This window comes from Marmota flaviventris, chromosome 6 (assembly GCF_047511675.1).
Source record: "Marmota flaviventris isolate mMarFla1 chromosome 6, mMarFla1.hap1, whole genome shotgun sequence".
NCBI classification, from domain to species: domain Eukaryota; kingdom Metazoa; phylum Chordata; class Mammalia; order Rodentia; family Sciuridae; genus Marmota; species Marmota flaviventris.
The window spans coordinates 55,181,608-55,242,555 of NC_092503.1; the positions used below are offsets into that span (position 1 = coordinate 55,181,608).

Here is a 60,948-nt window from a genome sequence, read left to right on the forward strand (position 1 = left end):
TGCTCTTATTGAATGTTGTAAGTTTAAGGACATCTGGAAGTACTAAGTAAAAAAGACCTGCTAGATAAGATATATAATTGCATGTATGAAAATATAGTATACCATGACAAAGACATATATAAAGAATGTTGATAGCGGCTGCTCTATGATGTTGAATTATTACTGGGTGCTTTCCCCCCACTTTCCAGTATTCATGTAATACCATTATATAAATTTTACAGTAGTTATAACGTGAAAAAATACTAAATACATGGCTTCTACAATTTAAAAACCCTAAGAAATATGCTCTCATTCAGTAAAGATATATGCAAATGTAAGGACAATGGTCATCTCCAGGGCACAGGCAGGCCTCTTGGAGATGAGAGCAGAACTGAGGGTTATGTACTGGGACATTGGAGATGACAGGTGTCTCCACATGGAGTTCTGCCTAGGTGAGATTTATACTAAGGGATTGTAGAGAAAACTCAAGCTCTTTGTTGGTCATTCATTCTCAAGAGAAAAAAGAATTCAACCAAATATTCCTAGTCCTTAGGAGAATTTTAAAATTCTTCTAAAACTTACCAATCAAAAATTCTCCCTACCTCCAAGACAGTAGCATAATTAAAAGAGTGAAGAGAAGCCAGGAGTATTATACTGAGTTTTTCCTACATTGGAAGTTTTGGGAGTGGGGCACAATAGAAAACATGAAATTCTGAAAATATAGAATCAAACATTCATATCCAGAAGCTATAAAAAAATCTGCAGAAAATTTCCCAAATCTTGAGAAGGTAATGGAAATTCAAATGCAGGAAGCATACTGGACTCCAAATATACAAAATTACCAACTCCTAGGCAATTATTATGAAAGTAACATCATAATCATTAATATTGCTGTTTTTAATGTTAGAATCTTTTAAATTTATTTTTTAGTTGTAGTTGGACACAATACCTTTATTTTATTTATTTTTATATGGTGCTTAGGATCGAATCCAGCGCCTCGCATGTGCTAGGCGAGCGCTCTACCATTGAGCCATAACCCCAGCTATGTTTGAATTTTTGAAGAACATTTTGTTTAAGTTGTTTGTTGAAATGATAAAATTTTAAAAAAAATATCCCCCAGGGGCTGGAGATGTGTCTCAAGCGGTAGCACGCTCGCCTGGCATGCGTGGGGCCCGGGTTCGATCCTCAGTACCACATACAAAGATGTTGTATCTGCCGAAAACTAAAAAATAAATATTAAAAAAAATTCTCTCTCTCTCTCTCTTAAAAAAAATTCCCCCCCCCAAAAAACTACAGAAAGTGAAATAAAATTTTAAAAATTAGATAAAATCAGAAATTAAGAGGAAAACAAATATAAGAAATGATCAATATAATCAAATGAATTTTTTTAAGACCAATAAGATTTTTGGATAAACCTCTCACAAACCATCAAGAAATTAAGAGCATTAAGTGAATCAGATTATAAAATTTAAAAGAGAACATAACTCCATAAATAGTGAATAACTTGAAACCAGGAACATTTTATTAATTTTTGCCAATGTAAGGGTAAAAGAAATTGAAGTTAAAGCGTAAAAGTTAAAGGGTAAAAGACCGGGTGTTGTAAAGTTTCTAAGCTGCAAGATCTGAGTTAAAATGTAAAGGATTAGGTATTGTTAGGTTTCTATGCTACCTGCAAAACCTGAAATTTCTGTAGCTGTTAAGACAATGCTTGGAACTGCCCAGTAAATATTTCCCCTGACTATTTGGTTGTTTAATAAGGGCTCTGTGTGGTCCCACGTAGGCATTGCAGGGCCTGGACCAATCAGTTTAAATGTAACCCCCTCCTTAGGAATGACCTATCACTCCAGCCTGACCTGTTCCCGCCAATGAATGAACTAATCAGGTTTAGGAGTTGTTGTTCAATTTTCCGGCGCCTCATGATGATTTGTTCTGATGTATACAAAGCCCTCCGCCCTCCCCAAAAAGTGTACTTAAGCAGTGCTCAGCCCCTGCTCGGGGCTCTGGGCTGCTTTCCCTTCTTGAGTGGGCACGGAGCCCCAGCATGCTGGTTCAATAAATCCCCCTTCTGCCAATTGCATGAGTGGTCACTTGGTGGTCTCTTTCTCCGATGTTTCGCGGGACCCTTACACCAACACTTTGAAAACAAAAAGATTTTCAAATTTCTAGGAAAACATACCAAGACTTGTTCATGAAGAAACAAACTGAATAGAGCACTAACTATTAAGAAAATTTTATTGACCTAAAAAACCTCATTCTATTAAAAGGTACCAGGCCGTTATAAAATGTCCCTGGAATTTATTTCAATTATGTATGGTAAGACACACAGACATGAAATTGAGTGTCACTGGGCGTGGTGACATATGCCTGTAATCACAGTGGTTTGGGACACTGAGGCATGAGGATCTCGAGTTCAAAGTCAGCCTCAGCAATTTAGTAAGACCCTAAGCAATTTAGTGAGACCCTGTCTCTAAATAAAACATAAAAAGGAATGGAAATGTGGCTCAGTGGGTAAGTGCCCCTGGGCTCAATCCATGGTACCAAAATAAATAAATAAATAATATAAATTGAGTGTCATGATGAAGGTTTTTTGTTTGTTTGCTTCATTGGTACTGGGGATTGAATACCCAGGAATAACTCTACCAAGAGCTACATCTCCAGCCCTTTTTATTTCTTAACCCACAACTTGGGATCTCCTATCTTCCTGCCACAACCCCCCAGTAGCTGAGGTTATAGGCATGTGACCCTGAAGTTTTTATGCTCACAGAGTCCTAGAACAGGAGGCAAAGGGTGACTCATGGGGAAGCACCAGGGCCAATTAAATGGCAGAAGGAGCAAAGGGAAAGCGTGAGCCACTGCTGTTTCTGTTTTTTTTTTTTTTGTTTTTTTTTATTTTTTGTAGTTGTGAATGGGCAACATGCCTTTATTTGTTTCATTTTCATGTGGTGCTGAGGATCGAACTCAGTGCCTCACACATGCTAGGCAAGTGCTCTACCAGCCCCTTCTGTGGTTTTTGAAGGAAGGAATGGAGGGGCTATGGTCAGCAAACTGGGCAAGTTCAGGGTTAGTCGGTCGAAATAATTTTGGTGGGCTCTGGGTTATGGGGTTGCCCTTATGTGTATGGTACTGGTCCCAGGTGATTGAGGGTGGAGGGATAATGCCCCAGACCTCGGGAGCCTGTTAAAAGAAAATGTGAATTTGAGGTGGGTTGGTTTTCCTATCAAGGGAAAATTGTTATTTCTAGGGATTAAAGAGTCCTTCCCTAGGTCCACAAGGCCCCACGATGTCAAAGCATTATAAAATATGGAATATAAAAAAACATGTCTGCCCAGTGAGTTTTATCAATTCTTCAAGAAGAAAAAAAAAATCTAATTTTACAAATTGTCCTAGAGAATAGAAAAAAGGGAAAGCTATCAAACTAATTTTACAAGGCTGGAAGAATATTGATTTAGGTAAATTAGAGCAGACTGTAACATTTTAGGTATTTTATTTATTAACATTAATGTAAAGTATTAAATAAAACATGAGAAAATTGAATCTAACACTGCATAAAAAGATCACAAAGGATTTACAAGAACACAAGAACACTAACTTTAGAAAACTATTAATTTAATTCACCACATTAACATATTAAAGAAAAAATATCAGGTGATTATCTCAAAAGACATTTTTAAAGGCATTTGATAAAATTCAATACCCATTCATGATTTAAAAAAACTTATTAGCAAATTTTAATAGAAGAGAATTTTCTTAATCTTGTTTTTGGTTATCTACTGAAAACATACATAAACAGTATGTTGAATGGTGAAATTTCAGAGGCATTTCTTTTAATGTTAGGAATGAGACAATACTAAATTTAACCACTCAAATTATTCAACATTGTACCAAAGGTCCTTAAGAATCCAATGGGACTGAAAAAAAAGAAAAAGGTTTTAAGAGCCAAAATATATATCTTAGAAGGCTAAGATATATAGAAGATATATAGAAGGTTGAGTGAAGCTGACTCTGGATGATTACATAGAAAAAGAAAACATTCTGAGAATGTTTGACAGCTCACAGAATCAATGGGAGAGCTGAAAGACCAGGTTGAGGGGGCTGGGGATGTGGCTCAAGCGGTAGCGCGCTCGCCTAGGCATGCGTGGGGCCCGGGTTCGATCCTCAGCACCACATACAAACAAAGATGTTGTATCCGACGATAACTGAAAAATAAATTAAAAAAAAAAAAAAAGTTGTCACTTGCAGATGGTATAATAATGTACACAGAAAATCTAAGTTAATACATAGGCAATACATAGGCAAACTTGTACAACTAATGAAGAAGTTTAATTTCCTTGATATAATACAAATATAAAAACAAATGGCATTTCTATAAATCAGCAATAAGACCTAATAGGAAAAAAAAATCCCTTTCACTAAGCAAACAAACTATATGATATCTGGGAATAAATCTAACAAAAGATGCATACTTAAAAAAAAATTGGTTGTTAATGGACCTTTATTTATTTATATGATACTGAGAGTTTAACCCAGTGCCTCACACATGCTAGGAAAGCACTCTACCACTGAGCTACAACTCCAGCCCAAGATGCATACTTTAAAAAAAATAAAAGCTTTAAGGATGTAAAGAAAACTTCAAAAAATGGACATTTATATAAATAAAAATTAAAGTATATCTATTTATCTACATATCTATGTATGTATGTGTACATATGTGTGTATATGTGTATATACATGTGTGTATAGATATGGCCTTGTTTGGGAATACTCAATTTCACAACAATGTCAATTCCCTCAAATTTGAAGTATAAAATTAACATAATTCCAATTTTAAAAAAATCCACCTGGAGTTCTTTATACAACTTGAGAAACTGATTAAAATGCAAATGGCAAAGTAAATACCTAAAAATATCCCCAACAATTCTGAAAAAAAGGAAATAAGGAATAAGGAGGTAGGACTTGCTCTTTCAAATAACAAAAAGCCTAGAAATAGATGCATGCATCTAAAGGATCATAATGCACAAACAGAAGTGGTATCATAAATTATAAAGTGAAAGGATAGACAAGCTGATAAGTAATGTGAACAGTTCACTTTCCATGTAGAATTAAAATTAAGATCCCTACTTCAGACAAAATACAAAGGCAAATTTCAGATAGAGTCAAGCTGTAGGTAGAAAAGAATATAAATTTTAAAAATTAAGAAAATAGGGCCGGCATTGTGGCTCAGTGGTAGAGCGCTTGCTGAGCATGTATGAGGCACTGGGTTCCATCCCAGCACCACATAAAAATAAACAAAATAAAGGTATAGTGTCCATCTACAACTAAAAAAAAATAAAAATAAAAAAATAAAAAATTAAGATAATGTAGGGGAAATCTTTAGGATCTGGGTCAAATTTTTCTTAAATTAGACAAAAAGTACAAATGATGAAGGTAAAGACTACATTAAAGACTACATTTGACCTCACTAAAATTTTCTGTATGACCAAAGACATACGAAGTATAATAAAAAGCATGAACAATTTGATAGAAAGTTTATGGAGAGACTCATGGGACTAGGAAACCCAAATGATTTATTAACATATGAAAAGATGCTCTACCTTAAAGATAATTAGGAGAAAAAAAATGTAGTAAAAAAAAGCAAGGAGACCATGTGTCACCAATTAAGTGTTGGCATAGAAGTTAGGGAAAGGTAAATCTCTTCAACTGCTGGCTTGGGTATAAACAGGTGTGATCATTTAAGAGAACAATTTGGAAGCATGTTATAAAAATTTAACAACTTCTAGGTTTATAGAAACTCTTACACATGTATTCAAAGGGACATGTGAGAAGATGCTCATTGTCACATCACTGGTAACCCTCTCCTGAAAGAAAAGGAGACCAATGTCCATTAATAGGTACTAATAGAATTTTAAGTAAAACATGACAATCAATAGATTGGATATTTGAATAATGCCTAAAAGGAACTAACTAGATCTAAATGGATTAATATAAAATAGATGCCAAAAATAAAACATTGATAGAAAAAAAGGAAGATTCATTTACTTGTGTATATTGAAAAATATATGAAACATTGTACACTTTAATATTTTATATAATGTAAAACATTCATTTATAGATATTTATACAGAAATATAAAATAATGAGCTGGAATAATACCCACTCCTACTCCCCTCTAGTAGACTTTTTTCCCTCCAATGCTGAGTTGAGTGCTGGGTATCAAATCCAGATGACTTACCTTTTTTATTTTGGTACCAGGAATTGAACCTAGAGGCACTTAACCACTAAGCCCCATCCCCACATCTTTTTATATTTTATTTAATTTAATTGGATGAGATGTCGCTTCTGAGACTATGTATGACAAAGTTGACTTCTCTCTTTGACTCTGGCTTTCTTGTGATGAAACAAGACGCATTTTGTAAGATGCCCCGTGGAGAGGCTCACGTGACAGCTGGCAGCGATAACTAAGGAAGTGAGAAACTGAATCCTGCCAGCAACCACTAAGTGACCTTGGAAGCTAACTCTGTCTCGGTGGACCCTGGAGATGACCATAACATCAGCCACCATTGAGACTACAGCCTTTTGAGAGGTCCCAAGTCAAATAATAAACCTACACTGCACAGATTCCTGAGCTACAGATCTGTGTCATCAAGCCACTAAGTTTTTAGGGTAATTTGTGCAGCAGTAGGGTCACAGTCTGGATTAGGGAAGGAGTAGGAGGGGATGGGATTAGAGCAGGGATGGAGAGTTAATTATAAAATTGCTTTCATATGAACAATTTAAAAATTTTAAAAAGTTCTAGATGGACATAATACCTTTATTTTTATTTATTTATTTTTATGTGGTGCTGAGGATCTAACCCAGTGCCTCACATGTGCTAGGCAAGTGCTCTACCACTGAGCTACAGTCCCAGCCCTATGAGAACAATTTTAAATAAACATGATGAAATGTTAATAATCATTAAATTCTGGGTCATAGGTCCATGAGGGTTTGATTCATTATTATATGTGTTTTATGTATTCATTTCTCAAAAAAGAATAATTTTCAACCCCAGACTAAGGAGAAAAATCTACAGCTAACGCTGGCCTTTTATTTTATTTTGAGATGCTGTCATCTAACTCTCTGGAGAGGAGAAATACACTTCTTATTTTCAACTTTAGTTTCACAAAATTATTGGTACATTCCTTTTTTAAAAAAATGTTTTCATTAGTACATTATAATGGTACATAATAGTGAGGTTCATTATGACATAATATGTATGTACATAACATCATTTGTTCCATTTCATCCCTCTCCTCCATTCCTCAACATACTAACCTTCTATTTATTTATTTTAAATTGGTGCATTATAATTATTCACAAAGTGGGATTCATCTTGATATATTCATACATGCACATAATATAATTTGGCCGATTTTGTCCCCCAATTATTCCTCTTTCCCTCCCCTCCACTCCCCCTCTCTCTTGATACATTCTTTAAAATACTATTTCATTTATTGTTTATAGAACTAGTTGCAGAAGATAATAGAAAAGAGAGTGCATTTGTATAACTTTAAACTCAAAATGACAAGATTTCAGGAATGATGACTACAGATAGGAGGAATTAAAATGAAAGAGAAATTGATTTATTTATTTAAAAAAATTTAAATTTGTTCTAACTAGTTGTACATGACAGTAGAATGCATTTGACACATTGTACACAAATGAAGCACGACTTCTCATTGCTTTGGCTGTACATGGTGAAAATTGATTTATTTTTGAAAACTATTATACTAATAATAAAATAGAAATCATCCAAACATTTGCTAGGAGATGTAATTAGACAAGTGCAACAATTATCCTCTAATACAGACAAAGCCCATTTTCTCCAAGAAAGAAACTTTGGGGCTCGTTAAATTTTGGGAACTTTCTTCCTCTTCTTTCTCCTTCCCCCAACCCACTCTTCTTCTTCTTCTTAAGATAAACTAACTTAAAATACATTTACTTCAAAAGAATATATTTTAAAGTTAGCATATGATAAGCAGCAACTGAAATTATTGAATATCATTTTTATTACACATTTATTAGTGTTTGCATGCATTTGGGTGATTTACTATAACTAATTACATACATTTAAATTATTTAGGTTTATAAAAAATGATATTCCTTGTGATAATTTTATAATTATGCAAATTCAATGTTAGGCTTTAATTTTAAGGCTCATTTCCACATAGTTTTATTTTTCTTTTCTGTGCATTAGCCATTTTATGAAGGCCATTTTGATTTCCTCTTAGGGAGAATCCAGTTTAACAGTGTTTCTTTCATTTCATAATGAATGGTACAATTAAGATTTAATTAGAAGCACACTAGTGAGGGAATTGAAAGCTACTCTGAACCTGAAAATGAAATGTTACACTTTTAAATTGCTTACATGTTGCAACCCACCCTCCTTAGAAAGCTACCATATGTAAACTTAATTTGAGATGGAGCTTTTTAAAATAGCATGATTGCTTGTTACATTGAACCTCTTCCTTGTCATGTGCCCACCAAAAAAAGTCCATTTTATCTAAAGAAGAAAGACTCACAGATGCTTCAAGGAAGAAAAGGGGAATCTTTAGTACATTTGCTTTACAAAGAACGTTTTGTATAGGCATTTAAGGGTGAGGAGAAGAACTTTCTCTCATTAATGCTTGTCTACCTCTGTCTCTTCCCTTTTCAGCCTCACAAGAACATTTGGGAAGTCTATCATGTATGAACTAATTTTGAATAAATATGTAGCTAAACAATGGTTTAAAAAATTAACACTTATTACAATTTGGGTCTTCATTGTTGCTTCAAACCCCATTAACTTTTTTTTTTTTTCAAATTTAGATATATCCTTTCCAAGACTAAAGTAGAAGATATATATAAATTTTTAGTTGTAGATGGACACAATACCTTTGTTTTATCTGTTTATTTATTTATTTTTCATGTAGTTTCAGGTGTTGAACCCAGTGCCTCATGCATGCTAGGCAAGCGCTCAACCACTGAGCCACAACCCAGCCCCCCCCCCCCAGAAGATATATTTAAAGGTGATTTGCAATTATGAGCCTTCTCATTTAAATTGTGATTAATTACTTTCTGAACAGTAGATTGGAATAGCAATTTAGTGTAGAGCTATGAGCCCAGTAAGATAAGAGAGAAGAGTTCAAGGCTGTTGAAAATGACCTACTGATATCACTTGGCTAGAGAAAGAGATGTGGCTTTGCTCCCAGGTGAATTTCAGACATTTATAGGTGTAACTGCCTGAGACTTAAAAGTTTCAGACAGCCTGGACTAGAAATAGAGAATTAGTATCTGAGAAATCTTTTCTTTCCTTCTTGTTCCTTACATCTGTGTCCAGAAATCCCAATGGTAGGAGAAAGTAGAGAAATAATCAAGTGCATCAAAAATATTGATGGTCACTGGATGATCCAGGTTCACGTTTTAAAGCAGAGCATTTCTGGAAACATCTTACTATTTTCAGGTCTTTGCAATATGATATCCTAGTAAATAGAACTTCTAATAATGGTATTGTATATTTTAAGGGGAAAGTAGAAGGATCATCCAGAGGTCATTATTTTAGAGAGATGACTAATGTTGAAGGATCTCTTAAACTTCAGTCACATTAGTCTTTCAATTTCTCTTTCTATAGTCTTTAGAATATAGCCTGAAGAAGGGTGGCCACATATAATTTTGCTAAAATCTAATTTGTCCCAGCATGGTGCTATGATTTGTCTCCACCAAAACTCAGGTAGAGGCTTAATTTCCCAAAGTAATGTTGTTGAGGGATGGTAGGACCTTTAAGAGGTAGTTAGGTGGCCCACACTTGTTATTTATTTATTTATTTTTAATTTTATGCCACTATACATGTACTACTTTTTTGCATTACAATTCTTAATACACATATATACCACAATTTTTCATATCTCTGTTTGTATATAAGGTATGCTGACACCCAATTCAAGTCTTCATACATGTACTTTGTATAATGATGACCATCACATTCCACCATCCTTGCTAATCCCTTGCCCCCTCCCTTTCCCTCCCACCCCTCTTCCCTATATAGGATTCATCTAATCCTCCCATGCTCTCCCTCCCTACCCCACTATGAGTCAGTCACCTTATATCAGAGAAAAAATTCAGCATTTGGTTTTTGGGGATTGGCTGACTTCACTTAGCATTATCTTCTCCAACGCCCTCCATTTACCTGCAAATGCCATGATTTTGTTCTTTTTTAATGCTGAGTAATATCCATTGTGTATAAATGCCACATTTTTTATCCATTCATCCACTGAAGGACATCTAGTTTGGCTCCACAGTTTAGCTATTGTGAATTGTGCTGCTATAAACATTGATGGGGCTGTGTCCCTGTAGTATGCTGTTTTTAAGTCCTTTGGATATAGTCTGAGAAGAGGAATAGCTGGGTCAAATAGTGGTTCCATTTCCAGATTTCCAAGGAATCTCCATACTGCTTTCCAAATTGGCTGCACCAATTTGCAGTCCCACTAGCAATGTATGAGTGTATCTTTTTCCCCACATCCTTGCCAACACTTGTTGTTTGTCTTCATAATAACTGCCATTCTGACTGAAGTGAGATGATATCTTAGAGTAGTTATGATTTGCATTTCTCTGATTGCTAGAGATGATGGGCATTTTTTCATATATTTGTTGATTGATTTTATATCCTCTTCTGAAGAAGTGTCTGTTCAGGTCCTTGGCCTATTTATTGATTGGGTTATTTGTTTTTTTTGGTGCTTAGCTTCTTGAGTTCTTTTTTTTTTTTTTTTTTTTAGTTATCGGCGGACACAACATCTTTGTTTGTATGTGGTGCTGAGGATCGAACCTGGGCCGCACGCATGCCAGGCGAGCGCGCTACTGCTACCGCTTGAGCCACATCCCCAGCCCTATTGAGTTCTTTATATACCCTAGAGATTAGTGCTCTATCTGATGTGTGAGGGGTAAAAATTTGCTTCCAGGATGTAGACTCTCTGTTTACCTCACAGATTGTTTCTTTTGCTGAGAAAAAACTTTTTAGTTTGAATCCATCCCATTTATTGATTCTTGTTTTAAATTCTTGTGCAGCCCACACTTGTAATCCCAGCTATTCAGGAGGCTGAGACAGGAGGATTTCATATTCGAGGCCAGCCTCAGCAACTTAGCAAGACCCTGTCGTTGCAAGATCCTGTCTCAAAGTAAAATAAAAAAGGGATGAAGGTGTGTGTAGTGAAGGTGTGTGTGAAGGTGTATGAGCATGCATGAGGCCCTGAGTTCAATCCTCAGTACTACAAAACAAAACAACAACAAAAAAAACCCCACATTAGGTCATGGGGCTCCATCCTCACAAAAGGATTAATGAAGTTCCCTCTAGGTGGGTTATTTATCGTAGGAGAAGTTTGTTATAAAGCAAGTCTGGCATCTCCTCTTGCTATCTGGCACATGTGCTTCTTTTTTAAAAAAAATTTAATTTGCTCCAATTAATTATACATGACAGTAAAATGCATTTTGATACCTCATACATAAATGGAGTATAACTTCTCATTTGTCTGGTTATACATGATGTAGAGTTACATGAGTCTTGTAATCATATATGCACATAGGGTAGTAATGTCTGACTCATTCTACTATCATTACATGTGCTTCTTTTCAGCGTGTAGCTTGCTCTTTCACTTTCTGCCATGAGTTGAAACATCACATGGATCACAGCAGAAGCTGGGGATGGACACCATGTTCTTAAATGTTCAGAACCATGAGTCAAGACAAACATCTTTCCTTTGTAAGCTACCTTCAGCCAGGTATTCTGTTATAGCAATAGAAAATGGAATAGGAACAGATGGCATTCAATTACCCAGAATTTATTTAACCAAAGATGTATGGGTGTGTTAAACCAGAGCTTAACATCAGCATGTAATAAAGATTTGCTGCTACCAGTTGGTATAATTCCATTCTAAAGCAGATAAATTTGATGTTTTAGATAGCCTATCATAATTTTGTGCCAGAAAAGTTTATTATTTCCTTTGGACCTTATGAAACATTGGAAATAGCATATGGGACATCAGTTCTTCCCCTGTGGATCCTTACATGTCTGTGAAGCTTGGTCTGTAATCCAATGGTTTACAGAATGGAAACAAATGAGTTATTCCTTGCACATTATAGCCATTTCAGGCATTATGTTAACTGAGTTGAATCTCTGCAAAGTTGATCTAGATAATCACCGTACATTTGCATTGGAAGATGGATCAAAATCCAGGAATAAGTTTATCACAATCAATTAAATCTCTTTGTACATGAATAGCCCAAATAATAAAATATATTTTTTAAAAATATATTTTTAAAAATATATTTCTGATATGAGTTGAGAGGGTCCACAAAGTCCAATTGTCTCAATTCCTCTTTTACCAAATATACCTTAATATCATCCACCACTTTTTCCTCAGTGTGGTGTCCGAAAGACACTGTTTAAAATAACCCACTTGAATCTAAACTATGAAATATGATATGTCAAGAGCTATGTAATATTTTGAACAACCAGTAAAAAAAATAAAAAATTAAAAAATAAAATAAAATCAGTTTCCTATTAGGACAAAAAAGAAGGCTTTGCAGTGGACACCTATTGGGTCAAGCAGTGCCCTTTCCTGCAACTCTTCCCTGTCTCATCCCATGGTCACAGGCATGACCCCTAATCTATGTGCTGGCTACAATGTAGACTGGAGAATACAAAATTGAAAATAAGAGATCTGGTCTTTGTCTGGGTTGAAACTTTTTAATGCAGGACACACAGAACTGGGGAAGATAGATTTAAAAAATTACATTGAGTAGCACAAAGAAGAGCCGGTGCATAGTTCCAGTCCCATCCTGAAACATGAGCTTGGTTTCATCCTTGTATCTTTATTTAAATTAACTTGAATTGTTTTCTCTGCCCCCTGCACCCAACCCTCTCTCTCTTTCTATCTTTGGGTACTGGGGATTGAATGCAGCTCATCATACATGCTAGGCAAATATTGAGCTATAGCCAGCTCCTCTCCACCCTTTTATTGGAGACCGGGTCTCACCAAGTTGCCCAGGGTTGCCTTTGAATTTGTGATCCTCCTGCCTAAGCTTCCCCAGTAGCTGAGATTACAGATGTGTTAGTTTCTCTCTCTCTCTCTCTCTCTCTCTCTCTCTCTCTCTTAAACCAAAAGAGATCGAACAGAGAGACTATCTTGATGGAAGTCCATATTGGTCAGTCCCAAAATCACATTACTGCTTTTGTCAGATCAGCCAGGAATTTTCTTCAATAGTTCAGACAATTCAATTTCCAAAGATTAAGAAAGACAAACAAAGTACCCTAGGAGAGTCAAAATGCAATCTTGGCTTATATCTGACTGGTCCAATATTCACATATATATATGAATATATGCACATTTATTTGCTGTAAAACCAAGTAATTAGTTTAAATAGTTGTCATAGTCTTTAAAATGGAATCAGACCAATAAATGGCAATTGATAGGCAACTACCTCTCTCATGGTATGCAACAGCAAATATATCTCTCTATATTATAGGTATATATATTTAATATATATTTTATATAATGTATTGTATAAAATACATATTTTGTACATATATTATATATATATATATTTTGAAGGGTGAGTAGGTCATTTCTTTGTCCATTGTTCTGGAAGGAAAAAATGATCCTATCAATAGATTTATCATTCAAATAAAGTATAATTCTTCGTTCTTTGTAAAAACTAGGGTGGACGCAGCTGGAAAGAACTGGATAATTAAAATATCAATCAGAACAGGGGAGATTAAATGACTTGAATAGAGTAATTGGGAGAATTAGAGTTGGAAGGAAAATAAAAGAGCTTATTAAAAAAAAGCAAATATTTTAACATTGGCCCTGTTTTCAAGTAGGCACAGAGGGAGGATAAGAATAAGTGGTAATTGTTCCAAATGTTGCCATAGGTAAACTTAGGAACATCCTCATCTCTGAGACATGGACAGTCATACACTCTATTTTGTGTGTAATATTTGCTTCCTACTGCTTCTGTTGTTATGTACACAGAGAATATAACTTATTTACAAAGTGTATTTAAAATATCACTATTTTTTAAAAGCATATTATATAGGAATAGCACCTTATTGCTTTAAAATTTAGCAATCTACATATCTCTGGAATTTATAATTAATAATAAAACATACTTTGAATCTGTCAAAAAAACACATAAAATCCATGTGGTTATTAATATATAATTAATTGCATTTTAATATGATTTTTAAACAGTGAAATTGCTTTTCTATTTATAATTAAGATATCTCTATGAGTCAGGGTTCTCCAGAGAAACAAAATCAATAGGACATATATAGAGAGATTGATGAGATTTATTTTATTTATCTTATTAAAAATTTTTTTTTAGTTGTAAATGGACACAATATCTTTATTTTTTTTATTTTTATGTGGTACTGAGGTTAAACCCAGTGCCTCACACGTGCAAGGCAAGTGCTCTACCACTGAGCCACAACCCCAGCCCTGATGAGATTTATTATAAGGAATTGGCTCATATGATGATGGACTTGGAGAAGCCTTCAGATCTGCAGTTATCAAGCTGGAGCCCAGGAGATCCAATGTATAGTTCCAGTCTGAGGCCAAATATCTGAGAACCAGGTGAGCCAATAGTGTAAGTTCTCCTTTAAAGAACAGCAGGCTTGAGAACCCCAAGAGAATTGATGTTTCAGAGTTTTGAGACTAGGAAAAACAATATTGCAGTTCAAGCAACAGGGAAGATCTTCAATTGATTTGTTGCCAGAGACAGTTTGAAGAGTTCCTGGAGAAGGGAACCTCAACTCAAGAGGAGTAGAATCCTTGACATATGCGACTGAAAAGAATTTCAGCTTGCATCAGTCAGAGACACAGACAGAGATTTATTAAGGAAAGCAGAGACACATTCAAGGGAGAATGGGGACCAGCTTGAGAGTGAGAGATGCTTTTGGGGTTCTTAGAGTCTTCTTTCAAAGTAACCTTGGTGAGAGGTGGGCATGGGAAGGTATGCAGGAATGGTATCAGTCTGGTGATCACAAGACAATTTATGGTGTTCTGATCATTCTCAGGATCCTTAGGCTGATGCGGTCTTCGTTATTTGATCAGTAGATGATATTGGAAAGTTCTCTAAATTACAGGTTTCTTAAACTGTATATCTCTCTTAATCTCTTTATTGCATGGGCTATTTAACAGCACACAAGGTAATTTTCCACGAGAGGGTAAATTTGTGATAACTCAAAGACTTACAGATTTCCCAAAAATTTAGGAGTAACAGGCCAGGGAGAAGAGCTAACTTGGGGAGTGATAGAACTGGAAAGGTATTCAGAATTTCAGGTTAAATTTATAATTCCTAATCTTTCCTTTATATCCTTTCTACCTTTTTATTTCTTCTATCCAACCTCAGTTTGGTGAGATCTACTCTTAATAGGGAGGGCAATCTGCCTTACTTAGTCTACCAATTCAAATGTGAATCTCATTCAGAAGCCCTCTCACAGACATACTGTTGAGAGCCACAGCAGAAGGGACCCCAGCAAACTTTCAGACTGCCAGCTGATGATTGGCTCACAGAGGCCCCAGCAACTTCTAGCTGATTGGCTCCTCTGCGGTGATGCTCATTGGGCTGTTTCCCCGCCCTTTCAGACTACGGAGCTGCTCATTGGGGGACTTTTTTTGGCTCCGCCCACGCAACCCAGCCAATGGCCCTCAAGAGCAGGAGGAGTGGGGGAAGTTGAGAGGCTTGTGGGAAGCCGGTGGTGGCAGTTGGGCTCTGAGGCTTTTTCCTGAGGAGCTGTTTTGTTTGGCGTGTGTGGTTCTAAAAATAAAGTTAGTTTCTTTTGACAAGTGGCTCCTGAATTGTGCCCAGCCAGACTTCGGCAACATACCAAAGAAATATTTGGCAAAATAATGAACCATTACAAATCCAGTCCTGTTAACTTGGTGTCCCTACATACAAACAAATAATGACAATAGCAAGGTAATAATAATTACACACAATATAATACGACTATTTTCATATAACAGAAAATGCACTAACTCCTACCCCAGAAGAGGATGTAAAGTCTTTTATATTGACTCTTCTCTATGATATCCCATAACTTAAATACAGAGATGTGAAGCTAATAATATTAAATATTAAATAGTGTAAAGTCAACATATATGATAAGAGAATAAAAGAGGGAAGAAGATATTTTATATGCTCACATTTATAACAAAATAAAGAGGACTATTCATAAAAAATGCAGTTCTCTCTGTAGTTGATCATATGGTAATAGCTGGTATTTATAACTACTTTCTTTACTATACATTTCTTTATTTCCTTGGCTTTTAGCAAGCACTTTAGCTGGTAGTATTTCTTTACCTAGTGGGGTGACCCAAACCTTCATTCCTGAATGCCTGGGCCATTCCTAGCCCTGGCAGGGTTGCCATTGTAATGTTCCATTGACCTTAGTCATAGGGCATGGTAATACTAAGAGATTTCTTGTCTTTCAGACATATTCTTCCTTACCTCCACTGTGAAATAGTAGTTTGATTTCCCCTCAGTTGTAAGGATCTGTCACCCTATTCAGTATGTGAACACCTTTCTTTGCTTATTGATTTAGAAGTCTGAGGAGACCAAGATGGCTGGGTGACAGTCTTAACATCTAGTTCAATAGAATCATTGTTAACTCCTGGTGGAATTACTCTTGCCTTTGGAAGACTTCTAAGCCAGAAGAACATAAAGTCATGAGAAAAGAAAAAATTTTGCTAGTGAGTAAGGGAAATAGGGATTGTGCCACTTTGATTTCTACTTCTTGATGCCTCCATCTGTGAATTATGCCTATGGCAGAAACAGTACCAAATATCAGGTATCCAATTAAAAAAATTCTTTTCTTAATATATTAGGAAATGAATTCAATGATTAGAATTCAGTCATTGATAATATACTTCTGCATAAACACACATATTCTGGTATATTTTTTACTCCTTTAAAAATATTTATCAAAAATATGTTGAGGGCTGGGACTTAGCTCAGTGTAAGAGTATTTGCCTAGCATGTGTGAGGCATTGGGTTTGATTCTCAGCACCACATATAAATAAACAAAGTAAAGGTTCATCAACAACTAATAAATATTTGGGGCTGGGGTTGTGGCTCAGTGGTAGAGCACTTGCCTACCACATGCGAAGCCCTGGGTTCAATCCTCAGCACCACATAAAAATAAGTAAATAAAATAAAGGCATTGGGTCCAACTACACCTAAAAATAAATATTAAAAAAAATCTAATAAATACTTTTAAAATGTTGACACAAACATGAAGTTCTAATAAGATTCATCTATTAGAAATAATACATTTACAAACAGTAGTTGGCAGGTAAATGTAATTAAGCTTCTTTGTTTTAATATTTATTTATTTATTTATTTTTTAGTTTTCGGCAGGCACAACATCTTTGTTTGTATGTGGTGCTGAGGATCGAACCCGGGCCGCACGCATGCCAGGCGAGCGCGCTACCGCTTGAGCCACATCCCCAGCCCAGCTTCTTTGTTTTAAAACCATTTCCTAATGCTGAGGCTATAAAATAATCTGTCAAGGGTGGAAGATTTGAAATGAGATTGGCCACCAGGGTAAATGCATGAGACTCTTTGCAAAGTGTCGTTAACGAACATATAATTTATATTCCATAGGTTCACATCATCCTACTTGGACTTGAAAAGTATATGGGCATTAGGAGTTAACTGACAGCATTTTTTGCATAACAAAGAATTATGAAAATAAAAACACATTTCCACTGATCAATGTAAAAAGGATTGAAATGTAAACAATATAAGTAGATGTGCATATGTGTTACATAAATTCAGTGTAATGAATAATATTATACTAATAAATACCTGCCTGGCCTCCTATCTTGCACATAGAAGGAACTCAACATATCAACAGCAATGAATGTGTGCAAGATAGATGACTAGGTATTTATTAGCACACAGCTATAACAAGATATAGTCCCCAAGCTGCATAAGATCATCATCTCGTGGTGAGAGGGGTCATAAGATACAGATTCTGACTTTAATAAAGAGTGAGGGGTTGGGGATTTAGCTCAGTGGCAGAGTACCTGCCTAGCACACGCAAGGCCCTGAGTTCAGCCCTCAGCCCTGGGGTGGCAGGGGTGGGTGGGTGTGTGTGTGTGGGGGAAGAAGTGTGAGGTAAACCTGGGCATGGTGTTGCATGTTTGTAAAATCAGCGAGGCAGGAGTATTGCAAGTTCAAGGCCAGTCTCTGCAATTTAATGAGACCCTGTTTCAAAAGAAAAAGATCTGGGGATATGGTTCAGTGGTATTGATTGGGTTCAATCTCCAGTACTATTAAAACACACACACACACACACAAACAAACAAACAACCGAGGAGAAAACAAACTGAAAACATTGGGAAGTAGAAAGCAGATGGACTAGTAACAAGTGACTTAGCAGAACCAGAAAAACTGAATCTTGAGCCTGGATCCAGGGGTTGGGGGAGAGGAGAAGCAACAGAATTATATTATAGAATCCTCAAACGACTGAGCAAGTAGGGGATAAGGCATTTCTGAAAGTGTAGTGAAGGAAGAGCCAAGGGCCAGATGACTGAAGGTTTGTTTACAATTCCCTCCTGACAACTTTATGCCCTATCCTGACGCCCCCAGAATACTCCTGAGGTTCTGATTTATGGAGTGAAGCAGAGGGTGATTCTGGACCAAGAGACAACCTTAATCGAGGGCACGGTATTTTGCTGAAAATAGGGGATTAGGTAAAAGTTTACTAACTGGATGTTTTTCTACTACAGGATCTGAGATTGCAGGGAACTGGATAGGTCTTCTCTGGGGAGTATGACCTGCCCAAAAGAAAAGGTAGAAAGTACTGATGTTTCCCACTCATTGTTTTGGGTGATCATCCTGAGCTCTGAAAAATATTTAGCATTCATGTTTTTTACCCATTAGATGCCAGTAGCATTCCCTGCTCCCAATTGTGACAACCAAAAATGTCTCTGGATATTGCCAAATGTCCTGTAGGTGCAGAGAACAAAATTGACCCTCATTGAGAATTACTAGTCTATAGTGAAAACCATATTCAAAATGATCCATCCATGAGCACAGAGCTTCCATTCAGCATTTAGTGCCTCCCTTTTAAATACAAGCAGACAGCCAAGGTTACCAGACATTTAAGGAAAGATGTAGACAAAAACAAACAGGAAAAAAGCAACTTGGAGGAAAAAGACTATGAAGAAGAGAAAACTTTAAGATGCAGCCTCTAAAAGAGAGAGAGAGAGAGAGAGAGAGAGAGAGAGAGAGAGAGAGAGAGCATTTTTGAAAATTAAATATATGATAACATAAATGAAAAGCACCAGAGAACCAAGTTAATGAAATCTCCAGAAAGCAAAGTAAAAGGACAGAGATGGAAAATAGTAAAGAATGTAGAAGACAACTGAAGTCACAGTCTAGGAGAATTGTATTAGAAGAAGCTTAAACTGCTATAACAAATAAACTCCAAAATATTGTGGCTTAGGCAGCACAGAAGTTCTTTCCCCACCTTTGGCATAAGGTAGATAGATGACTCTGCTTTTATAACCAGTTTTCTCTGTCATGATAAAGATGTTGTGTCCATGTCCATTTCTGTATCCAATCCTGCTGTGTCCATTGTTAACATGTTCTGACTAATGAAAGTTACCAGGATGGAAAGAGGAAGAAAAAGACAAGACACACCCAAGAGCAAAATTAACCAACAGACACAGATTGAGAAATGACAGAGGTGATGGTATTACTAAACAAGGAACTAAAAGCAGATTTTATAAATCTTTAAAATATTTTCCAGGATATCGTGTTAGCTTTCTGTCACTGTGACAAATGCCTGAGATGAACACATTAAAAGGAGGAAAGGTTTATTTGGGCTCAGGATTTCATAGAACATGGTCACTTAGCCCTGTTGCTTTGGGCCTGTGGTGACAGGTGGAGCACAAGAGAGTGAAGGTCTAGTCACTTCTAGACCATTCATCTCTGCTGGGATGCAGAGATAGATAAATAGATAGATAGATAGATAGATAGATAGATAGATAGATAGATAGATAGATAGATAGAACAGAGACAGAGACAGACAGAAAGGAGGGGCCAGGATCTCAATATTCCTTTCAAGGACACACTTCAATGACCTAATTTCTTCCATTTGAGCCCCGCTTCTTAAAAGTTCCACCACCTCCCAACAGAGCAACAGCTGATGACCAAATCTTTAACACATGAGCCTTTAGGGAACATTCCAGATCCAAACTAGGGCAGAGAAGCATGAACATAATGAGAAAAGAAATGAAAGGTATAGAAATATAAATATGCACATACATACATACATACATACATACATATGTGTTAACAACAGGCAAAGTAGGATTGGGTACAGAATTAGATATCTTCTTTTTCTTAAGACCTAGAGATGGATTCTCACATTGATGTTTCCACAGTTTTGGCTGTTTGATTCCTAGGCAATATCTCCCTCCTCCTTGGGCTGATGATATCCTTTTTTATACTCTCTCCTTCCTTCTTTTCTTCAGTCTCTTTCCCATCCCATAAATTCTATATCCTGAAATAGCTCTCAAATCCATCCTCATGTCTCCATCTCCACTTCCCGGTCATCTCTCCCCTAGAGGGCAACAAGGCTCTCAGATTCCCACCCTAACCACCACTGCTTCTTATCTATTTTTTCCCACAAAATAGCCAGAGGGATTTTTATCAAATGAAATATGATTCATTTCTTTCTTATGGTCTTTCTTTCTTTTTCTTTTTTCTTTTCTTTTCTTTTTTTTTTTTTTTTTGTGTGTGTGTCTTATGGTCTTTCACTGCCCCTGGATAAAGTCCAGTCTGTACTGTAGACAAAGGCCCTTCTTGGTCAGCCCCATCTACTCCCCTCTTGAGCCTCTTCTGGAACTATTCTTCCCTTCTCTCATAACTCTATTGCTGTCCTTTCATTTTGAACATTTATCTCAATGACTTTTTGTTCAGTTAATATATGTTCCTTCATTAACCTCTCAGTTTCAATACCACCTGTTCAGGGGAAGACTTCCCTGGCCACCTCTGTGCCTTCCCATGATTCAGTTAGGTGCTGCTCCTGCTATGTGCTCTCAGATTTCTCTGATTCAGTGGTCATATCACTTTTCTCACAATATTATTATTGCCTGATTGTTTTGAAATCATCTCTTGCCTGCAGTAGTGAGAACAGGCCATAGGGAAGAAAGGGTGTCAGCAGAGAGACTGGTTATTGGCTTTAATCTGAGCCTCTTCTGATCATCTTTGACTACCTTCTTGGCCTACATCCTTGCCTTACCTCCATTTCATGTATTTTAAAGGAAAGAAAAAAGTATAATTTTCAGACAGCTAAAAACACAACTCTCAGGCTGGGGTTGTAGCTCAGTGGCAAAGCACTTGCATGATACGTGTGAGGCCCTTAATTTGATCCCTAGCACCACCAAAAACAACAAAACAAATCAACAAGAAACTTCCACAACTTTCATAAAATTATAAAATGAAAATGTGTCAAATGTTTATTAACTCATTAATGTCTCTCAAATTTGGTGTAGGTGCCAAAAAAGAGAAACTCTACCGCAGACTCCTTGTCATGCATACCCTGCCACAGACCCAAAAGCAATGGGGTCAACTGACCATGTACTGAAATCTTTAATATTGGAAGACAAAATAAACATTTTTTTGATACTGGGGATTGAACCCAGGGGCACTCTACCCTATATCCCCAGCCCTTTCTATTTTTATTTTGAGGTGGATCTCACTAAGATGACCTTAAACTTGTGATCTTCTGCCTCAGCCTCCTAAGTCACTGGGATTATAGGCATAAGCCACCACACCTGGCTAACAAACCTTTTCTCTCTATAAGTTCATTCACTCAGGGTATTTGTTATAGTAACAGAAAGCCAACCAATACAGAAAATTGGTACAAGAAGTGAGGCGGTTGTTGTGACTATAAGTGATGATGGGTACAGAATTAGATATTAGATATTGAAAAATTAAACATATGATAGCATAAATGAAAAGACCAGAGAACCAAGTTAATGAAATTTCCAGAAAGCAAAGTAAAAGGACAGAGATGGAAAATAGGAAAGGATGTAGAAGACAACTGAAGTCACAGTCTAGGAGAATTGTATTAGAAGTAGCTTAAACTGCTATAACAAATAAACTCCAAAATATTGTGGCTTAGGCAGCACAGAAGTTCTTTTCCCACCTGTGGCATAAGGTAGGTAGATGACTTTGGAATTGGTTTTCAGGAGGAGTTTGGAAAAGTTTGGAGTGAGCTATAGAAAGCCTAGAATGCTGTAAATGGAGTTTAGTGGGTGATTTTTGGATACACTCAGAAGAACATAACATTGATAAGAATGCGAACAGCAGAGGCAGTGTTAATAGGTTTCAAATGGAAATGAGGACACCATTGGGAATTGGACTACAGGCCACCATTGCCAAAAAATTTGAATGTGTTTTGTCCATGCCTTAAGACCTTGTGGGAGACTGAGCTTAAAGGTGATGGGCTGGTTTATCTAATGGAGGAATTTCAAGACAGCACAGCATTCAGGTAGTGGTCTGAGTATTACTGGCTGCTTTGGGTCAAATTTATAGAGAGCATCATGAGCACAGAGGAGCAGAGTGGAAAAATTTGAAAAGCTTAGGTTGGCTAGAAAAGGAGCACATTTAAAGGTGCTGGCAAGGAGGGTGCAAGTTGCTAAAGAGATTAGTATCATTAAAAAAGAAGCCAAGCACTTTGCACTGGGATAATAGGAAAGATGCTTATAGGGCATCTCAGGAATTGGCAAGACCCCACACAGTGAAAATTTGCTGTAAAGACTTTTCAGGGCAGAGTATTTTGAGAAGAGAGCCAAAGGAGGCCATGCTCACATCTCAGGATGTGTTCAGCTGACAAAACTCTCAGATGCTGCTGGAGCTGTGGTTTAAGTGGGCCCAGATGCAACTTGAACTGGTTCAAGACCTTAGCATCATCCCTGTGATGCTGGTTTTGCAGGCATGCAGAGTACAAGAGTTATGGGTCACTGAGGTTTCCATCAAGATTAAAAAGGAAATCCTGGGAGACTAGGATTTGTGTCAGGATTGGGGCCCTTAGTCTTGGAAGAGACTTTGGACTTGGACTTTTGAGAAATGCTGGAACATTTAAGACTCTGGATACTCTTGAGGGTGGACTGAATGCATTTTACATTGCAAGATGGACATAAACCTTTGGAGGCCAGTGGAGGAATGCTGTAGTTTGGATCTGGAATGTCCCCCCAAAGACCCATGTGTTAAAGGCTCAATTCCCAGCATGGTGCTATTGGGAGATGGTGGAAGTGGTGGGGCCTCGGGGGAGGTTTTAGGTCATTGGGAATGTGCCCTTACAGGGGACTGTGGGACCCCAGCCTCTTTCTTTTTCACACTTCCCAGCTATGAGGCAAATGACTTTGCTCCACTATATGCTATTACAATAGTGTAGGGAAGAGATGTAAAGGACCTGAATTTAGGTGGCGGTATTAATTTTTTTTTTGTATTAGACAAAACCATTCTTGACCTTATTCTTATATTTAGGGGCTATTGTATAGATCATAAAGAATATAACCTTCTCTAATAACCAATTATTTAGCTTAGTGTCTTGATCTCTGGGTAACTCATTTATCTTCAAGAACTCAACCATCACATAAACCTCAATGATTCCCAACGCTAAATCTTTAGCCCCATCATCTGTGCCAGGCATCTAATCTGTAGTTCAGAATGTTCTTTGTTGTCTCTACAAGAAGCATCCTGAGTTGACAATTCCCATTGAATTCATTATTTCCACTCTATTCCAAATACTTGCCTTTTCTGTATTACCTGTTCCAGCCCATGGGACTATCATTTACCCAGTTATCTGAATTTGTAAACTTGGAGCCATCACTGACTCATATTTCAGATCTAAATAATTACCAATTAATTATTGTTATTTTTGTATCATAACTATTCCTTTAACCAAACCTGTAGGCACAATTAGTTCCATCTTTAATGCTTCCCAAACACCTTTGCATTATTTCCTCTAATATTTATTTAATTGTATTGTACACATTTGGTTTTATTTCCTGTTCTTTGGGCACAACGCTATTTCAGCCATCTCTGTTTAGTTCAATGCCTACTTCCATGAATTACTGCCTTTGTTTTGCTTTTTTGTCTGTTTTGCATATTGTAGTACATGTAAAACATATATGTAATATATTGTATATATGTAATATATTGTAATATATGAGGAAAAGCAAATTTAATGAAACCCAGAGTAAGTCATTTTATTCAAATTTGTTCTAAATTCTTGGTTCTTCGTTTTCTTTGGATTATAGTCTCCTATGAAAAATGATGAAGAAAATTATGACTTTCTTCTCAGAAAAGCATATATACCTACAAAAGTCTGTCAAGGTTTGTGGCATTCACAAATGTCCTGAGCCCACTGATAGTTGACAAGTTAGAAAACTATCTTTTCATTGCTATCAACTTATTGAATAAATGCATATTTCCATGGAACACAACTTTAAGAGTACTATAGTTTACAATGAACAGGATCTCTTTTAGCCCTATTCCCACTGCCCAGTTCTTCTACCAAAGTGATCAATTTTGTGTATCCTTCTGGGGACAGTCCATACATATGCCAGCACAAGCATTTAGTATTCTTTATTCTTTTTTAATATTTATTTTTTAGTTGTAGTTGGACACAATACCTTTATTTTATTTATTTTTATGTGGTGCTGAGGATCGAACCCAGGGCCTTGCACATGCTAGGTGAGTGCTCTACCACTGAGCCACAACCCTGCCCACATTCTTTATTCTTACATTTTCTCTTTTTTATTTATCTTGGCAGTATTCCACATCTGTACATAAAATTCCAAATGAACAGAATTTTATGGTATTTCTACCCTGATTTTCAATATATTTCAAGCTTACAAAAAAATTTGCAAGTACAAACTGTTTTTTTAAAAATTTTCTAGAACTATCTGAAAGTAAGTTGTTGATTTAATGTCCCTTCATGACCCCAGAATACTTTACAGTGTATTTTCTACAAACAACAACAAAAAAACTCAATACAATTTATTGGGAGTTGCCCAGGCTTCAAAGACTAACTTCCCCATCTCCCCAAGAAGAGCCGTCCAGTGGTGAGCCCTGCTGGCTCACATGATCCTTACCCACCAATCAGACTAGCCCTGCTGGCTTACATGATCCTTACCCACTAATCAGACTAGCTTTGTAAAACCCTTCAACCATTAAACTGTCATAACTGTCAAACCACTCCCAGCTCTATAAATATGCAGAGCTGTTCCTCAATAAATGGGCATTTTCTCCAACAAGGAGCCTTGTTCTTTCTTTCACAATTATCAAAATCAGAAAATTAACATTATACATTATTCCATCTAATGCTCAGATCCCTTCAAATGTTGCTAGTTGTTCTAGTAATGTTCTTTATGTCAGGTGCAGCTCTCAATCTTTTCTGACTTTTGTAGCATTAATACTCTGGAAGGTTACTGGTTAAACAATTTGTAGAATGAACCTGAATTTGGTTTATCTGTTGCTTTCTCATGATTAGTATCAGCTAATGCATCTTTGGCAGAAATGTAACAGAACTGATGCTGCACTCTTCTAATTGCATCCTTTCAGATGGCATAGAACGTTTAATACATCTTATTATGATGGTGTTCATGTTGGTCACATAAGTAACAGAGACTGACAAAATTCACTATAAATTTACCTTTTTCCTATTTGTAATCAGTAAATATTTTGAGGGCAAGAATCTTTAAAAATATGTAAGTACTTTATTCCTTATCAGTTTATTCATTAATTAAAATATATCACTATAGACTTAGGTTTTCTTGTTTTATTCAATGGCTTATAATCTGTTAACCATCATTATTTATTTTGATGCTAAAATTTTTTCAGATTGGGTAAGTAGTCAAGCTGGCTTTTATATGCTCTTGATATGTTCCTATCATTCTTGGAGTACTTCCTCACTTTCTGGCACAAGATGATTCAGGATCAACTTTGTATTTTTCCTCCTCTATTGGTAGAATCAGCCACTTCTCTAAGGATCCTTCATTTCTTTTGGTGGAGAATGACACTCAGAAGCCAAGAGCTGGGCACAATGTGTGTCCATTATTATGGGTGCTTCTGCTACTAAGCCTTCTCACAGGAGAAACACACACATGCATATGAAAATATACACTCATATACGCTTACATCTATATTTACACTTATTTATCTCATCCCCTTACCCCGGGGGATTGAATCCAAGGGTGTTTTATCACTGAACTTCATAGCCAGTATTTAAAAAAAAATTTTAGAGATAGGATCTCATTAAATAGCTGAGGATAGCCTCAGATTTGCAATCCTCCTATCTTCACCTATCTTCAGCCTCCTGAGTTGCTGGGAAACAGGTGTGTGCCAGCACACCTGGTTTATATCTATCTGTATGTATCTCAAGCCATAAAGTGTACTATTTCTTCTTCTAATCCAACACTGTGCATAGTTCATTTCTCTCTATTAATACTTGTAATTTCCTTTTCTGACAGTGGGAAATTGAACTCCCATTATCCTTAATATATTTACTTATTTGATCAAGTCCTCTAAATGCAAGCAATCTCATAGTCACTGCTGTCCCTTCCCTTGCATGGAAACCCTTCATAGGATCCAATAGACTGTATCTAGTGATACTGCCTTCCTCCTTCATGTAAATGTCTTCCTCTTCTTACCTGTGTTCTGACAACTCTTTCCAGGCCTCCATCAACCCAAGCCTGCCACGTACAGATGCCTACCTTGCTCTACTTGACCTTTAGGACTTCAGGCTTCCAGGAGAGGAAGGGAAGAGAAAAGTTGTCCATAATTTATTTAACAGGAAATATTTGCAAACTTCCATATTGTTTATTGGTGCATTATAATTGTATACAATGGTGGGATTAATTATTACATATTCATACACGCACACAATATAACAATATAATTTGGCCAATATAATTCCCCAGTATTTTCCCATTTCTGTCCCTTTTCACTTTTACTATTTTAAACAAAACTTCAATGAATAATAGAATCTATACAATATTGGTTTATGTTTAAGATAAATTCCTAGAAGTGAACTTTCTGGGTCAATGAATATGTAAATTTATAATGTTGGTTATGCTATATTGTTTTCTACAGAAGTTTCACAATGTACACAACCACCAGCAACACATAATGGTAATTTCAATATGTAGAAAGACCTTAAAGTTACATAATGAAATTTGAGAAAATTAAGACAACTTTCTCTTTTGGAAATACATTTATTGTTATACAAATCCAATTTCCTACTATTCAGTTCCTTGGTAACAAAAATGAAACAAAATTCAGCTATCACAAGCAAACTCAGAAACACAAAACAATAACAAGTCAGGTCGGGTACAAAGTAAGCTTAAAATCCCATAGAAACATAAATTGGGATATTATACTACATAGGAATCTGTGCAGTAGCTCTGCAATTTATAAGGCCAAAATGATAATCTGAAAAGGAGAAAAACACAAAACAGAAAGGAAGTAATTTTTCTGCCAATCTTGTTAATTAGATACTTATCAGAAAATGGTTTTCCATGCTACGACCTTAAATTTTTTACAGTCCACCAATGGTATCAATTTGAAGTAAAGAGGGTTGCCCAGCATTTCCCAGGTTTTAGTATTGAAGGTGATGCATCCTGGAAACTCCTTCAGTTCCAAGCAGACTTGCACGTTGGCCATCCACTGCCCAGACCTGTACCCACTACCAGTCGCTACCAGTCAGATGTGGCTATTCACACTTAAATAAAATCGAAAATTCAGTTCTTCGGTCGTAGTAGCCACATTTCAGGGGCTCAACAGCTACACATGACCAGTGGCTACTGAAGGATACAGAAAATCACGTCCCCTAGTTAGGACATAGGCCCCGAGCAGGTACAATATCCCTTATTTATAATCGTTCCTCCGGTTGCTCAAGGCCTCTCTCCCTGCAGCTTCCGAATTTTCTCCTGCTATGGCTCAGTCAAAATTCTTTAGCCAAAATTCACCTGCTCGCTAAAAGTAGCTGTATCTTCCTATAAAACACTATAAAACTCTGACCTTTGTTGCAGCCCCCCGCCATTTTCTACCCAAAACGCGCCCCTCTGATGCCTAATTGACTCCGCTGCTTAATAAAAGGCATTGCCGATCCGTCGAGGTCTGCTCCCGTTTTGATCATTTTTGCTCACAGTTATTCTAAATGTAGATTATTATTATTTCCATCACTGCAGAAAGTTTTACCCCGCAGAGCTCTCGTAGACAGTTGAAAGGTTGCAGAATAAAAAGCAGGCCACTAGTTCCAACACCAATAATAGCCAACAGATGTTATTGCTTTTTCTAAATAGGACGAAGAAAACCATTATGTTAACAAACAACGAAGTAAAAAACCCGTCGAAGCCCTCTTACTAGCGGACTTTCCCTGGGAACTCAAGGGACAGTAACCTCGACGGTCAAGGCCGTCGGTCTGGCTATGTGAAGTCATTCCGCAGACTTCTCGAACACAGGGAACCTGCAAAGCAGTGGTCGTTTAAGGGTCAAGACCCGCAAGGTGAGACTTTTCAAAGAGCTGGAAGCCTGTGCTGAGAGCCTCGCGCGCTCTCATCCCAGCGTCCGGCGCGCGCTCGAGAGCGAAGCCTCCGTGTCCGCGCGTCCCTGCGCGCGCGCCCCCCGAGCCTGAGGCCGCCGGCCGCCAACGGGGCGGGGCGCCGCGCACCGGGGGCGGGGCCGTGACGCGCGTGCCTCGTGACCCCGCTCTCGGCCTGCGCCCGCGGAAGCCGGAAGCGGCGGCTGGGGTTGTGCCGGCGGGGGGCGGAGAAGCAGCGGTGTGCGACCTGGGGCTTGGGAACCCAGTGATGGATCAGGACTCGACAGTGGTGCGGCGGAGAGCGTCGCTGCTGCGGTGGCTGCTGCTGTTATTGCCACTGTGGTCGAGGCTGGCCTTGGGCGCGCTTCCTTTCGGCAGCAGTCCGCGCAGGATCTTGCTCGACCTCCTGTCCGAGCAGCAACTGCTGGAGGTGGAGGACTTGACCATATCCCTGCTAAGGGGCGGAGGTTTGGGGCCACTGACGTTACCCCCGGATCTGCCGAATCTGGATCCCGAGTGCCAGGAGCTGCTGCTGGACTTCGCCAACAGCAGCGCAGAACTGACCGGGTGTCTAGTGCGCAGCGCCCGGCCCGTGCGCATCTGCCAGACCTGCCACCTGCTCTTCCAACAGGTCGTGAGCAAGATGGACAACATCAGCCGATCCGTGGGGGTGGGTAGAGGAACACACCCGGCACCTATGCCATGTAGGGCTGGGAGAGGAGAAGGTTGTAATGATGGTCAACTCAGGAGGCTTCAGTTTTTCCAGCCATAAACAGAGGGTTGAACTGAATGTGGAGTTTGGGGCATTGGATGGCATTGAGGCGCTTGGGGTTTTGCATTTTTACCTTTATGGGTGCTGTTGTGCATCCTGTTGGTACTTATTTTCAGATGGATGTGACTTGTTTTCTTGGGGATCCTGCTTTCCAAACTATCTTCTTCCTTCTCCCTCTCCCGCCGCTTCTGCCACTGCTTTTTCCCCCCGTCTCAACCTGGAAGTCCCAGAAAGAACCCTTTCTTGAAACTACAGTGGAGTGGAGAAGCAGGTAGTGGTTAGAAGCGTGAGCTTTGTAGCCAGAAATGTTCAGATTCACCCATTGTTAGCAGTGTGTATTTGGATGAATGATCTTTTCAGAGCCTTAGTTTCCTCAACTATAAAACGAAAACAAAACAACAATAGCTGCTTAATGTGGATGTTAAAAGAATTAAAAGAGATATGTATGCGAGTTCATCTTATTGATTAAGCCAGTGTGGAGCTAGTTGGCTAGGAATCCAATTCCATTCTGCTTATTAGTGCTATACTCTAAGCAAGTTACACTCTCTGCTTGTTTTCTCATTTGTAAAGTGTGGGATAAGTGAAGTCAAGGAAAACTGGTACGTAGTAATAGCTCTCTATCTATGGGAGTTAAAATTTTAGGTAATGGTAAGTCTGCCCTCCATTCTTGGCACCCTGAAAGCTTTCCTGGTCATGTAGTAGGATTTAATTAAAAAAAAAAAAAAAAGGCTATTACTGTTGTAAGTACTGTCTAGGATATAGACTAGGAAAGTTTTAGAGTATCACAGTTGGTGAACTGAGTCACAAGGATGCCTGGTAAGGGGAAAACATGAGGATCAAGGGAGGTTGGGGAGTGGGCAAGTTCCTCGTGTGTTGAGGGGACAGCAAGTAGTCTCATGAAAATGTGGTTAGAGTTATCTCATAAATCATAATTGATGTGGATAAATATAAACTTGTATATAGTTGCATTGTGCTTTAAGCCAGCTGATATTATTTTACATAAATGGATTTATTTGCATTAAATAAATTCTGTGGTCAATTATTCTGTAAAGAATTGGTTTTTCAAAATAGTTTAAATAAATTTAGGCTTACATGTGGTATTTTCCAAGTGTACTATTAGAGGCTATACATATTTACATATTTAAAAATATGTGTATATATAAAATATATTTCTCTGTGATTTTAAGTACCCATGGATTGTCCCTGTGAACTATAGCAGGGAATAACAGGACATCATATTTGGTTTTGAGCAGTTAGTTGAGTAGTTTTTAGGGTGACTTTTACTATAAAGAACAAGTACTGTTATGGGCAGAATAGCCATGAGTCATGATATACAGCTTGAATCTTTTGAGGCAGCAAATACTTTTCTAATTTGTGTAGGTACTATAGATTTAAGAAAAAAATTATCCCAAACTCTAGTAGTACAGTATTATAGGTATGCATTTCCACATGAGTTCCCCATACAGGGATTCTTTTCCTTCTGTGCCTCAGATTCTGCCAGTAACATAGGCACCTAGCTCACCTCACCCTAGTGTGAAGAGAGTAAAGAGGTGAAAAGAGGCCAGAAAACCTTTTCTCAAATCTGTGTTTCCTCTCCAGTTCATCCTAGACTTTGGTCTCTATTCCCCTTCTTTCCTCAGTAGAGCTGAAGGTAGTTCATTACCTCAAAAGCATGATTTCTATAGGTGCTTTATGGATTTAGTAGGCTTTTGTGGCTTGGTTTGGAAACTGAACCATTATGTGTAATAATGAACCTATGGAAAAAATGTGTTCTGATTATCATGTGAATGGAACTTGAGGAAATTAGTTGTCTTTTGGGGGGAGGTTTATTTTTCCAGAGCAATGTATTTTCTTTGACTCATTAGACTAGTCTTTCATTTAAATCAGTTTATTTAGCAAGCACCTACTACTTGAATGTTGGGCTGTTAAGAGGATATAGAAGGAGAAAGAGAATAAGGCCCAGGCCTCAAACTATCAGTATGGTTGGAGAAATAAAATAAACATATTTAGAAAAAGGAAAATATTTCCAGGGTGTTATAAATTATACCATAGCAATGTAGAAGGAAAGGATGAAGGAGATGCTGAAAGTAGGGGACAGAGAGCAAGGTGTGGTTGTTTAGTTAGAGAAGACTCACAGGCTGAATTTCTGACCTTCTTTAAGATGAATAGACTCAGCTTGAGAGAGGACAGGAGTTGAACAGGAGAAAAAAAAAAATCTAAGGTTAGAAACTAGCCAGGCTGTTCATGTGGGATAGCAAGTGAATTAGTTTAACTAATGGAATTATTTGATGAGAATCCTATATTCTTTATACTTCCTTGTGGAACTACTGGGACAAGGATCTCATGTAGTTTTGTAACCTCACAGTAAAGAACACAGTAATTTGTGAACCCTGAATGGTTAAACTGATAGGGACATGGTTTCATTGATCTGATCAGCCTCATGAGATTGGTTTTAAGGATGCTTTAGTCCCCTCAGATTTTGAGATAGTAAGTTCTATCCTATTTTGTTGGCTTATTTAAAACTCAAATAGATGTATCTAAGTACACATTATTACACACGTTTGTGAAAGTGCTAGTCATTTGGGTTATGCATCTGGAGAGTATTCAACACATTTTTAGGAGTAAAGGGTAAAAATGACAGTATAATCTTTATTTTTACTGTAGGTTAACGAACAAATTCTTAGTAATATAGGGTAAAGATGGGAGCATAGCATAACATGTCTTTCATTAGATATCAGAAAATTTAATTCTTATGCATTCATTCAAAATGTTGAATACCTATTATGTGCAGGCTGTGGTAGTTACTAGTAGTTCTCTTCAAATGAGCAAAGCTTATTGACTGAAAACAGATGTTAAGGGTATCATCATACAGATAATCATTTAATTCAAGTGTGATAAATATTGTAAAGAAAAAACCCAGATGTACCAAAGCATATAACCAGGGACTGATCTTGAATGGTTGGGGTTAGGTAAAGAGACCAGTACCTAGAGCTGACACCTGAAATGTGAGAGGGCGTAGGGTGGGGAGAAAAGGTGTATATGTAAAGAAATGGCAGGTGTGAAGACTCTGAGGGTTTGGTGTGTTTGAAAATAGCACAGAGAACAGGAAGACTAGTGATTTGAGCCTGAAGAAGTAGGCAGGTACTAGGTCCTGTGTTCCTTGTAGGGAGTGCTAAGGATCTTAGACTCAGATTTTAAGCAGTGCAGTATTGTTGGAAGGATTAATTCTGTGGAATGACATGGTCAGATATGTACTAAAGGCCATTTGGGCAACATGAAAGAAAATGGAGGGGATAGGACTTGGGGAAGGTAGGGAAAAAGGACATGTGGGGAGATGAATTAGGAGATTATTACAGTGATGTGAGAAATGGTGGTAGGTAGGTTACATGAGGCCCATGTGTGGGGAGAAATAGATTTCGGAGATATTTAAGAAGTAGAAATGACAAGGCTTGGTTGTTAATTAAATGTGGAGAGTGAAAAAGGAATTGATGATTTCCAGGGTTTTAATAAGAGCAGCTTAGTGACAGGGTTGACATTTAGTGAGATGGAAGAAAGAGCCTGTTTGGTGGGAAATCATTCACTTGATTTTGAATTGTTGGTTTTGAGGTATTTTTAGACACTTAAGAGGAGATAATTGCATATGTGGTTGGGCAATAGATGTCTAGAGGTCTGGACTAGAGATAAAACCTTTAGAAGTGCTAGGCATAAAAATAATCCTTGAAACTACAGCATGGATGAGTATACCCGAAGAAAGAGCGAGAACACTTAAGAGGGCTGTGGGCTCAGTGGTAGAGCACTTGCCAACCATGCACAAGGTCTTTGGTTCAGTCCCCAGGACACGCATATGCACACTCACACGCACAGGTGGAAGCTAAGAGTTGAAGTTTGGGATAGAGGATAAACTATCAAAGGAGGCTGAGAAGGAGTCGCAGAGATGAAGAAAAATGAAGAGAATGTAGGATCCTATAAACCAAACAAGGGAAGGAGTGGTTATTTCTGTCAAATCCTGCTGAGAGGGTTGAAAGTACATCTATCAACAGCAGCACTATTGTTGACATTAATAAGAATGGTTTCAATGGATTGCTTGGGGATGCAGCAAAAATAGGGTGGGTTAAACAGTGAATGGAAAATGAGGGAGGGGGAAGAGTGAACCTGCATTACTGTGGGAGTTTGGCCTTAAAGGAGAAATAAGAAAAACATGTCATGAGTGATTTTCTTTGATTTCTTTCAATTCTTTTATCCCTCTATCTCCTTCCCTTTTTCCTTTCCTAAGATGAGAGTGAAACATGTTTAAAATTTATTTGTTTATGGAGATGGGCTGACCTCAAACCACTGCATTCAAGTGATCCTCATGCCTCAGCCTTCTGAGTAGCTGGGACTGCAGGTGCATATCTGTGCACCCAGCAACATGTTTGAAGGTTGTTGGGAAAGGTGAAGACCTTGTAGAGGTGAATGGTTCTGTAAGAGAGAGTGGAGAAACAGATAAGGTCAGTTTCCAGGGAAGGCAGAGTGGGCAGAATCTAGGGTATGCAAGGAGAGATGGGCCTTTCAGAGGCAGGCACTTTCTCCACTGTAACCCGGGGGTAGAAGGAGAGGGTGAGTGTAGAGTGAGGCAAATCAGAGTTTTGGCTTGATGTCTTCTGTTTCTTCTGCCAACTAGGAGATTGGAAATAATGGTTATAAAAAGGAGAGCAGCAAGAAAGTGAGGAGTGTAGCTTAGGATTATGGATTTATGCTGGAAACAGTCTGCTTGGTTTTTAACTTTTTGCCAGCTGCTCCCAACTTCCTAGGTGCAGGCATGAGGAATGTGGATGGTTGGGTTCATGATAGTGAGGATTCTGCCAAATGATGATGGAAGATTTGGGTATTAACAATTTTAAGTATAAATCAAGGACCAGTATTTCAGCTACTGTGTTAGGTGTTAGAGTTTCCTCCTATGGGAACTTAATGTATAGATGAAAAATCTGGACACACATAGAGGTGGATATCATGCTATAAGAAACAGCTTCGGGCAGTGGTAGAACACTCACCTAGCATATGCGAGGCCCTAGGTTCGATCCTCAGCACCACATATAAATAAATAAATAAATAAAGTTAAAAAAAAAAAAAGAAAGAAAGAAACAGCCTCAGTGTGGTTAAGTAGCTTATCCAAGGTCATGCAGAGGAAGAGGTAGTGTTTGAATTCAGGTGGATAACACTAATTTTATAGAAGTGTTAGGAGGATGAAGTGGGCTAATGCTCTTGGAGCATTTAGAACTAACTGCTCAACAAACGCATCATCATCATTGGGATTATTCATCACTTCCTTTCCATCTCCAGTGTTGCCTCCATCTTTTCATCAGACCTGAACTATGGGAATATTCAAATTAGTCTCGCTGCCTCCTCACCCTAAATATCATGAGCTAGACATTTGTTCCCCACACTCTTACTTTTCTTGTCACTGTCCTCAGAAGTCTTCAAGAATTTCCTACTGACCCTCATGACCCTTAAGGCCTTTCCCATCCGTGTTTTAACTTACCCTTCTGATGTCTTTCATTATGGGGACCAACTTTCATTATGGGGACTCTAGCGATATTTGTCTACTGAATACTTATAAATACCACATAATCACTTTTACCATATGATCCTTTTGTTCTACAGTTTCTCTTTCCTTTCTCAAAAGGATGTCTTCCTCACCTGAGCTATTCCTCATGTTGAGGACCTGTACAGGCCATACTGTATTTATTTTTTAGCAGGGGTGAGGGCTACTGGGGACTGAACCAGGAGCATTCTACCACTGAGATACATCCTTAGCCCTTTTTACTTTTTATTTTGAGAGAGGTTTCCAGGCTGACCTTGAACTCAGAGACCTTCTGTCTCAGCCTTTGAGTAGGTGGGATTACAGGTATGTACCACTACAGCTGGCTATGCTGTATTGGTTTTTTAAGTTACTAGTTGTCAATTTGTGGAGATGCAACTTAAGTAACTGACTACACTTAGCCAAATATATCCACTTAGAGCATTCCAGGTTGGTAGCAAGGTAGCTAGGTGAAATACCATATAGCAGTTACTGTGTGCCAGATGTTATATTAAGTGATTAACATATTATTTCATTTAATATAGTAACTGTAGGACTCATGATTATGAAACTGAACCCCAGGCAGTTTAGGTCAGCTGCCCAAGATTATCAACTACTGATCTAGGCTTGTTGGATTTCTTGGCTAAGCTCTATTTAAAATAAAAAGCAGAATATGGTGGTGTATGCCTGCAATCCCAACAACTCAGAAGGCTGAGGCAGGAGAATTGCAAGTTTGAGGCCAACTTAATGAGACCCTGTCTCAAAAATAAACAATAAAAGAGGCTGTGGATGTAGCTCAGTGATAGAGTGCCCTTGGGTTCAATCCCCAGTAATCACGCCCTTGAAAAAAATAAAATTTCTCCTACTACTTGTATTACTTTGAGATCACTCCAGGAAAATAACTTTAAAATGTTTTGTTCAATTCACTATTTTAAAAGCAAGTACTCATTTGCATCTTTTAACGAGATGACAAAACTAAACCACAAAGAGGATTAGCTTTCAGAAATGAATGTCAGTAATATTTTAAAGCAAGAATCTTTGCTTTAAGCCTGCCTTTCTTTCTTTCTCACCCCACACAGCTGATCAGTTCTTTCCCTAGAGTTACCACTGTTTGTTATTACTCATCCCATTGCATAGCTCCTTACCTGTGTCTTCAGGGAGGTTCTGGAAGCCCTAATATTGATGGCGTTCTCATACTTTTATGTGCTCAAAACTGCAGGATTTGTTTGGTTTCTAGCAAATAGCAGGAGTTAAATAATTGAAGGAATGAATGGTCAGTAGAATACAGTTTTTTGCTTGGAACACAAAGAAAAGTAAACAGTAGGGATTAAGTAATTTAGGAGCTTGGGTTTATTTGCATAGCATGAGTTTCTCTCATGATTAAGATGATCTGTAGAAAGCATATTTTCCTGTCTGAATACCAACTGTTTGGATACTAACTGGATATGTCACTGGATTTTCTCGTGTATTGTAAGACTTTGAACCAAAAATTGCTCAAAAGATGAAACCAAATAATTTGTGATCATCTACCCACAGATTAAAAATTCTGTATGTATATGTGTATATGTACACATGTGTATGTAAACATATGTTCACTGTAAAAAAAATTAGACAGCTTAAGAGAAGTAAAAGTAAAAACTGCCATATTTCCATTATCCACAGATACTTACTGCTGCATTTTGGTAATGTTCCAGAATTTTTCCCCATGCATAAAAAGTAAGAGATTATGACACACAAGCAACTGAGACCTAATTAGTTGAGACTGTACTATAGAAGCAAATACTTGTTAAAGAAGCAAAGATTTTCTTTTCTTGCAGGTGAAATGGATGCCAATAATGATAGCTGCTAATTGTTTCATTATCATTATTACTATTAATATCACCATTATCTGATAACATCAGAATCTTACAAGGTTTATAATAAATGTTTTAATTATTTTATAAGATGTTTGCCTCAAGTTGTTTGAAAAGTCTAAAAATACTCAGATTGTATTTTTCTATCTTTTGTTTTCAGAATACTTCAGAGAGTCAGAGTTGTGTCAGAAGTCTTTTAATGGCAGATAGAATGCAAATAGTTGTGATTCTCTCTGAGTTTTTTAATACCACATGGAAGGAGGCAAATTGTGCAAGTAAGTAATTCCTCCATTTTAACGTTGCACTTGGATCAGTGGAATAGATGACAGATTTTATTTTAGTTGATTTAAAAAGCTCTGAAACTATATAATGCTTTTTATTACTAACTTTAAATGAACCGTCATTAGCATCATGGTTTGTTATTGGTAACTACTTGGGCAAATACTGAAAATTAGAAAAGTGTAACAGAGAATAATATGAGCTTTGAAGTCAGACGTGGGTTTGATCCTGATCCCTGCTACTTACCAGCTGTCAGATTTTAGGCCATTAACTTTGCCTCTTGAAACTTCAGTTTCCTCATTTGTAAATTGGTGGTAATATTCGAACCTCTCTTAAATGATTGTTTTAAAAATTAATTATTAAAGAGACTCTTAATTTTACAATTAAGATAATTTGTCCAAGACATATGACCATATGAAAGAAACAAGGTGTAGAGAAGTTGGATATCTTCTGTCCTAAAAGTACATGTGTACTTTCAGGGAAGTGAACTGGATAGCTGAGTGGGCAGGAAAGGAAGACCTGGTTTTCACTCTGTTTACATTTGTGCCCTTTGAATTTTATGGTGCATGTATTTAATACCTGTTCAAAATGTACAGAAATTTTAAAAGCAGAACATTCAAATTTTAAAGGTAGAGAGATTGGTTGTTTTCTTTTCCAGGGTTATGCATTTAAAAACTTACCTCCCATTCATTGTTTTGTTTATACTTTAAAATTTATCATGACTTACATTTAGTATTTCAAGTGGAATTAAAATAGTTTTCTATAATTTTGGACTCCTCAAATTTCTCAACTGTTTTCTGTTTATTTAGTGCTAGGCATTCTAAGACGAGCATTTTAACTAGAATCTGTAACAAATTACATTGTAGCGCTTCTCATTATGCTCCCTGCATACCTATTTAATAATGACAATATAGACATTTTCTGAAAATGTTATTTAAAGGATTATTCAAATAATTTAAACTATCAAAATTTAAGAAAGCATTCTTGCTTAGACAACATATACTTGTATAAAGATGTAGCATGAGAAAAGGAATTTGAAGGAAGGAAAAAATTGGGAGCTAAGCAAGGTAACAAGTCAGCAGTTAAATAAAAAGTCTAGAACTAAATTCAAAAGGTTTTATGACTGTTCATTCTAGAGGACAGTGTTTTTTCATGAGTTAATGCCTAACATTTTTTCCCTTTTTCTCAGGGGATTGACCCAGGTTCTTAGGAACACACTCTGATGCTGGGTTACCCCCAGAGCCACCTAACTTTGTGGTTGTTTGGGTTTTTTTAAAATATTTTTTAGCGTTGACAGACCTTTATTTTATTCATTTATTTATATGCAGTGCTGAGAATTGAACCCAGTGCCTCACACATGTGAGGCAAGCACTTTACCATTGAGCCACGACCCCAACCCATAACTTTGTATTTTAAAGTACTGTTTGACCAGGTGCCATGGTGCATGCTTGTAATCCCAGTGGCTGAGGAGGCTGAGGCAGAAGGATCAGGAGTTCAAAGCCAGCCTCAGCAATTTAGCTATGCCCCACAGCGAGACTGTTTCTCTAAATAAAATATTAAAAAAGGGTTGTGGATTTGGCTCAGTGATTAAGTTCAATCCCCAGTACTAAAAAAGAAAACAACAACAACAACAAAAAAATTAAAGTGTAGTTTGACAAATTCATTTCCATTTTAAGAAATATAAATACACTTAGCCCCACTAAAGTTTAACTTTTATACTGTGGACATAGACATGTTTCATATCCTTTTTTGGTAATACTCGTGATTGAACCAAGGGCCACATGGTTGCATGTGCTCTGCCACTTAGCAACATCCCCAGCCCTTTTTAAAAATAATTTAGGTTTGAGATAAGGTCTTGCTAAGTTGTCCAGGCTGACCTTGAGCCTGTGATCCTCCTGCTTTGGCTTCCCAAGGAGCTAGGATTACAGGTGTGTACCACCATACACAGCTTAAAAGTCAGATCTTTTACTAAAAATATAAATGTAAAGTACTCTCCACCTCCTGCAAGATCAATTAGTACTACCTAAAATTCAAACTAGATAATGATTAAAAATGCCTTTTAAAAAATACCTTTTAAAAAATGAAATTATACATGTTATAATGTCAGCCCTACACTGATCAGGCATCAGCAGCTTCATCTTTAACAACCTCAGATCTATTAAGCCATTGATTTCATTGGATCCTAGCTGTCTTATGTTGATAATTAGTCATATAAATACTTCTTTTTAGCTTTACATGTAAAAGAAAAATCAATGTCCTGTCTATCCAGTCTTTTTTTTTTTAAATCAGGGACTTTCAAAAAGTGTAATTACTCTTTTAATAAAATGGCAGAAGGTGATCATGTCACACTAAAATTTTAAACTAATCATGCTCAATTAGAAATTTGATTAGGTTGCTTTCATGTTGTATATATACAAAAATCACAATATAAATATTCAAAAACCAACTTCTGGATAAATATCTTTTTATTTAAACACAAAGAATGACCAGCTTTCTCAGAATCTGTGTGAAATTGTTAAGCATGAGCCACTAGCCCACTTATCTTTTTTTTTATTATTAGATGTTCAAAACATTACAAAGCTCTTGACATATCATATTTCATACATTTGATTCAAGTGGATTATGAACTCCCATTTTCACCCCGTATACAGATTGCAGAATCACATCGGTTACACATCCACTTTTTTACATACTGCCATACTAGTGTATGTTGTATTCTGCTGCCCTTCCTATCCTCTACTATCCCCCCTCCCCTCCCATCTTCTCTCTCTACCCCATTTACTGTAATTCATTTCTCTCTCTTGTTTTTTTTTCCCTTTTCCCTCACTTCTTCTTATATGTAATTTTGTATAACAATGAGGGTCTCCTTCCATTTCCATGCAATTTCCCTTCTCTCTCCCTTTCCCTCCCTCCTCTCGTCCCTGTTTAATGGTGGTCTTCTTCTCATGCTCTTCCTCCCTGCTCTGTTCTTAGTTGCCCTCTTTATATCAAAGAAGACATTTGGCATTTGTTTTTTAGGGATTTAGCCCACTTATCTTAGTTACCTTTTTCAATGATCAGATTATTAAATTTGCAGATACACAGTTGATAAATGATGCCAGTAGTAGGGATCTTAATAGTAAATAGTATGGAGTTGGTATAGTCTATCACCTAAAAGGAAAAATGGAAAGGAAAAAAATTACAAAAGAAGAACAAAGACCACTAATTTCTTTAAAAAGTTTGTTTTTAACTCAGACTTAAACCAATATGTGATCCATTTTGTACAAATGTATATTTTGAAATAAAATGTCTATTTCCTTTTTCCCTTTACTAGTAAGTACAAAACTATTAATTATATAAGTAAAAAAATTAAATGAATTTAAGAGGCTCTCTTTGTGCTGCTGTAATGAAATACCACAGATTATGTAATTTATAAACAATAAAAATTTATTTCTCACCGTCCTGGAGACTGGGAAGTCTAAGATCATGGCTCTAGCAGGTTCATTGTCTGGTGAAGGCCTTTTCCTCAAAGATGGCACCATCTGCTCTGTCCTCACATGGCAGAAGGGACAGAAAGGGCAACAGGGGAACAAAAACCATGTCTTCACATAGCAGAAGAGTGGAATAGCCAAAAAGGACAAAACTCTGTGTAAAACTTGTTTTGTAAGAACCTTAATCCCGTTCATGAGGAAGGAGTCCTCATTGACTTAATCAGCTTTAATGGCCCCATCACTTGATACTTAATGGTCATTTTGGCCATTAAGTTTCAACACCCTAGCCCCCCAAATTCATGTTATTCTCACATGCAAAACACATTCATTCCATCCCAATAGTCCCCAAAGTCTTAACTTGTTCTAGCATCAATTTTAAAGTCTATGTTCAGCCCAGAGCAGTGGCACATGCCTATAATCCCAGGGACTCTGGAGGGTGAGGCAGGAGGATTGTGAGTTCAAAGCCAGCCTCAGCAAAAGTGAGGCTTTAAGCAACTCAGTGAGACCCTGTCTCTAAATAAAATATAAAATAGGACTGGGGATGTGGCTCAGTGGTTGAGTACCCCTGAGTTTAATCCCTGGTGTCCCCCTCCCGAAAAAGTTTACATTCAGAGCTTCACTGAAATATCAAAGCCAGATGTAAGTATGCTAATCTGTATAATAAACAGCCGTTATTAAGCATATCAAACAGGCAAGTGCCACAGTGTCTGGTTCTTGTGTCTTAATTTTTAAAGTGGAGTGCAGGGGCACATGTCTGTAATCCTAGCAACTTGGGAGACTGAGGCAGGAGGATTGCAAGTTTGAGGCCCGCCTTTGCAACTTACTGAGACCTTATCTGAAAAATAGAAAGGGTTGGAGATGTAGCACGGTGGCAGAATGCCCTGGGGTTCAATCCCCAATACCATCCCCCCCATTTTTTTTAACTAAAAATATAAAGAAAAATATTCTTGTATAGCTGTACAATGTATGTGTTTTAAGCTAAATGTTATAAAATATTCAAGTTAAAAAAATATAAAAGTTCATGGAATAAAAATGTTACAGTAAGTTAAGTTAGTTTATTATTGAAGAAAAATCTTAGGAATAAATTTACTGTAGCCTAAGTGTGCAGTATTTATAAAGTCTACAGTTAATATTCTAGGCTTTTGTAATCACTCACCCAGAGTAACTCACTCACACAGAGTAACTAGTTCTGTAGGTACCACTCATGGTCAGTGCCCTAAATAGGTTGCCATTTTAAATTTTTTGTACTGTATTTTTCTTCTGCCTTTACTATGTGTTTATTTTTAAATTTTTATTTTATTTTATTCTAATTTGTTATATTATTATATGTTTAGGTATACAAGTAGTTAATCATTGTGTTATAATCTAGTACAATAGCAGGCTTTATTGGTTTGTAGCTGAAGAGCATGACACTATATCATGTAGCCTAGATCTGTGGAAGGCTATACTATCCAGAGTTGTTTACATACACTCTGACTTTCACACAATGAAAAAATTATAAAATGAAGCATTTTTCAGAATGTGTCCCTGACCTTAAGTTATGCATGACTGTATTCAGACCATAGAAGTGGCTATTTGAATTTTTGTAAAAATAGTATTATTTGAAAATATAAACATATAAAGATATTGTTAGAAGGGATATTGTTAAAAATAATACACAGCCCAAAACCTCTACTGGATATAACTTTTTTTTTCCTCCTTCTTTGGCAGTGCTAGGGATTAAACTCAGGGACTTGTACATGCTAGGCAAGGTCTCTACCACTGAGCCACATCCCCAGCCCAATTTAACTTGAAATAGGGTTGGCACCTAGTTTCTGTGGTTATTGTTTAATGAAAAGAAGGGTAGGAATCCAATAGAGGATGAGTGCCATCCACGTTCCTTTTTTTTTTCTTCAAAATTTCTGTCTTTGAATAGTATTGCTCTTGATAGGAAATGAATTATTAGAAATTGATGGAACATCATGGGCTGGGGATGTGGCTCAAGCGGTAGCGCGCTCGCCTGGCATGCGTGCGGCCCGGGTTCGATCCTCAGCACCACATACAAACAAAGATGTTGTGTCCGCTGAAAACTAAAAAAAAATAAATAAATATTAAGAAAAAATTCTCTCTCTTAAAAAAAAAAAGAAAGAAAGAAATTGATGGAACATCAAAAGAAACGTTAAGAGTCCAGCTCTTCACCTGTGGTGTATATACACAACAGAATATTACTCAGCATTGAAAGAAAATAAAATAATCACATTTGCAGGTAAATGGATAGAGTTGGAGAATATTATGCTAAATGAAGTAAGCCAATCCCCAAAAACCAAAGGCCAAATGTTTTCTCTGATATGTGGATGTTGATCCATAATGGGGATGGGAGGAATGGAGGAACTTTAGATAGGGCAAAGGGGAGGGAGGGGAAGGGGGTATGGGGGGTAGGAAAAATGGTGGAATGAGATGGATATCATTATCCTAAGTACATGTATGAAGATACGAATGGTGTGACTCTACTTTGTGTACAACCAGGGACGTGAAAAATTGTGCTCTATGTATGTACTATGAATTGAAATGCATTTTGCTGTCATGTAGAACAAATTAGAATACATAAATAGATTTTTTTAAAGAAGAGTCCAGCTCTTCCTACCACAGTACAAATAACATGGATATTAGCTTTTCCTTGTGGAGAATGACTGCTAAGGGGTAAAGAAACTATATAAATGATTTCTCCTGTACAGAATTATAAAGCTGTTAGCAGTAATATATTGTTGACATAGGAATATATAGCCTTGTTATTGAGACCTTACCTGGTTATCTTGTATATACCAAGTTGAATAATTAGCAGAATGACCAGATTTGATGAGACTATGGACTGTTTTATTGTCAAGTGTTTTTTTTTTTTTTTTTTTTTGGCAAGTAGTATATATCATGAACTATTATTGTATTAAGAAGGGCCTCCAAATTTACTATTTCAGATGTTTGCTCTTACGTGGTAAAAACACTTTTTCTTTGTGAGCAGCCTATATCTACAGTGATATGAATGATAATTTATGATTACAACAATGCTATTGAACCACTGTGTAATCCTGATATACATTCTGATTCATAACAGGAAGATTAACCTGAAATTAGTACACATGGCTTATGCACTGATGTTTGAAAAGTCAACAGTGAAACTTACTGGTTAACCAGAAGGTCAGTTAATGAGAGCTCTTTCCCATATTTTACCTAGTGGAAATGGACTACTAAGCATCAGGGTTTATTTATTTCTATCTTTAAAATGTCTACGTTTTCTTATTAAATTTAATGAAAAATTTCCACAGTTTACTTTAGATATTCTGAAGCTTGCCCTGTTAGTGATTATTGTTTTCTATAAAACTGATTTTGAAAACAGCAGAGTTCTTTATACAAACTTGTAATAGATGCCAAATACTTTATTTAAAGATGCATAATTCCCATTATGATGATTTTTTGGGCTTCTGTGAAAGGTCTTCACTTGGATCCTTAGCACCTTTAAGATTGCCTCTTAAGCTGAAGCCTGAGCCCTCACTGAGACAGAAGCTATGCTAATGTGTCCTTGATGAGGCTCCATTGATTATCTGAGAGAGGGAAATTCATAATGACCACTTCACTTAGTGCTTATAGGAAGCTTTATAATTGCTAATAGTCTTTAACTTACTAATTTCTAAAATACATAGCTTCTCACTGTTTATAACCTTATGCCCCAGTTTCAGGAAAAGGATACAAGAGGAATTTACTGAAGTTCCTTTGTTTTGAAGCAGAAAGTCAGGGCTTTTTAATAATGAAGACATTTTTAACCCTATTAAATAATGAACTCCTTTGTGCCTTATGATTCTGCTAACAGTTATTGAAAAAGTTTTGATGGTTGAGTACAGTGCTTAACCAGATGACAAGAATGTATTAGCTTTTAGTTTAACTTGCAGATTATCTTCAGTGAAATGTAAATGGCTGTTAGTAAAATACAAGAGATTATGTCTTTTTGTTCTTCAGAGAAGCTTTGTTTATAAATTACTTTTTAAATAAAGAAATTATTTTAATTATGTATCATGTGTAGAAGAAATTGCTATGGTCTCTCATAGTAAAAGGCTTTATACTATTGCAGGTCGTGCTGGGACACATGCTACTTTCCCTCTTATGTTGTATACATTAGTTGTCATGACATGGCTCATCATAACACAGATGTCCTGTTGCTGTGGATGAAATTGTGCTCCCTCAACTTCCCTGCAAGGCATCAAACACAAAATGTGTTGTTCAGTCTTATTAACTTAAAATACTAATATTCTGTGTCTATCTAATTGTGTTTACACACACACACACACACACACACACTCTGCCTCATCCCTAAGAGAATTCAAGAGTACTTCATGGGGCATTTACACACACACACAAACACACATTTTCTTTTTTTGGGGGGAGGTACTGGGGACAGAATTCAGGGACACTCAACCACTGAGCCACATCCCAGCCCTATTTTGTATTTTATTTAGAGACAGGGTCTCCCTGAGTTGCTTAGCACCTCACTGTTGCTGAGGCTGGCTTTAAACCCAACATTCTCCTGTCTCAGCCTCCTGAGCCACTGGGATTATAGGCGTGTGCCACCACATCTGGCCACACACACATTTTAAATAATTTATTATTTGAATTTTGTGAAAACTGACAATGAAATAATATATTTAAATAGTTAAAAAAAAATGGTACAATTAAGAGAATATAGGAGTCTGGAAAGTATATTTGGTATTTCTGTGCCTTATGAACTTGGTATATGGGCCTCAATATACCCCCTCATTTCTCTGGCTTAGTTTCTTAGTTTCAGTTTGTAAAATGAACCCTCAGATTTTTAAATGATCGGGTGAACAGTTAGTATGGAACTTATGTTCTTGGGAAAACAAAGCTGCAGAGAATGTAGAGTATACAAGTTCAGAGAGAGAAGAATCTAGGAATTGGTTTACTAAGAGGGCCCCATGTTCACTGGGTTCAGAGGGGGCCCTACATAGGCCGTGTGTATGAGGGAGTGAATGGGGTGAATTCTAGTTGGCTTCTGAGGCAAGAGTGCCCTTTCATAATTCATCCACCTAGAGGAGGAGCCTGTTTCTAATTTGCCCAAAGGAGTCTTAAAGTGCTGGTTGCTGCTGCCCAGTTCACCCGGTTCGGGTTTCATCTTGGTTGCCAACTCTGTTGAGTTGGTAGAGACTGCCTGAATCCCTGCACGGTGTAAGATGTCTGTGTGCTGGACAGAGGAGCCATGGCATGTGTTTGTTGAACTTTTTAATCATCAAGAATGTAGCTGTGAATGTGTTGTTTATTTTGCTGTGTTTGAGAGTACAAGCTCAAGAATCAGACTGAGTATACATTCTGGCTTTTTGCTAATCAGTTTCATGTCCTTGGGCAACCTCCATAATTTCTCTAAGCTTCTTATTCTTGCCTCATAGAATCATTGCAAGAATTGAATAAGTAAATGTGTTTCAAATATAAGCATAGTGCTTGGAACATAACAATTACTCAGCACATGCCAGCTTTCATTGTTGTTTTTCATAGTGCATGAGACATCCTTTAGTGTTGTGTCCCAGTGTCTACCTGTTCAGCTCTTTCTTGTCTACCAAAGAATTCCATTTGGATCAATGCAGTAGTTTTCTATGGTATCTCTCCACTCCTGGTTGAAAGATTTTTTTTTTTTTTTTTTTTTGGTGGTGGTATTAGGGATTGAACCCAGGGCTTATGCAGCTAGGCAAGTGCTCTTCCACTGAGTTACATCCCCAGCCCTTTTGTTTTATTTTGAAACAGGGTCTTGCTAAATTGCCCAGGCTGGCCTCGGACTTCATTTCTTCTGCCTTGGCTAGAGTAGCTAGGATAACAGGCATGTACTACCACACATGGCTGAGAAGATACTCTTAGTTGGCGTTAACTTTCTGAGTCAGGTGGATGCCATATAAAGCTGTCTGTTGAAATTAAGGGGGACAAGAATTGGACTGGGGACTAGGGAATAGAAAATATTTGGAACATTCCTGTGGAACATCCCTGTAGAGCAATTAATAGGGCATCTATGATGATGTGACTTCATAGGTCACATGAATTTGATTCAGGTTCTTTTAGTATAATTTTAGAATTTTATGTAATTGTGTTCTAGAACCAGAATCAGGAGTAGAGAAAGCAGATGGAAATGTTTGTGGGTATGTGGAAGGCAATGATTTGAGGAGATTAGTTAAACTGCAACCACCACAAGTGGGATCTGAAGCCCTGCTGTTGAGCCTGACTTGGAGATGATAGGCTGAGAACTCAGGGAGAGAAAAAGACAAATGGAAGATGAAGAGTAGATTCACTAAAGAGGGGAGAATGGAGAAGTAAATTGCAATATATTTATTTTTATGAATATATTCATAAAAAAGCAAAGGAATGAATTAACTTGAGCTAATGCTAAGCAAGAGTAGAAGTTGCAGAGGAATACAATTTATGTAAGATTTATAAAAACATGTAAGACAATTCTGTTTATTTCCAAACTTTACTTGATACTTTTTGTCAGTATTTGGTTAAAATTTGCACCCATTTATTTCTCTGGACTCCCAACTCATGATAGAATGAGCAAATTAAAAAGGCTACCCTATTAGGTACAATAAATGACCCTGTTAGTGAAGTTGGAAGAGACACAGAACTACTAAATTTGACACAAAGATAAAAAGGGAGAAGAATTGAGGCAAAATTAATGTAGCATAAACAGTGTTATGCCTAAATAGCACTATTAAGAGACCTGATTTTCATGATTATGACCTTTTTACCATTAAAGGTCAATTTAAATTTCATTTGGTATGATATATTGTTTATATAAAAGGAGGAAGGTATGTAATTATTTTAAGATTTTCATGAAAATGGCGGATTTAAAAATGTTTTTGGAAACTAATAAGGGTGAACTTCATGCATTTGGAAAATTCTCTTATGTGGAATACTTCATGCTTGCTGAAATAAAGGATTATTATAGTGCAAACAAAAGATGATAACTTGAAAGCTAACTGACAACATGAAATTGTTGCTTGTGATATAGTAATATACTTTTTTTGACAGATTGTTTAACAGACAACGGTGAAGAATTATCAAACAGCACAATATATTTCCTCAATCTATTTAACCTCACCTTGACCTGCTTTGAGCATAACCTTCAGGTACTTTATATATATTTGAGATTAAAATGCTGTCTTGTACAAATGAATAATGTCTAACTCCAAGTTTTTATGACATTGTTGGTGTTTATCTGTACTCAGAGGAATTAGTAGGTTTGAATTTCTGCTCTTCAGTTCTTCTGCTTGCAGATATTAAGACTGCAGTTCTCTCATTTGTAAAGTAGGGACAGTAATAGCTGATCTGCCTGCCTTCAAGTGTTTTTGTAGTGAAGATTTGGTGAGATAATGAGTGTGAAAACACTAACTGAGGCATGCAGGTGTTTAATTAAAACACAATGTTGTTTAATCCGACTTTGACTTTGTTTATGCAATAATGGGTATTTCACTGTGCAGTATGATTCTGTCTACAGGAAGCTTTTTTTTGCCTCAATATTTGCTTAACTCACTATTATACCCTTAAAAGGCATTATTTAGTAAGGTAAACTTGAATAATATTTAGTAAGGTAAACATAATATAATATGATACAAAAGGTAGCCTTTAAGAATTCTAGCTTATACGTTTTTGTTGTTTCCATCTCTGACCCTTGAACTTTGGTATTAGAACTTGCCTGGTGGTAGTGAAATATGAAATTGGAACCTTGGTAAAAACTGTAGTTTTATATTTGCACAATAAATAAGTAATCCCCACAAGTAGATATAAACGTGTTGAGTGTGAGTATGTATGATTTCCTGTTTAATAAATGTTATTACATAGAGTTATAAATTTCTCTGAGAAAAACAAAAAAGATTTCCTATTTTCCAAAATGTGTTCTATAGGACATTAATAAAGTGACCTGTCAAAAGAGGATTTAATATTCTACCAAGGTTGGGAAATGCTTCACTAAGGACTTTTAGTGGACTCATGTATTTTATAAAATTTAGTGGACTCATGTATTTTATAAAATTTCAGATGGACATTTGTGTTGACCACATTTACCAAATCTATTTGACCAGGGAACTCTTTGGTTTAAGAGACCAGTGTTCTAATGAATATATTTGTAGGATATTAGCCCTTTTTCTGTGATGTTATTTGCAAATGCTATTTTCCTAGTTTGTTGTCTTTTCATTGTGCTTTCTTTTATCATGAAGAAAAATTTAATTTTGTTGGATTTACCAATTTTATAATGACTTATGGTATTTTCATTACATTAGGAAGGCTTTTTTTCCCACATTGAGATACTTTAAAATTTTGTTTTAGTACTTTTATGGTTTCATTTTCTATATTTAAGCATCTTTTATCTTAAGATTTTTAAGAAATAGGTCTGAATCTGTAGTTCTCTCTCAGTTTTCAAGATTAGACAATAGCTACTTCTTCCCCAGATCAAGGTAGAATTCCATAATTCAAATAATCTGAAGCCTTAAAACCAGGTTTCTAGTAAGTTAGAAATATTATATCTACTACTACAAATTCTAAGCATGGGGGAGGCCACTTTAAGCATAAATTCCATAGGACGTCATCAGATGCTGCAAGAGCACTTTGGCTGCTCCATAGAGGAGCTCAGGTGAAGGCAGGCCAAAGTGGAGGTGTGGAGGTACAAACTGATTGGAGGCTGCACAGGAGAGGGTGTTGTTGGCAGCATTGAAGAAAAGTAGGTGAATTCAGAGCATATTTTAGAAGTCTGTGTGCAGGATTTGCTGGTGGAATGGTTTGGGTTGCTAGTGAAGGAAAGCAAAGCATCTGGATGTAATCCTAGGCTTTGGTCCTGAGTGGCTGAGAGGATGATGGCATGGAGAAGGAGGAGTGAGTTTGTAGGGGAGTGGGATTAAGAATTCTGTTTTGAACGTGTTAAGTAGGATGTCTCCATTAGACACCTGAGGTGAGATGACACATGGGGTTGGTTATAAATGAGATTGGAGCTCCGGGAAGAATTGTGAACTGGAGATAGAGGTTTGGGAGACCGCAGGTCCAGATGGTGCTCACAGTCACCATCTGGATAAGAGTGAATGTAGAGAGATGGAAAGGGGCCCCAAATACTGCATCCTGGGACACTCCAGTGTTTTTTAGGGTTTGTGTGTAGGGAGAAAGCTCAGGAGAGGAGTCAGTAGGAGACAGCAAAACAGATAATGCAGTAGCAGTGAAATTTTGATGATGTTGGCTGTGGCAGTAGCTTTCAGTTCAGGTGAATAGCAGGGAGGTGGGTTTAAGTGCCAGGTAAGGTCCAGCTTGGGCAGTAGGTGCCTGCAGGTAGCTTCTGTGGAAATCTGGCCTGTCCTGGTGACTATGGAGAGGAGCTGTCTGCAAAGTGCTGGTTATCCCCACAGGCAGAATGAAGCTGTCATGCCACATATCAGTACTTCACTGTTAAAAATCACTGCCACAGAGAACCTTTTTTCATATGACTTGGCATACTTGTGAAGACTTGTTTGGTTGACTCAGAGAAGTGGAATTGTATTATCAAAAGACATGTGCATTTTGAGTTTTAATAAAAGTGGCTAAATTATCCCCCATCAAGATTCTGTGCTCAATGTTTGATTTTGGGTTCAGCTAAATTTTTCTGTGAAAATTAGGTGATGGGCTTTTTCTTATGGCAGACTAAGGGGAGACTGGTTTTCTGTCAAATAAATGGTGAGGGTAACATTATAGAGGCTACATCAGTTTAATTTTTTTGATTTGTCCTTTTTTCTTTAATTCCCATGTTCAGTTAATGTTCTTTCTTCATACAGTATGGCAAAAACTGAAGGGAATAGAAAGCAATGTGTAGCTGGGCATGGTGGTGCATGCCTGTAATCACAGTGGCTCAGGAGGCTGTGACGGGAGGATTGTGAGTTCAAAGCCAGCCTCAACAATAGCGAGGCTCTAAGCAACTCAGTGAGACCCTGTCTCTAAATAAAATACAAAATAGGGTTGGGGATGTGGCTCAGTGGTCGAGTGCCCCTGAGTTCAATCCCTGGTAACCACCCCCACACTAAAAAAAAAAAAAGAAAGCAATATGTAAACTTGTTCTTGAAAGGACATGTGTCAATCTAGAAGTATAAAAAACAGATATTCTAACATAAGTTATGTCTCCTTCCCTTATTGAGGCTATCCAGTTCTTTGGAGTTTCTCTCTCTCTCTCTCTCTCTCTCTCTCTTTTTTTTTTTTTTTTGACTAGAAAGGCCCAGATTAAGAGCCTTCTGATAAAGAATTGAGTGGGGATCTAGTTGTAGTGCCTTTTCCTTTCCCATTATGGAAGTCCTGTCTCAAGCAAACTTTGGTGAAGACAGCACAGGCAGGGACATATTTTATTTAGGCAGCAATGGGATGGATATGTGCAGATATTATTGATGAGATAATTGGAGAACTTTGGCATTTAGTTATAAGTTACTCGGCATATGAGTTAGTGTTGTCTACATTTGACATTGGCTGGTGCAGTGGTTTTCAACATTTAGGACATTTAGAAAGTGCCAAATATTTTGCCATGTGCTTCATATACCGGGTCTCTAATCTGTGGAACCTATAATACAGGTGATTTAGTAATGTCCTCAACCTCACAGCTCAGCACTTGAACACACCAGATTTGTCTCCTGTCTTCTGGAAGATTAGATAATTAACAGAGATATTATTTATGATGTTTATTGTATGTATTACATCTGCCTTTGTGACTTCAGGAGAGTGCACATGGTCTTCTACCACCAAAAAATTACTCAGAAGTGTGTAAAAACTGTCGTGAAGCATACAAAACTCTGAGCAGTCTGTACAGTGAAATGCAAAAAATGAATGAGCTTGATAATAAGGCTGAACTTCCTGAAACACATTTATGTATCGATGTGGAAGATGCAGTAAGTACTTGCTTCTGATATGATGCATATTTTGCAGGGTTGTTAAATATACCATTAGTAGTATTATCTCTTTTGGAGGCACATTGTAATCTGCCAGTCTTCAACCAGCAATAACTGTGTATTAGTTATAAAGTAGAATATCCTGGTCTGTCAAACTAAATGGAAATTGATTAGGCACTTCACAAGTGAATTAACAATTTATTACTTTTTTTAAAAAAAAATTTGAAAATGTGTGCTATTTTCAGAGGTGTGGGCATTATTGTATGTTTATTTTCAATTATACTGTGTACTCATTGTTTATTAAAGTGTCTAGATTTTACTATAATGTATTTGAGAAGCCATTCCTCAGTTACTTCCTATCCCATTTATTTCTTTACAACTCTTACAATCTGAAAATACTTATGTTTATAGTTGTCTCCTCTCACTAAAATATAAACCACATGAGGACAAGAACCTTGTCTTTTTTTGTTCATTGTTCAGTCTGTAGGATAATGCCTGGCATAGAGTGGGCTCTTAGTAAATAGTGTATTAATTGAATGGTCAGCAACAAATCTTTTCTTTCCATTATGTAGTCAGCCTTTACATAGGTCACCACTAGATGGCGATCATGGCTTTTTAGGCAATATGATGCCTGAGAAGGCATTAGAGGAAAGAAATTTCTGGCTCAGAGCAGAGAACTCACTTGAAATTAAAATTGATAAGCTTAATGGGTGCGAATAATGAGTGTGAATTATCACAGCAGCTCAGAAGAAACTGTAGTGGACTAGTAATACTCAGGATGGTTTAAAAAGCACTTAAAATCACTACGTCATGAGGACTTTTGTTTTTACTGTCCTATTCCTATTGCCTAGAATACTACTTGGTTTGAAGTAGGTTCTCAATAAATAATGAAATTTTTTAAGGATGGAAACAGGGTTTAACTACATTCCTATTAATATAAGTTCTCTGTTTGAAAGCTATGAGTGATTGATATTGTTATACTTTGGTCAGTATTATGAATTTTGAATATGACATTGTTGTATTAATGTAAATTTTATTTTTTTATTTATAGTACCCTAAAAAATTTTTATGGTACTAGAAATTGAATCCAGGGATGCTTACCACTGAACTACATCTATCCCCAGCCCTCTTATTTTTTAATTAATTAATTTTTTTATATTTATTTTTTAGTTGTAGTTGGACACAATTCCTTTATTTTACTTATTTATTTTTATGTGGTACTGAGGATTGAACCCAGGGCCTTGTGTGTGCTAGGCGAGTGCTCTACCGCTGAGCCACAACCCCAAGCCCCCATCCCTTTTTATTTTTTATTTTGAGAATAGGACCTTACTAGTTGCAGTGGCTGGCCTCAAATTTGTGGTTCTTTTGCCTCAGCCTCCTGAGTTGCTGGGATTACATGTGTGCACTACCATGCCTGGCTTATATTAATGTAAATTTATACAATGAGTAATTATTAACAAAATAATTATAAGAACTTGAAGACAAGTTAAATATAAAATAGAATAATGTTATTTGTTGTTTCAGATGAATATTACTCGAAAACTTTGGAGTCGAACTTTCAACTGCTCAATCTCTTGCAGTGACACAGTGCCTGTTATTGCTGTTTCTGTGTTCATCCTCTTTCTACCTGTTGTTTTCTACCTTAGTAGCTTTCTTCACTCGGAGCAAAAGAAACGCAAACTCATTCTGCGTAAGTTTTTTTTTTTTAAACAATTATTCATTTGTTTAGATAATATCCTGCATTTAAAAGTTTATGCCTGTTTTAGAAATGATATATATTCTGAGAACTCAAAAGTATGTCAGCCTAAAATGGCTTTCTGCTTTACCTTTAACAATTATGCTTACTAATGGAAGAGATTTGTGAGAATTTTAGGAGTGCTGATAATAAAAAACAAACTTGAGGATGCATGTATTTCAGATGATTAACTAAGAAAGCTATATTATCCCCAGAATAAGGTTGATAGTAGCAGAAGAGTATCAGCAGGGTCCTTGCAGTTCTACCGTGGTAGTAGTAGGGACATAAAATAGCTCTTAGGCCATCGGAGTCCTGGTAGAAGGACTTACAAGTGGAGTAGTCCAGAAGAAAATTGTAACTAACATGCCGTTTGTTTATGAACAAAAGAGAATTGTAGTTCCAAGGACGTTCCTTGACATATGTCACATGCTCAGTGTGGACTGATTTCTTTCCCTCTCCCCTGCCAGCAGGGCAGAGCAAGAGAAGCACTAGCTTGAAGATCCTGTGTAGCTAGAAAAGAGTGACTCTTGGATCACACAAATTTCTCCTTTATTGTCACAGGGAAAGAATGGGCTTGGCCTTTAGTAATTTTAGTATTTAAAAATGAATTTTTTTTTTGAGGAAAAGCTAATCTTTTTTCTCTTAAATATTATTTGTATTCTAGAACCCTACACTTTAAAAGTTCTTTTCCCCTTAAATCCTTCTGGCACTTCTTCATCTGATTTCACTTCTAATACACTTACCTTAAAAAAAATGATTATATGTAGATCAGTTTGTACAGAACCTATAATATCCTTTTTTTTTAAGAGAGAGAGAGAGAGAGAGAGAATTTCAATATTTATTTTTCAGTTTTCGGCGGACACAACATCTTTGTTTGTATGTGGTGCTGAGGATCGAACCTGGGCCGCACGCATGCCAGGCGAGCACGCTACCGCTTGAGCCACATCCCCAGCCCACAACCTATAATATCTTGCCTGTGTGTTTTAGTGTGCTATTTCGCTATTGTGACTAAGGACCCGACCAGAACAACTATAGAGGAGGAAAAGTTTATTTAAGGGCTCATGGTTTCAGAGGTCTCAATCCATAGACAGCAGGCTTCATTCCTCAGGGCTCAAGGTGAGGCAGAACGTCATGGTGAAAGAGTGTGTGGAGGGAAGCAGCTCACATGATAATCAGAAAGCAAAGATTCTGACTTCACTCACCAGATACAGATATATACCCCATAGCCACACACCCCAATAACCCCCCTCCAGGTACCATTCAGTTAATCCTATCATAGTATTAATGCACTGATTGGGTTAAAGCTCTTGCAACCCAATCATTTCTTCTCTGAACTTTCTTGTATTATCTCACCTGTGAGCTTTTGGGGGACACCTCACATTCCAAACCATAACAAGCAGTTACTGAATCCCTGCCACAATACTAGCATTGTGGTAGGAATTGGGATTAAAAAGGAACAAACTGGGTGCGGTACCACACGCCTGCAATCCCAGTGACTCCGGAGGTTGAGGCAGGAGGATCACAAGTTTGAGGCCAGCTTCAGCAACTTAGCAAGGCCCTAAGAACTTAGACCTGTCTCAAAAAAATAAAAAGGCCTGGGGATGTGGCTCAGTGGTAAAGCACCCCTGGGTTCAATCCCTGGTACCAAAATTTTTTTAAAAATAAAATAAATACGGGGCTGGGGATGTGGCTCAAGCGGTAGCGCGCTCGCCTGGCATGCGTGCGGCCCGGGTTCGATCCTCAGCACTACATACAAACAAAGATGTTGTGTCCGCCGAAAACTAAAAAATAAATATTAAAAAATTCTCTCTCTCTCTCTCTAAAAAAAAAGAAGAAAAAATAAATATTTTTAAAAAATAAAATAAATAGAATAAAGGAACAAGGCATAATTCATGTCCTCAAAGAATACACTGACCCTGACTCAATTATTAAAGTATGTAGTAAAGGTAGAGACACAGTATGATTCTGTTTTAGGTTGAAATTTACCTCTACACCATTGCTGGAGGTGGGGTGTGGGGAGAATTTTAAAGGCCATGAGGATTTATCAGGAAGAGACTAAAGAGGCAAGAAGTTGTAGGTATATATACCTACCAGTATTGCTGCCTGGTCAGTTTATTAAGTAATTTGATAATTGGTAATACGCTAGATCACAAACAAAAAAACAAACTGCTGATTTAGTTTTCTTCCCTAAAGGCTTTTTTTTTTTTTTTAAGTTTAAGTTTGCCCTTAAGTTTAGGCTTAAGCAAACACACTGGTCCAGGAAGTCAGCTTGTCATTTTGCATGAACAGTGGGAGTCTTGCATGAACAGTGGGAGTCGGGACATCCCGATTGAAACTATAGCAGGGTTCTCATTCTTGACTATCAAAATTATTTACAAAGCTTGAAATCAAAACAAACAAAAATGGTGCCTGAGTTCCATTGCAGGTCTTCCAAATCAGACCTCTACTCTAGGTTACAAACCATTGGAGTCAGGAGATTCCTAGTTTTCTGGTATAAGGTACTCTCACACTGGCACTGATGTTTTTCATTTCTAAAGCTCCGAATGAGAAATATTCTTATTTAACTGTAAGAATAAAACATATTACCATGCCAAATAAGATGATTTTTTTCTGTTAACCCCAATAACCCAATCCCATTAGCACTACAATCAAAACTGATTGTCACATATTTTCTTTGAAGCTATATATATTTGTGTTTGTGCATATGTTTGTGAATGTGCATGTGGTATACAATTTATTTTTGTAAGTCATTTAATGTATTTTATAGAGTTCTTTCACTGATTTTTTTTTTTTTTCATGAAGTACTGGGGAGTTGAACCCAGGGCCTTGAACATGTTAAGCATAATCTTTTTTTTCCTTTTTTAATTAAATTATTTATTTATTGTAATTTGTTATACATGATGGCAGAATGCATTTCATCTCATATTGCACATATAGAGCACAATTTTTCAAGTCACTGATGGTACACAAAGTACTAAGCATAATCTTTATGACTGAGTTACACCCCCAGCCCCTAAATTTATTTTTTTAATCTGAAAACAGAAGCAAATTTTTTTGTTTCCATATGGATACCATTCCTTTTCTTTTTCTCACTATATTGCACTGACAAAATTAGTGGCATGATGTTGAATAAGACTAAATATCCTGGTCTTATTCCAGATCTTAGGGGGAAATCATTCCGTTTTTCATAATTGAGCATAATAATTACTGTAGAATCTTCTTAGCTACCCTTTATCAGAAGAAGTTTTCACTGACTTTTCTTTTTTTGTGTGTGTGTGGGGTCTGTACTGGGAATTGAACTGAGGGGCACTTGACCACTGAGCACTTCCCCAGTCCTATTTTGTGTTTTATTTAGAGACAGTGTCTCACTGAGTTGTGTAGCACCTCACTGTTGCTGAGGCTGGCTTTGAATTCACAAAGCCAGCCTCCCAAGCTGCTGCTGGGATTACAGGCCTGTGCCACTGTGCCCAGCTTCACTGACTTTTTATTATACTATATAGCACTTTTATCATCTAAGTAGATTGCTTTTATCTATATTACATATTTAAGATTGTGATGTTCAAGAAAGTATAAATTATGTTTGTTTTATTTGGTACTACTTCTAGCCATGTCATATGTAGTTTCTAACTAAGTTGTTTTTCAAAGTTGGTAGAAAAAATGGAATTTAATATTTAGAAGATTGAATCTATTTGGATTCAAACAATAGATAAATACTGTGCTTACATAAAAATAATAAATAATTATGTTTAAAAATTAAATTTAAAATATAATACTTTTGTCTTATCTAGCCAAACGTCTCAAGTCCAGTACCAGTAGTGCAAACATTCAAGAAAATTCAAACTGAAACCAACAAGATGAAGACTTGACATCTTATCACACGAATGATAAAACTTATCTTGGTGGAAGATAAAACTTGATTGAAAAGAAGAAGAACTGTCAGGTTCTTAAGAAATGCAAGGACTTTAGATTTATTTTTAAATAAGAATTTTCAATTTTTTTTCCTTTTCACCCCTTTTTAAAATTGGATATTTTTAATTTTTAAGCATAGCAGTGTTGTCTATTTTAAAGTATATTTGTTACAATAACAAAAGATGCAAGAACAATCTTTGTTTTATTTTGTAGGCATGTTATTACTATTTGAGACTTCTGGTATCTCCCTATGAACATAAGTACCTCAAGTAAAAAAGTTTTTGAAGACAAACATTTAAAATTAATCACTTATAGCAAAAACTTTAAAAAAGAAATATACTTGCCAAAAGATAGGAAGTGCAGAAGTTAATTTAAATTATTCTCCGTTGCAGTATTGTTATTATTATTATTTTTATTATTTTGAGACAGGATCTCATTAAGTTTCCCAGGCTGGCCTTGAAGGCAAGATCTTCCTGCCTCAGTTTCCCCAGTAATTGAGATTACAGATGTGTACCACTACGCATGCCCCTCCCCCTGACATTGTAGTATTATTGTTACAGATATATTTAATATGTCATATATGACAATAATACATAATTCAAACTCTGATTTCCCTAAAATCATTTTTGAAACCACTAATTATAGCCCTTCCTAACAATTTTTCAAAGTGGTAAACCACATAACATTTATCTTTGTAAGAAGATTTATGGTAACTGGTTTCTTACTTGACTTTTATAAATAGTATTTTACATCTTGTTTTTGCTTTTATTTCATAAGTAATTTGAATTCACTGGACTGCTTTATTATATTCAGGGCACGATGGATTTTTTTTATACCAGGGATTTGCATTATGAATTACATTAAGTTATTTGGCAATTTATAATTTATTAAAACTTTAAATCAAATGTAGTATTATCACATTGTATTTAAATTGTGAGTTTTTTTTTTTTAATGTAAATTTTCTCTTGAGATATATAGGAATTTTTGGAGGGAGAGAAAGGAGGAATACAAAACTTCAGGCTGAGAAAACAGACCTGAGGGGATGCTCATTGTAAGACTATTGAATGGTACATATTGGAGACATGAATCAGATGATAGTCTCACACAGGAAGCAGTTAGATTAAGATGATGTTTAGTTTTTGTCCTAAAGTGTGTAAATCAGGTAAAAATGATATGACTAAAATGAAGTAACTTTTCACTCTCAGAAAACGAATTCTGTTTTGGAATATTTGTATCAGCCTTTAAAAAAATATTTAATTTTAGAATTGTTTATGATTTTATTTCTCAGGATTGTAGAATTGAAAATTTCATTTATTAATTCCTTCTTGCTTTCTTTATGAAAATAGGCTTTTTAAAAAAAAAATGTTGAGAATATGAAGGCTCCTATGTATAAGGAGAGTTCAGCTAAATAGTAAGAGGGTTTGAACTCTTTATACACTAAAAAAATGCTCCATAGAGAATTAAGAGAGTGTTTTAATAGTTTTTTTTTTTTTTTTTAAGTGTTTACCACATACGCAGAGTGAAGAGAAGGCTAATCCTGGGATATCTGACGTATCCAAAAGCTGTTACCATTTTTCGTGGTCTACTGTGATCTATTTAAACTATGCTGCAGTTCATTCTGCTGTTACTATTCCCACTGCTGGTACAAATAAAGCTGTCTTGATTTGAAGCATGTGTTTGAGGGCCATTGAAAGCAATCTTCATTAATGCAGATGAAACCAGTTTACTATGTTCAAAGTTAGAAAAATGACATATTTGAGTATATACATAGTGACTTTGTGAGCACCTTTCAATATTATATGTTGGAAAAACCATTGCTTTGGGATATAAAGCTAATAAGCACTTTAAAAAAGAAAAGACAGCCTTTAATATTTTTATGGTGGAGTCATTGCTCTTTAGAAATTGCATCAGCCTTAGTAGATTTTAAAAAATAAAAATTAAGTGCTACACTAAAGGGGGTATTTCATTCTGTAGTGATGGAAAAGTTCTGAATTGAGACATACAGCTTATGTATAAACACAAGAACATCTTTAAGTTTTTGACACTTTAAAATAAAGTAATTTAAGGAAATTACAATGCTGTAATTGGATTTTAAATACATTTTTGGAAACTTCAGTTGTAATTTAACATCATATCTAAGTTTTTCATGTATTGAGTTTAAGTGCCCATCTGTCTTATAACTTTACTGCAAATAAAAATGTGCTTTTGGATTATTATTATTTTTTGATTGAATTTGAGTGGTGAAGATCACATTAGATATTTTAACATGTAATTCTAAATCAATGAATAACATCAAAGTTTAGTTGGCAAATGTTACTTCTGTTGGGACCAGCATTTTCTAATGTTTCATGGATGGGCTCTACTTTTTACTGCAGTGTACTCCTTATAAAGTGAAATGTGCCAGAACAACATTGTAGTTAGGATTGCATTCCTGTCCAAAGACATGACCTCAAATAAAAAATAGACATCACCCATAATGAATTTTGAAAACAAACATATACTATTAACCTGTAAAACAATTTTAAATGGGAAAAACTGTGTTCCCATTATATATCCTTGGATATCTGACATATCCAAAAGCTGTTTTAAAGATTTGAGTAGAATACACATATATTTATTTATGTATCTAAGTGTGTAGGTATGTGTTCTCATATATATTATATATCTTTTTTTTTGTTTGTTTTTTCTTTTTGCAGTACTGGGGATTGAGCTCAGGGCCCTGTGCTTGCTAGGCAAGTGCTTTACCACTGAGCTACATAGCCCATCCCTTTTTTTTAATATTTATTTTTTAGTTTTTAGGTGGACACAATATCTTTATTTTATTTTTATGTGGTGCTGAGAATGGAACCCAGTGCCTCACTCATGCTAGGCGAGCGCGTTACCACTTGAGCCACATCCCCAGCCCTCCCATCCCTTTTTAATGTTTATTTTTTAAAATTTGAGACAAGATGTTACTAAGTAGCCCAGGCTAGCCTGGAACTTGCAATCCTCCTGCCTCAGCTTTCCAAGTAGTTCCAATTATGTGTATATTCTGAGCTAGAAGAAACCATAGAGGTTATTTGGTCATATATAATCCCAGAGCTGGACAGATCCCTAGAGACCATCTAATCTGACCTTCTGGCCACTACATGGATGTCTCTAAAAAGTATGTGACTTACTTCCTTGTCTTCTTAGCTAGGGAAGCAGAATATTCATAGAGGGTTGAGACACCTAATCAAATGTTTTCTCTACTATATATTCTGCTTATCTTTTAAAAATTTTCAAAAATGATCATATTGATTATTAAAAGGGCTTTGGCCTATACTCTATTGCACACATAGCACTTCAAAGTATAACTCTTCCAAGTTTGCTTGTTCTAAATTATTACATTGGTTATGATAAATGTTAGTTAAACATAACACATTTAATGACCAGGAACTTTGTCTCCTTGGAATTAAAGAGGAATTTTAAAAGATAATTTGACTAATCTGTGCTTCTTAAAGTGTGAAGTTCTTCAGTAATGATTTTTAAAGTTGGAGTTTCCTATGATAAAGAGGTATTCTAAAAATCCATCTCAGCACCCAAATACAATAAAAATATTTCAGGGGCTGGGGTTTTGGCTCAGTGGTAGAATACTCGCCTAGCATGCATAAGGCACTGTGTTTGATCTTTTGCACCACATAAAAATAAAATAAAGGTATAAAAAAGTGTTTAAAAATTTTTTTCAACCCTTTAAAATGAAAGGTAGGTTCATTTTAGTCAGATACTGTAGTAATTATTCTGTTGTCTTATTACAATACTCAAGATTTTATCCAAAAGATTTGCCCAATGGGCATTGGAAATAAGTTTGGAATGTCTGGAATAATTGTATACAA

General features: G+C 36.7%; 1 protein-coding gene and 1 long non-coding RNA gene across 3 annotated transcripts; one reads left to right on the top strand and one right to left on the bottom strand.

Annotated features, from left to right (window-relative positions):
- Positions 1–3,848: 3,848 nt before the first annotated feature.
- On the bottom strand, positions 3,849–19,590 carry LOC139706221 (uncharacterized). Its single transcript, XR_011707856.1, has 3 exons — positions 19,523–19,590; positions 5,775–5,834; positions 3,849–4,175 (listed from the first exon to the last, which is right to left on the bottom strand). It is a non-coding gene; the product is annotated as an uncharacterized lncRNA (long non-coding RNA).
- A 9,202-nt stretch (positions 19,591–28,792) lies between these two features.
- Ostm1 (osteoclastogenesis associated transmembrane protein 1) lies at positions 28,793–58,763 on the top strand. 2 transcript variants are annotated; one of them, XR_003581701.3, is made up of 7 exons: positions 28,793–29,285; positions 36,958–37,072; positions 47,597–47,694; positions 51,280–51,450; positions 52,975–53,140; positions 56,974–57,125; positions 58,595–58,763. XR_003581701.3 is itself a non-coding variant. In XM_027928366.2 (6 exons), exons 1-6 carry the CDS (start codon positions 28,884–28,886, stop codon positions 57,027–57,029), a joined length of 1,008 nt encoding a protein of 335 aa, XP_027784167.1. In that variant the 5' UTR covers positions 28,793–28,883; the 3' UTR covers positions 57,030–58,763. The 2 variants fall into 2 exon arrangements, 1 of the variants encoding a protein (XP_027784167.1); XM_027928366.2 differs by having other exon boundaries at positions 56,974–58,763.
- The last annotated feature ends 2,185 nt before the right edge of the window (positions 58,764–60,948 follow it).

Coding starts and splice junctions, on each gene's coding strand:
- Ostm1 (XM_027928366.2), top strand. CDS start 28,884: ATGGATCAGGACTCGACAGTGGTGCGGCGGAGAGCGTCGCTGCTGCGG. Junction 51,451..52,974: donor GTATCGATGTGGAAGATGCA/GTAAGTACTTGC, acceptor TTGTTGTTTCAG/ATGAATATTACTCGAAAACT. Junction 53,141..56,973: donor GAAACGCAAACTCATTCTGC/GTAAGTTTTTTT, acceptor TGTCTTATCTAG/CCAAACGTCTCAAGTCCAGT.